The 72,089-nt window shown below is 37.2% G+C and overlaps 1 pseudogene; it reads left to right on the top strand.

The window, feature by feature from the left end:
• The first annotated feature begins 24,239 nt into the window (after positions 1-24,239).
• LOC128564380 (alpha-galactosidase A-like) lies at positions 24,240-66,896 on the top strand (annotated as a pseudogene).
• Positions 66,897-72,089: the final 5,193 nt, after the last annotated feature.

Here is a 72,089-nt window from a genome sequence, read left to right as displayed (position 1 = left end):
AGCTTGTTCATCCATTTCTGGGTTGTGGAAGGAACTATGGAGAACCCTCAAAGAACTCAAGCTAGAACTCTCATTCTATTTTCAAGAATACAATACAGTGTTATTAAGTATAGTCACAATATTGCATAATAGATCAATTGAATTTATACCTTCTAATGAAATTTTGTATCCTTTGATCAACATACCCCAAACCCTCTCCTTTTCCCCCAAACTCCTGGTAATCACTGTTCTTCCTGCTTCTACAAGTTCAACTCAAAGTTCACCAATTTTTAGGGCATGTGTGATTACTTTGAGCCCACTCAACCCTTCTGTAATAACCTTTTCCCAGATTCCAGTGATAAAGAGAGAATTATGTTCCAGGGCAGCAGTTCTCAGCCTGTGGGTCTCGACTCACAGGAACTGTATTAAAGGCTCTCAGCATTAGGAAGGTTGAGAACCGTTGTTTTAGGGTAATTTTTAAAATATTGTCTACCATACCAACTTTAATGAAAAACAAAACACACATTTAATTTTAAGAAGTTAATCATGCATGTTTTAGCAGCATATTAGTTTTTTATGACTACAGCCATAATGTAGTGAATACGGGCAACAACTTTAATATCAAAGCATTTAAACATACAGTGTAATATTTGATGTATGAGAAATCTACATGTACTGTGATGAATTAATAAGAATTTAAAAAGAGGTATGGAAGACAAGCATATGTGTGCAAACATCTAAAGATGTATATCTGAAGTATCTGACAGCTCCGGACTCCAGAAGCAAAAACCTGAGAAAAGGTGACTTTTGTCAGATTTAGATTTTGCATCTTTCTCTTGAGATGACAGAGCCAGTTGAGGCTAGAAATTTCGACCATACAATTAATGAAAGAGATGACTGGATTTTGAAAGTTATAGAAAGTCATTTAAAAATTGTCAGTAAAAAAAAAAAAAAAAAAAAAAAAATTGTCAGTACACTCTGTATTAAAAAGATGAAGTTAAGAAGTTTTCTAAAGAGATTATATCATCTGGCCCAGGGCGGTGGCTTACACCTATAACCCCAGCAATCGCGGAGGTCAAGGTGGAAGGATCTCTTGAGCTCAGGAGTTCTAGACCAGCCTGAGCAAGAGCAAGACTCCGGAGTCTCTAGTAACAATAGAAAAATTAGCCCAGCGTGGTATCAGATGCCTGTAGTCCCAGCTACTCTGGAGGCTGAAGCAAGAGGATCGCTTCAGCCCAGAAGTTAGAGGTTACTGTGAGCTATGATGCCACAGCCCTCTACCCAGGGGTATTTATGTATTTATAAACACATAAATAAGGTAAAATAAAATAAAATAAAGGCAGAGAGAGACAGGGAGAGAGAAACTGTATCATTCAATAAGCCTGTGGCTTAATTTACAGTAAACAGCTTTTGCATGAGTCATAACCATTTCAATTCATTTTGGATTTGAAAGAATGAGAAAACACTGACCTTGACCACATTGTTTGGAATCTAGTTACTGTAAATTCCTTTGGATGAAGGAAAGATTAATCCTAAATAAATACTTACATAGCCATTAGCCTGATTTCCAGTATTGAAGAAATAACATATTAGTTCATTGCCAGACCCCAAATTTGATACTATACAGAGCTAGGTTGTAACTTTAGCTCTTTAACTTACTGGTTACACTTAAACTGTCTTATCTTCTTTCCCCCAGGCAAATTATATATTATAAATAAAATACAGTTTAGCTTGGATAAACTTATTCTCCTTAGATTATTTCTCTGAATTAAAGGGATGGGAAAGTTTTAACCCTGCAAAGTTGTTGTAAAAAGACACTAGTACGCACATACGGCGTCACCGAGGCGCCGGGCGGGAAATACAAAAAGTGCTTCTGCGCCGGCTGGCAGAGGCTGCTGTCCTGCGAGCAGGCAGCGTGGAAGCTGCAGACACGCTGACCCCTCTGAACCAGACCCGGGGCTGAGAGCGCCGGAGGAGCCCGCATCCTGACCCCAGCCGCTAACGCCCCCAGCCAAGCAGGGGGCTGCAGGCAAATGCAGCTCCGCCCTGGCCGGGAGAATGTCTTGGCAACCTCCCCGCGAGGAGCTGGATGAGCTGCAATAACAGGACACATGTGCCAGAGCAGAGGGCCAGCATGTGCAAGGTCAAATGGACCCACCAGGAGGACGACCAGCTGAGAGCGCTGGTGAGGCAGTTTGCACAGCAAAACTGGAATTTCTGGGCAGCCACTTTCCTAACCACACTGGACCAGCAGTCCAGTACTGCTGTGTGAGAGTTTTGAATCCTGATTTTGTCAAAGGGCCATGGACCAAAGAGGAAGACCAAAAGGTCATGGAGCTGGTCAGGAAGCACAGCACGAAGCAGTGGACATAGATCGCCCAATGCCTGCAAGGCCACTGGAGAGGCAGTGCTGCAGCGGCTGGCACAACCACGTCCACCCTGAGGTGGAGAAGCCCTGCTGGACCGAGGAGGAGGAAGGCATCGCCTGTGAGGCCCACGGGGTGCTGGACAACCGCTGGGTGGAGATGGCTAGGATGCTGCGAAGGAGCACGGAGGATGCCGGGAGAAATCACTGGAACTCTACCATCAAAAGGAAGGTGGACGCAGGCTTCCTGAGTGAGTCCGAAGGCTACGAGCCACCCAGCCCACTTGCTTTTGGGAGTCAAGGATAAAGACGGCCAGCAAAGTGCTCAAGCTTTGGAATTCCAGGTACATCCTACACTTGCTGAACAATTTTACAGTTAATTGAGACACGAGGGCCCAAAGGAAAAAAAGAACTCAAAGAGTTGACATTGAAAGAAAAAGTTGATCTTCTATGTTTTCTGGAAAGTAGCAACCAAAGAAAGATGGCGGAACACTTGGTGTTACCAGGACCACAGTTAGCAACATTCAAAAATGTAAACACAAGTTCCTGGAAAGATATGGTAAGGAAAGTGGAGACCTACCATGGAAAAGGAGGAAAACTCCCCTCAAAGAAGTCAATGAAGACACATTAAGCTGATTCAAACAGATGAAGATAGTTAATGCCCAACTCTCCAGTCAGATGATATGAGAAGTTACTCAAAGTTTCACAGGGGGCTGGCAGGGTGGCTCATCATGTAATCCTAGCACTTTGGGAGGCCAGTGCAGGTGGATTGCTTGAACTCGGGGGTCAAGACCAACCTGAGTGGGAGTGAGACCTCGAATCTACTAAAATACAACAACTGGCTGGGCTTTGTGGCAGACACCTGTAGTCCCAGACGCTCAGGATGCTGAGGCAAAAGGATCCCTTGAGCCCCGGAGTTTGAGTTTGCTGAGGTTTGAGCATGCCACAGATCTCTATCCAGGGTTATAGAGTGAGATTCTGTCTCTAAATTAGTTAATTAGCTAATTAATTAATTTAAAAAATGTCATGGGAATTAGAGGTGGCACATTTCCAAGCATGAAGTTGTTGGCTTGGGAAATTTAAACTGCAACCTGAGATCTCCAAGAAAGTCATATGTGATGAATCAATGAAGTTCCAGTGGAAACTGTGGAACAGTTCATTAAAAAGTTCCTGGACTTCCAGACAGGCTTCAAAGATGATGACGTCTTTAATACTGGCAAGTCTGGACTGTTTTTCAAGGTGGTATCTGACTGGAGAGCAAACTTAAGAGCAGAAAAGTTCCCAAAGAATGTTGTATAGTTTTGCTTTGCACTCACTCATCTGGAGAGAAACTAAAGCCCTTAGTGACTGGTAGATAGGCAAAGCCATGGGTATTCAAGAACTTGAAGCTGAAGACCTGCCTGTCACCTGGAGACCCAAAGAAAGCACATGGATAATTCAGGCCGTCTTTGAGGAAAGGGTAAGGGGTATTGCCTGAGAAATGGGGAAGAAGAAACAGTCTCTCCTACTGATGGTAGACAACTGTCCAGGCCAATTGCGAGTGAATCATCTCACAAATGTGACATTGAAACCATTGCCTCCAAACCTGACCTTAAAAAATCCAACCTCTTAACTAAGACCTCATCAAAACATTTAAAATGTACTACCAAGCCCAGCTCCTGCAGTGGGTCGTTACTAAATCACAAATCTGTGGGCTACCTGTGGAGGCAACTTCATCTGCCCCATCAGTTCATGCTCTGGATGCTGCCCTTTTATTCCAAGTTCTGCTTAGAATAAAGTTCAGCCAGAAATGATACAGAAGTGTTTCAAGACACCCAAGAGCACAATGTTTTGGCCCCATCAGACAGTCTGTCTCCCAATGTCAGAATTTGAAGAAGTAGATTGTGCAGGTTTTGCTTCAATGGTTGATGATGTGGCAACCTGTAAAGAACCTGATCCAGAAGCAATTTTCCAAGCGATATTGACTGAAGTACAGGCCAGCATAAAAATGCTTGAGCAGCTGATGAAGTGGAACAAGTGAGTGAAGATAACATGGAAATTGCAGAGATTCCAAAAGAAGAGGATGTTGGAAAGTAGAAGTCCTTTTCTGTTGAAAAATGCTCAGGTGTTCTGAGTGGTGTAGCCAGCGTTGAGAGGTTTTCTCCACTTACATTTGTAATAAGAATAAGAAACAGACCAAGATCGACTCTTTTTTCAGAATGATTAAACTATGCTAATCCCTACATGTAGAATCCCTACATATAGGGATTTTGTATTATACTATATGTATGATTTTACTGTATTTTCATTGTTTATGATTTGTATGATATTCTCTAATAAAAGCTGTATAAGAAAGTAAAAAAAAATACTAGTGCAATGATGATGATATCACAGATGAGTAATACTAGTTTCAAGTGTTTGTCCACTTTTTACCTGTTCACATATTTTTAGCATCTCATTTGAATCTCCTTTTCCTTGTTCGAAAGGCATTTTCTCGATACCTACACTCCACTGTCTACCGTAAGTGGAAGTTGTGTATCCCACTGGTTTGAATATACCCAAAGAGAGAGGCTGAATAAGACTGGTACAGACAATTGTTAAAATAGCACAGAGGTTCTAATGTATTTTGTAAAGTTTTAGGCTAGTCTATTAATTATAAAACTACAGTTGAACTTCTTAAATTGACCACTCAAGGGACTGTAACAAACTGGTGAGCATATGGAGGTGGTCAACATAAGAAACCAGGCCTACTGTACAGATACGTGCATGTTTTGTATGTCTGGTCTATGAAAATTAGGTCAACTTAAGGCGATGGTCAGTGTAGGGAGATTGTGAACTGTGAAGCATCTACAGTGTGTTTTTTTCTTTCCATTCATTTACTATTCATTGAGTCATGACTAAATGCCAGCTACTGTCCTATACATAAGGAATAGTACATAACAAGTTCGTTATTATACAAAGTTTACATTTCAGTGGAAAGATGGAAAATAAATCAGAAAAATAAAATTTATGTATAGTATATTAAATAGTAATGACTTCAAAGGATAGAAAAATAAGGCAGGGAATGATGATTGGGTTGTGAGAATTGGAAGATCACTTTAAATTGATTGACCTCAAGGAAGAGTAAAGGCCAGAATGGCAAGAGAAATGATGCTTTTGAATGTCTGTTGCAAATCATGACAGCCATAATCAGCACCAAACGCAAAGGCCTGAGTTTTGTTTTGTTTGTGAGAACAGGAGCCTAGTATGAATTGAACACAGTGAGCCTAAGGGGAAAAATAGAAATTAAATGAGATGGCTTAGGGACTGATTGTATGTTAGCAGACAGAACGGGTCTGAAGGCCAAACCTTGGACATCTGAAGGCTTAGATTTCGGTAATTTGATAAAGAATGAGGAAACACAAAGAATGAATGATGAGAAGTACAGAAAGAAAACAGGTGATTATGGAATTTTGAAAACCAGGTTACAAATAATTGTTTTAATATTTTTATTTAGTTTTTAATGAAAATCATAACTGTACAGTGTGGTGCTTTGATATACAATGTACAATGCCTATATCAAACTGATTAACACAATCATCACCTCTCTTACTTATTTGTTGTGGTAAGACATTTAAACAAAGAATTTTTAAAAAGAGAAAGTGATTATTTGCTATCTTTTATAAAAATGATTTTTTTATTAAGAATGGGGTCTCCATGTTTGCACCCAAGATTTTACCAAGGTATGATAAATAATATGTGCTATAGAAGTATAATGAGTTCTTATGATGTATTTGTATGGAAAAACATCTGGATTATATAAATCATTATTCATTATGTATAATCTATTGTACTCTAGCCTCATATAATGGCTAGCAGTAACATGAATGATTTATTATTAGAGTACTTTAAGCACAGTAAAGTACTTCCGTCCACATGCTGTGACTATTTCACTGACGTTGAAAATTACTTTCAGATTGTTGTTTATAGAATACCATGGGTCAAAAGAAAGCTTATAAAGAAATAGAATAAACTGCTTACCTTGAAAAAACAATCTTCAATTCCCTTTCCACTTCTAAGCTCTTTGTTTACTAGTAAATGATGACTTCAACAACTCAAGTCTTTTGAAACATCAATAGCCTTTAGCTTATACCTCTGTATGAAGTCATTTGGCAGTGGCTAAACACAGAGCTGATTCCAGAGGCTGAACTCTTTCCATCTCCCAAGATGAGTCATTTAACCTCTTTTTACCCTTTAAAGATAGGAATAAATTGTTCCTTGGCCTACCTCCCTGAAATGAAATGACTATTGGTGAGATAATGTCTATGAAACAATTTTAATGTCTCACAAAAAAAAAAAAAAAAATGCCAAATGTTTTCAAAGCAACTTGCTGAGTTTTCTGACACAAAGGCTAAAAAGGACTCTAGGAAACTGGATTCTTTCATTGACTTTTTGAAGATTAGAAATAATAGGAGTTCCTTTCTTGACTGAAAGGGCAACCGTTACATATGGTTTCTCAAAGATTTAAGGAAAGAGATGTTCTTTTTTTCAAATAAATTTCTGATGAATAGTTATTGCTTTCCCAATAATTCAGTAGGCATAGACTTGTCAAAAAGATATACCTGCAACTGTCTAAGGCAGGAGATTGTAGGAATCTGACTCCTGGGGAAGCAACTCTCTCCCTTGCTTTCTTGTTTGTGGCCCTAGCATCCACCACGGTGGCCTAGGTAATTACTCAGAAGTCATTCTTGTGTTCTTTATTCATTATCTCCAATCCACCTCCAACCCGGCCTACTCTCCACCGTCACTACACCATATTGCTAAGCACTGCCTGCCTCTTTATAGTTGCTATTTCGGTTTATTCAGTCTCTCAACATCCTCTCACCCTGAGTGTTAGGATTTCATTCCTGGGCTCGGGTCTCCTTGCTCACTGTCTTGTATTTCTCCGTTCTGCCCTTCACATCCACAGCACACATCACCCCTTTGTTCCTACTGCTTCCATCAAACCGTTTACTCTCTCCTCCTGAAATACAGACTTTGCTCCAGCCATGCTGAATTATTTGTAGTTCTCTAAGAGCATATAGTTCTATTTTTTATCTTTGGCTTTTGCACATAAAATTTCTCCCAGAAATTCCCTTCCCTCTTTCTACAGGAATAATATGTAATAGTACAGAGCTTGGAACAAAGGCATTGGCAAGGATCTAATGCCATGCTCCCCTTACCGACTCTACGGCTTTGGGAAAAAGTCAGAATTTCTCTCTGCCTCAGGGCCTAAACCCTAAAATAGAGATAATAACATGCTTAGTACAGGTTTTGATGAGATTAAATGAGTGAACTTGTGCGTAAATGTATTTAGCACATATTAGGAGATGAAGCCGTATCATCTGACATGACTAAGATAGATTACTATGCTTTGTCTAAGTCTCACACTTTAACTCAAAATTTACTTACACGGCCTGTATAAACTCCTCCCTCTGCTGCAGAGAAACTGCTTACTCCCTCTTGTGTCCCACTCTTTTACTTTATGTAGCTATTATGATAATCCAAATGTGTTAGATAGTATTTTCTTAAATATTTATCTTACACACTGAATTGTGAAAATTTATTGAGAGTAGATCCGTGTCTTATCTGTCTGCCAATTTCTGGCAAATAATATGTTATTAATACATATGTATTGGAGTAAAAAAGGAAAAGTAGAGTCATTAGTCTTTTTCATAAATATCCTACAGAAATAAAGAAATGTTTCTTCTCTCTTCTCCTGGGGAATACATGCTCCATAGAGCTTCATAGGAGAAATGGCTTTGTTTCCCTAAGTATGATGTTTTCTTTCCAATTGACTTCCTGTACATGGAAAACCACAATCATTTGTTCTGCAGAAAGTCACAAATAGCTTGTGGTAACTACAGTTTAGCATATTCCAAAGTAGATATATTTATCACAATATGTTCCGAGTTTCACTCTTTTTAGTAACTAAAATATTTGTGATTAAAACTAGTTATTACTAATCTGTTTTTACTGAGTGATATTGATCGCATAGCTGAAGAATAGAATGTTGGACACCTGTTTTAAAATGCAGATGTAGGGCAGCGCCTGTGGCTCAAAGGAGTAGGGTGCCGGTGGGTTCAAACCCAGCCCCGGCCAAAAAATAATAAATAAATAAATAAATAAAAATGCAGATGTATATGTAAGTTGAGATTTTTTCAATTAAACATAATTAAGCTCTAACACACAAATTTGTATATTAAAAATGTCAGCATTGATAGATCTATAATCATAACTGTGATTTCATTATAAAATGACAAATTATCACATTTTAATTGAAAAATGTATTAAAAGTCAACAATTTTGAATTCTTAAAATCAATGTTGCTACAACTGTTTCTGAAAGCAAACTCAGTACTGAATGTGTTACATGCTGAAAGAAATAAGACAACTGCATCATGAGAAGTAATAATAAATATTAATCAGAAGTTTAGCTTTAGGCATTCAGAAAATACTGAATTAGACATGTATTTAGTAACTTAGGCTTTGTCCTTAATGAGCAAGTTAAAAAAAAAAAAAAAGTGACCACAAACAAATTATATTTGCCTCTGTGATAAAACTTCCTAGTCCAGTGGGTTCATAAAAATATGTGGGTCATTGCAAAAGTTTTGGGACAGACTGTGTTATGGTCCATCATTTCACTTCCAAGAAACATGGTTGACAGTATCCTTTCTGATTCACCTGTGCAAGTTTCAACTTGCTTGGCTTATCAGTGTGGCTGGGAGGGCTTCATTTGTTTCTGTTCACATGGAGTTTATGTATCTTGTTTTGTGTGCATCTCAAAACTTTCATAATGACTCATGCAAAAGCTGTAGGTAAAAATAGCTCTTGTTGATGGCTTCTAGATATTTTTTAAAAATTATTGTTGGGGATTCATTGAGGGTACAAAGAACCGGGTTACAGTGATTGTGTTTGTTAGGTAAAGTCCCTCTTATAATTGTATCCTGTCCCCAGAAGGTGTGTCACACACCATGACTCCCCATCCCCCTCCCTCCTTCCCTCTCTCTGCTCTTTCCTTCCCCCACCCTGGTTCTAGACCTTTTTTCTTTTTGTGTGTAGCTATGAGTACCCTGAGACAACATTATCTCTTGTAAAGCAAGAATGGATGGGGAGTTTTCAGTCCGAAGCCCTCTTGGTACACATTTAGCTCAATGAATTGCCAGGCAGCATGCCTTTTAGCCTGAATTTTTAAGTACCTGATGTCCTGTGTAGCTTAATGGGTTTTATAACAAGAGAAAAGTAATACTTAATTTCCACTCTAGATTATCTGCCAATCAGAGCTAAAGAATCTAAGCCAGAAGTATTTAAACATTTTAGTTGCTAAATGCGGTTCTCAGGAATATGAACTATATTTGAGTTGAGTTCCTCTTTTGGTTCTTCCTAATAAGATAGAATACACTTGGGATCCTGGTTCTGCCACTTACTAAGTGCATGTGGAATGAATTACTCACACTTTCAGTGCCTCAGCTCTTCAGCTATGAAACAGCCTAACCATCGCTGCTATATTAGTTTATTATCACTGCTGTAACAAATTGCCACAAGTAGGGTGGCTTAAAACAACTCAAATTTATTATCTCATAGTTTTGTAGGTTAAAAATGTGGCAAAAGTCTTGCCAGGCTAGAATTAAAGTGTAGTCAGGGCTGTGTTCCTTTCTGGATGCTCTACAGGCAAATGTTTCCTTGCTTTTTTCCGGATTCTAGAGGCTTCTGCACTCCTCAAGCACAGGGCTGACTCCCTTATTTCAAAGACAGCAGCAGTGACACTCTCTAGTGACTTTTCAATAGTTGCATTTCCCTGTGATTACAGTGAGGAAAGGGTCTCCTCCAATAAGGACCCAAGAGTTTAAACTGGAAACACCCAGATAACCCAGGATTCTCTCCAAGTGAAGGTCCTAAACTCATCGTATCTTTAAAGTCCCTTGGCTATGGAAGGTAAAATACTCAGTTTCCAGAGATAAGGCCAGGTGCATCTGTGGGGATGCCTTATTCTGCATGCTACGCCTACCTCAGAAGTTCTCTCTGATGATTAAAGATAATTTTGGAATGTTCCCCACACCATGTATGGGCTGCACAACTAGTAGAACGGTTCTGATGGTTAGGGAAAGCTCTCTGCTTCTTTGGTTTTCTGCTCCTTATATATTGGTGCTTACAGCACTTTATTTTTCTAGCTGCAACATTTTGTAATGCTCCTGGAATTAGAAAAGTTGGAATGGTTTAAGCTCCTTTAAACACATTTATCCTTTGTTAAAATCTTAGTTGAATTTTAACCTTGATAACAATTTGTATCTATTACACTCAAGAGTAATTTGGGTTCTTACAAGCTTTCTAGTTTTATTCTTGACCAGTTCTAAATATTACAAGGATTGATATTTTATGAGATTAATTACTTCTTAGATGGGCCCCGATGGGTGGGGGGAGTTTATGTCTTTAAAATAGAACTCGTTGTGTCTTGGAACTGCCCCGAGTCTTGAATTCTTTTCTAAATCTCTAATGTGTTATCAGATCTTGATGATCTCACTTTTCTAAGACCTTCAGACATTTTTCCATTTCATCTGTCCTGAAATCTGTCATCATCATTCATCACTACCCATCAACTATAACAATATTACTATAAAAATAATAAGAAAATACAATAATAAAATCACTCTATTAAACTATTAGCCGTATGCCTTATATCTTCCGCCTTTGCGTCGGTTATTTCCTCTGGCTGGAATTCCTTCCTTGCTCTGACACACACCCAAAGTATCCTTAATTGTTATGTCTCACTTCTAGCGGTGTCTTCTGTTCAGAAACTTCAATATCCATCTCAATTTATTATGGGAGCTTTTTTTTTTTTTTTTTTTTTTGCAGTTTTTGGCCAGGGTTGGGTTTGAACCCTCCCCCTCTGGCATATGGGGCTGGGTGCCCTACTCCATTGAGCCATAGGTGCCACCCCTATTATGGGAACTTTTTATTCCCATAATTTTGTTTTCATTGAAACCTGTGAATAACTCTAGTGAAGCTCACCTCTTCCCAACTGTAATTGTCTGCCTTTTTGCAGGTGTTGACTTGTGAGAGTCTCTGCTCCTAAAGGAGATAAATCATTTCCTTAGTGCCTAGTGTAGCACACATAGCAGGTGTTTAATAAATATTTATTAACTGAATATATCAAAGTGGTATGAGCATTGCTAGTAGCCTGAACTAAATGCCAAGAAATTTTACAATAACAAATACTATGGAAACCATCAGCAGGTAAGAGATTGAGTGCCTTTGCACGGGAGAACGTGGGTATCTCATGGTCAGATACATGTTATTGATTGTATTATTTAAATAAAAGCCCAGATATGGACCAATTTCTGAGAAACACTTGATGCTTCCTTGATAAAAGATGAAGACTACATTTAAGGGCCTTCTGCTGTATTAATTACTATTTAATTCTTACTTTCTATACGTGTCCTATATTTGAGTTTTATTTTCATATTCAACAAACAAGGGGATAGAAGAATTTTTGAGGATGTCTGAGTAGAGAACTCTCAAAATCTGGCCTCAATTTACTTATTTAGTTTATTATATTCATTTACTTATTATTTTTTCTCTAACTTCCCTTATGCTGCTCTCCCCCCATAGATCATTTGAATGACAGATGACTAATTTCCAATCCCCAGAGAGCCTATATTTTTTCTAAGTAAGATCTGGGCTTTTGTCCATCCTCTTTCCCTTCTTACAGGATATCCCCTGTCTATATGGACTCATTGAGGCACATTTATTCTCAAGCTTTCACTTAAATACCAATTCCTCCTATACTTCCCCAAATGCTGTTCGTATAATGATACAGACCAATAACATCTGACAACATGCATTTAGTGTTCAATGTGTCAGGTATAGTTTAAACTTCTTCAGCTTCCTATATATAGTGGGGACAATAATTATTCATGTATCAAGATGTGGAAACTGAGGCATAGTGAGTTAAGTAGGTTGTTCAAATTCACAAAGCTTTTAAGTAGCATAGCTAGGATTTAAAGAGATATACTGTATTGCCAGTCTGGATTCTTAAATTCTATTTCGTATCATGATACATAAACATATTTTGTGCTACTGAATGCAAAAAGATTACCTTGTATTAACTCTCTGAGGATAAGAGTCACATCTCTGTCAGCTGCTCACAAAGGCTAGCATATTGTTTGTACGTACTCAGCGTTCAGAGAAAGATGAACAGAATTAATAAAAATAAGCATGTTTCCTATCCAAGTAAATGTGCTGGATGAAGAACCATTGCTTGCATGACATGTTTAAGGAATTGGAAAGACCAACTGCAATGTAAGCCAAGATATATTTCAAACAGTTACAGCCTTACCAACCAACCTGAATACACATAAAGCTTTCCATTTCTCATTTTTGAATGTCTGGGAGGCACACTGCACCATCTTTTATTCTCATAAGTAGAGCTTTCTATAAAGGAAATGATCCGTAAATTTACTGGGAATTGTGTTGGCAAATGTTAAATGTTGTATTGAGCCCCTAAAAAGTCTGTTTCATAGATGATATACATAAATCTCTACTGATTGCTATTTCCATACATCCCTCCCTGGAAACATGCAGCCATGACTGCACCCCCATCCAACTGTTCCCCCTTCCTTCATTATTTATTTAACTAATTATTTACTGAGACCGGGTTTCACTATGGCACCCAGAGCACCAATTTACTAAAATAATCACTATTTGCGTAGGAATTGATAGTATACTACACAAGCAATATTTTCACAACCTGAGAGACATCATTCTCTATAAATTAGTTGAATTCCAAATCTAAATTGTACAAAGAGGTATTTTTAAAAATATTCAGCTGTACTGACCTCAAAAATGTAATAATTTTCCTCGAATTTTAAAAAATGTAAAGCTGATGGAGGGCACTCTTTTTTTTTAATTTAAACTGTCTTTCATTACCTTTACTAATATTGTTTCTTACTGAAACAACAAAAGTAATTCACATTTATTAAGTGTGAATGTGTGTGAATGCATGTATGTGTTTGTGTGTATGTATGTATACTGACCAACATACATATAGAAAATATGGCGCACTGCCTAGGTGAAGGACTCCACTGCAACTTGGACTTTACCTGACAAACACATACAGTGAAACCTAATTATACATATATACCCTCATATTAATCTGAAATTAAAAAAAGAAAATATAAATTTCAACACACTGAAGCATTTTTATAATTTTGTAACTTGAAAGTATGCTTGTTGACATGTACTCTCCGCATATACCTTCATGTTTTCACAAGAAAAATCACCCTCCATACTTGTTTCATAGGCTTTTTTCCCTCCCTAAACAATAGGCTTTGCATATCTGAAGGCTGTCTGGAGAGTATTTAGCCATTATGTCTTTGTTTTCCTCGTACATGGCTGGATACTCTCTGGACAGCCTTCATATAGGTATACCGTTAAAGAACAATTTTAATTGGTAGAGTATTATATCCCTGTTTGAAATATACGTTATTTAACCAAACATTTATTGTTGTTTGTTTATATAATTTCAAAATGTTTATCACTTGAAACTACGCTATGATAAAGATTTTTACTTTCACTTTCGTTTAATTTATTTTTCTTCCCATTCAGGATACAGAAGAGAATTCTAAATAGTAAAGATGATACTGCATATTGGCTCACTAACTGACTCTGACTTCCTTCTAGATTTCCTTCTTCACTAAGGTACTTGAGAAGCTATATTGACCAGATGCTAGGGTTCTACATGGTGTCAGAGTTTCCATGAGGGAGAATAGTTTTTGTAGAGGGGAAGATGGAAGCATGAAGCTGAGGTGGTGGGGGTGGGCCAGGAGATGGGTCCTTCCACAAGCATAGCAGCAGGAGCGGTTAGCTTGACTGGACTATCTGTTTCCAGGCCCACGACATGTGGTTACTGAGAGATGTGTGGTAGCAGCAGCGACATTGCACGTTGCTCAGTTCTTCAGCGTTGTGGGCATGTTTCCCAGCTGGATTGCACTAGGATTTATGGCATCCCAGCTGGGTTCCTTAGTTCTTCCTGAGATTCTATAAATGAATTCCTCATAATAAATCTCCTTAGGCTCAAACTAGCCACAGAAGATACAGGAATCCAGAATGAAGAGGTCATGCTTGGGATTTCTAGGCTTTTGAATACATTTTGCCTAATCTCCAAAATAGTAATCTATTTTTATTCTGAAAAGAAGCACAAAAAACTTTCCAATTGCTTGAGGCTTACCACCGCTAGGTATTATTATTTTTTAAAAAATTGAGATAGACACTGATTGAGAGACCACTTCATGCAAATAGCTCCATAACTAGGTCCTGTACTTGAACTCCTTTAAGTCATTTATTTTTTACGATATCATTTTTCTATTTTTTTTTTTCTTTGAACAACAGGCATTCATTTCTTGCTCATGCTCCTGCTGGCAGCTGGGCTTACTCCCAGTCAGGGTTGGGTCCAGGCCTGTGCCACCATCTCTGTCCTCCCTGGGCTGGACCAGTGGGCTTAGGAGGGACTGAGGCACCTGCTTTCCTGGGCCAAAGGAGGAAGGCCAGGAGGGCGGCCCAAAAGCACAGCACATTGCAAACCTCTGCTCACCTTGCCTGCTGCATCCTAATGACTCTTTTTTAAGGCTTTTTTTTTTTTTTGAGACAGAGTCTCAAGCCCTGGGTAGAGTGCTGTGACACTTGGGCCTAAGTATTCTCTTGCCTCAGCCTCCCAAGTAGCTGGGACTACAGGTGCCCACCACAACGCCTGGCTGTTTTTTGCTACAGTTGTCACTGTTGTTTAGCAGGCCCAGGCCAGGTTCGAACCCGCCACCCTAGGTGTATGTGGCTGGTGCTGTAACCACTCAGTACGGGCACTGCCCAAAACTCTTTAGTTACATATTGAGTACCCCTTTGTGCACGTTATACAGATATTATCTAATTAAATAACATAAAACTCAATGCTTTGAGCTTCTAACCATTAACTTGTTCTACAGAATGATGTCAACAAAGCTTAACATGTCAAGTACTTTACCCATGATTCATAGCAAATAAATGGAAGTGTAAGAATCTAAGTCCAGTTACTTTGACCCATTAGCTCATCTAACTCCACCTCATCACCTGTCCTGTAGAGTCATTTGCCAACTTTTATACTCCTTGTCTGTGATGCATGTAATTTATAAATCATATAGAATTTTCATATCCTTACTTCTTTGTGATAGACAAGCAATTTATAAGTAAACATATATATATAATGTATATATATATATAAAAATTTGAACTTATCATGGGTGTTAGTGCATGAGGCTGTTTTAATAAAGATAAACACTTCTTTATGAAAGTAGCTTCACTCAAAGATAAATCAGTATTGCTTAGGCCACCTATTTCTAATAACCGCCTGGTGTGTATACAGTCAAACAAATTGCGAGCATATTTTTGAAAAAGATAATTTGCATATAATTAATTGTGTAAGCCCCATTCTTGTTTACTAGGAGTATGAAAACATTTAAGCCAATAGAATGCGAAGTGTTTCTAACTTGTCCAGAACCCTAATGAGAATAAAGAATTCATCCTGGTACTGAATCTCTGAAAACATGAGTCTTTTTTTTTTTTTTAAGTTTAATCTCTCGAGGGAGTACAGAGATGGCTGCATACTAATGATATAAGGTCACTTTGTCCACCTTGCACTGTTTAAAGAACACATGACTTTTATTCACTTAGATGCATAGTTGAGAGCAAACAGGAACAGAAGATGTAGTCACCAGCATTCTGGAACAAGGTGGTGCATGCCTTCCCTCTGTTCCTATAACTGTTTCAGTGCTGAACTGATTATGTGAAGCTTATTAAATGAAAATGGATGTATGTATCAGAGCAAATGCTGCATAATTTCTAAGTTGCCTCTTCTGATTGACATCTTGGAACCAGGCTTCTCGTACCTGAGTCAGCCTCAAATCAAATTAAAATGAATGTGAAATATAATAATTGACATTTTTCTCACATGAAATGTCCATTTTCCAGGCAAAGTTAATAACTTCCTCCTCTCAGCTTCCTTAGCACCTTGTGTTTAGTTCATTTGCTACCCTTACTGTATTGTTATTTCATGAATATGTCGCTTTTACCCCCTAGATATTATGCTTCTTGAGATGTTTTATATACTTCAGCACTCTGCTTAGTAGCTGGTACTGTGAACTAAGAAATAAATATAGCAAGGAACAAATTAACATTTCTCATTTGCAAATAAGTAGCCTCTAGAAACCTTTCTCTAGCACAGAGAAAGAAAAAATAAATTACCCAAAGAAAAGCTTAGACTCTTCCAACATTTTCTAAGGTGTGTTTCTTTGGAAGGGTTTATACACACGGATAACACAGAACTAATACCCAAGGCTGTAACTAATGTATTTAGTTAAAGAAAATTGGCAAACTAATACTGGAGTTTGACCACAAACAAAGTTGTCTCATTTGAAAGGGAATTTTCATAAGCAAAAGAACAAAATATTGACACATCAGAAACATGATTGGGCCTCTGAGCTGCAGTTTTCCAATTTGTGAAATGATAATAATTGACTTTGGACACATTTGTCTCCAATAATCCCTCCTGTTTCTGTTGCACAATGCTACAACAAATTAAATTTCTATTTTATTATTGTAATTTAACATACATTTCCTGCAGGTCAAATCCAAACAGGGACATTGTTATGTTTGTCTCAGTAGACAGTAGCCTTGACAGTAGTAGTCAGTAGCTTTGTGTCAGTTTGGCGGGACTGACTCACCCCCCACACCTGGCAGCCATGTGAAACCAGTGATGTAAGCTACCTAGATTGTGAAATATGAGCAAAAAAAAATCTTTTTCCTTGACAGTAAAAACAGTGCCATATCTGTCACAGAAAACAACCAAAAATAAATTATGCATATCATTTTGGGAAGAGAACAATGATAATAAAACAAAAACATTCACTATTTTTTGAGTCTCTTTACTAGGTCATTATGTACATTATCTAACCATCTCACTACATGAACAAGATATCATTATTATTCCATTTAATGAATGAAAAAAATTGAGATATAGAGAAGAAGTAACTCATTCACGTTTATTTAGCTAATAACCAGTGTGTTCAGGATTGCTATCTCCATTGACTTCAATCTGAACTATTAGTCAATAACAATCTTTTGAAGTAAAATATTTGGAAAATCAACACCATGCCAAATACAAGTTCCCATCATGAGTTTTCATTTAGATAATAATTATACATTAAAATATCAATTAGGATTACAGGGCTGGGCGAGGTGTCTCGCACATGTAATCCTAGCACTCTGGGAGGCTAAGGCAGATGGATTGCCTGAGCTCAGTTCAAGATCAGCCTGAGCAAGAGCCCTTCTCTGCTAAAAATAGAAAAACTAGTTGGGCATTGTGGTGGGTGACGGTAGTCCCAGCTACTCAGAAGGCTGAGGGAAGAGGATAGTTGAGCCCAGGAGTTTGAGATTTCTGTGAGCTATGACACCAGGCCTCTCTACTCAGGGAGACGGAGTAACTCTGTCAAAATTAAAATAAAATAAAATGAAAAGAAAAAAATTACAGAAAATATTGATAAGTGAAAAGGTGTTTCCAAATTTGACACACGGAGAGAAAACCACTGTCAACAATTTTGTGCAATTCTTCCCAGTAACTCTTCTGTCAGCCCAGAGACATGCCTCGATGGCATATAACTGTACTGAGATACTGTCTTTAGCTCTGCGTGTACATTTGAGTCACACCTTGATCTTGCATCGTTCTTCCTGTCTGTTCTCAGACTTCTGATGCCCAGCAGATTTCTTCTTCTCTATAGGGGAAATCATCACCTGTGGTGAAGCCTGCAGAGTTATTCACAGCAGGAAAGCACTCACTCTCTCCACATCCTCTTCCGTTTAACACCCTTCTTAGCTTTTTTTTTTTTTTTGTAGAGACAGAGTCTCACTGTACCGCCCTCGGGTAGAGTGCCGTGGCGTCACACGGCTCACAGCAACCTCTAACTCTTGGGCTTACGCGGTTCTCTTGCCTCAGCCTCCCGAGCAGCTGGGACTACAGGCGCCCGCCACAACGCCCAGCTATTTTTTGGTTGCAGTTTGGCCGGGGCTGGATTTGAACCTGCCACCCTCGGCATATGGGGCCGGCGCTCTACTCACTGAGCCACAGGCGCCGCCCCCTTCTTAGCTTTTACTTTTAACTTCAAAATCAGTCCACATGCTGACAGAAGGGCCTTTGGATTTAGCTAGTGAAGAAATCCCCAAAGGTGAATGTTGTAGTTAATGAGGGACCTTAAATCATTGTTCATTAATCAAATTACTCGTTGCAAAGCGTGCTGGTGCTCTACAATTAAACCAATTATACCAGGACCTTGGGTAGAATTTTTAAAGTACGCTGAGGCCACTTTTGTTCTCTGGCAAAGCTGTGGGTATAGTTCATTAAAAAAAAAAAAAAATCATGCAAGAACTTAGTCATTTTACAAATGTTCCTATTCTCAAACTTACTTTTGAGATGGTTCCTACTTCATGACCTGGAGGGATAGATAATAGGATGCTCTTAGCTGGAAGCAACACTAAATTCTGACTCACTTGACTCAAAAAGAAAAGATTCATCCACCTTACGAAGGCATCTCTGGGGTTAGTTCAGTCAGTGGCCTAACACTGTCATTGAGCGTCTGATTCCTTCCAACTTCTTTCCTGACATCATCCATGTATGAGTTTAACTCACCCAGTGGTTTCAAGACAATTGGCAAATTTCAGGCATTGCAAAAAGACTTTCATCAGAAGTATTTTTTCTTAAGTGTGGTGGTCTGTTAAGTGTTAACTTGGCTAAGCTCTATAGTACTCAGGTTTTTAAATCCAACACTAATCTAGATGTCACTGTGAAGATATTTAGTAGATGTGATGAACATCTATAGTCAATTATGGAAGGAGCTTATCCTAAGTAATCTATGTGGGATCCATTCAATTACTTGAATGGCTTTAAGGATGGACATGAGGATTCCCTCTGGAAAGAGGAACGCCGCCGTGGACAGTGGCATCAGCTCCTGCCTGAGAGACCCAGCCTGCCTTTCCTGAGGATTTTTGACTTGCCCAGGCAGCCTCATATTGCATTAGCCAATTCTGTGTAACAAATCTCATATGGATATTTTCCTGGTTCTGCACTTTTCCTCTGACAGAAACCAGATTGACATGCCATGCTTCTCTTCTTATCCAAAATGAAATCTTTACCAAAAAGCTACGCAGAGAAGTCTCCCTGTCACAACCCACTGGGCAGAATTTCATCACATTTTTCTTCTAAATGTAAGTTTTTATGAAGGGCAAAGGAATTTCCACATAGCAGCATGTATTTCCAGTCACATCAAACAGGGATGGATGCAAAGAAAGAAAAAAAGTGCAGCTTTTGTTCATAAAGCAATAGGTAGTGATAGTCATTATGGAGAAAAGACCAGTGAAATTTGAAGAAAGAAAATTGCCATCATCCTCTCTTTACGTTCGGAGGTGTAATATTATAGAACAGAAAGATGATTAATCCGTGAATATCTGGGTCCCAAGCAGGCTCTATTTCAAAATCCTCATGAGAATTTGGCTATGTCTCCCATAACTCCTCCGGCCTTAAATTTCATCATCATTAAAATGAAGAAGTGTAAGTAAGTGAACTCGAAGCTTCTTCTAGCTTGTTCTGAGATAGAAGTTAAACTCTGTCCTTTATAAACTTGGTAAAATTAAACGCACACTTCATGACCCAGTTCATATTGCTTCTTCTATATTAAGCCCTCTGTTATGGCCCCAGAGAGAGTCAACCTCTCATCATCCTTTTGTCAACCTCATAACATCATATCTGTATTACTGCTATATATAATTTTAAATGATGTCCATTATTTGTATTTCCCACGTTAAATACTACATGTCTTTAAATAAACACGGTATCTCAGGCAATATCCCTCCTCTGCTCTCCTCTCTCTGAGTCCCCATCTTCCCTTCTCTCATACCCTGCTTTCTGATCTCTTATCTCTCTTTCCGATGTCTTCCTCTTCTCTGTCTTCCCTCTCTATATATAAAATAAACGTATACTTTTATAACCTAAAATAAATAAATATCAATGTTTTAGTCAATTGATATCCTTCGTGCCTAGATTAGTACCTAACACACAGTGAGTTCACATCTGATAAACATGCATTCATATTAATCAAATCGCTGCTAATGTACCATCATTATCCTGCTTGGTGGGATGCTAATTTAAGAAAATAAATGAATTCTACCTTTCTGGTAGAGGACTTAAGCCATCCTAAATGTGACAAATGATGCAGAGACTAACTCGGACATTCCGTATTTGAGGAATGATGGCTCCATACCATAAAAATGGTAACCTTTCAGAACTGATCTAATGTTAAAGTGGGAGGACTGTTTACTTAATACAACCTTCACACATTGTGGAAAGCATGTCACAGTCACTGATCATCATTACTCAGAATCTATGTGATATTGACATGAATATAAAGCTGGTCATACACATTAAACTGAAGGTCAAAACAAAAGCTAAAACAGTCATATCAAAACACCTGTTACTTATACCTACTGCGTTATTATTTGTTCTAGTCCTCTATGTGAAAGGCATTGTAGGGGAGGAAAGTGTTGTCATCTTTTCTCATCCATCAGAAGGGTTAGACCTGACACCCTTTAACAAAAGAGAGGTAAATAAGAGAAAAACAAACTAATTTATTTCATCATAGTTTTGTGTGACAGGGAAGCTTTCAGGAAGAAGACCCAAAGATACAGGGAAAATTACCTATATTTATGATTAGGTTCAATAAAGAAAGGGCAGCTGTGTAGAATCCTGACTCGATAGGAAGGGATGATCTAATGCTGACAGACTGTCCGTTCAGATTCTTCCTGGTTTCACAGCACCAGATTCCTTCCTCCTGGATATAAAATAGGACCCTTTCTTAAACCTATATAAGGTAGGACATGGAATTTCCTTATGGTCAGTTCTTACACAGAAAGGTAGGAGAAGTTTGAGCAATATTTTTACATTGTAAGGATGGCTTTGGGAAAAACAGGTTTTGGTTTCTGTGACCCACTTTGGAGAAGAGCGATTGGGTTTCTATGGGTAGCACTGGGGGGGAAGCTGGGGGAGAACTGGAAGTGAAGAGCTGAGCCGGGAGGGCAACAGAAGGTCAGAGAGAACTCTGTTTCTGAAACCCGCACTTTGAGGTTTGGTTTTCTGAGCCCAAACATGTCACCTGTTTATTGTGCCAAATCAGTAACGAGGATCCCAACTTCTTCCTTGAATCTAATCCAAGATCTATAATTACCATAACTATAATCTACGTTGATCATGATTCCCTTTCTTTCTTGTTTTTGAAACTGGATACCTATTTTGTCTCAGATCTTTCAGTCGCATGTAATTTAAAAAAAATGTAAATATGCTTTTGAGAGTCATTTGTTATGTATAGTGCTCAGTCACCATCAGAGTACAAACACAAATTCGAGGTGGTCTGCATTTCATTCCTGCCTACCTCCCGTTATTCTGTGGAAAATGAGTGTACACCCTAGTAGAGGAATTATAGGATTGAATGGCAGATCTACTTTTAGAACTCTAAGTGTTCTCCAAACATCTTTCCAAATGGAATGTATTAATTTGCATTCATACCAGCAGTGTAGAAGTGTTCCCTTTTCTCCACATCTTACAAGGGTATATGTGAAACTTAGTAAATGTGGAATGTAAATGTTTTAACACAATAACTAAGAAAATGCGAGGAAGGCTATGTTAACCAGTGTGATGAAAATGTGTCCAACGGTCTATAAAATCAGTGTATGGTGCCCCATGATCACATTAATATACACAGCTATGATTTAATAAAAAAAAAAGAAAGAAAGAAAGAAAATGAGCATACGCAAAACTCCCCTAGAATTGTGGTATGAATAAGACTCACAAGAGCGAAGTAAGCTACTAGGGTATTGTTGTTATTCATAAGTATCCCCTATTATAAAACGCACGTCTTTATCTACTTTGGGCTTATTTCAAACTACAATACATGGATTTTAGATTCTGTTTTCCACTATTTTGATGTAACATCTAGGTTTTTTTTTTTTTTTTACTTGGGCTATTCATTTATTCAATAGCTATTATTCATGTACTTTCTATGTAAGAAACTGAGCAAGGTTCTTGGTTTGCAATAATTATTGTAACAAAAGAATTTTTACCTTAATAGAGTTAAAATTCTCTTAAAGTATGATATATAATTACTTATCTACAATTGACGCAATTTAATTCATTTAATTAATATTTATTAAGCTCATATTGTATATAAATCATTATTTTTCTCTTAAGACACATCACATTAGTAAAAAAGATCAAAGACAAAGATCTCTCTTCTCATAATTTACATGTCAATGATGGCAACCTTGTCAGAAAAGACACAGGAGGGCGAATTAAATTTAAGTTTCAGGCAAATAATGAATAAATGCTAAATGATTATCTACTTTCATCTGATATTCAGATTTAACTGGGTATCCTGTGTTTTTATTTGCTAACTCTTGAACCCTAAATAGGTAAGAGTCAATTAATATTAAATATCACATATAAGTAAAGTATCCAGTATATTAGAAAATATTAAATAGCATAGATAAGAAAAGTATTAAAACAAGTTTAGACGATTTTAGAGGAAAGGAAGAAAGTTATGACTTGAAAATGGGATAAAAGATTTCGGGAATGTGGAGTCTAGGAACCAGATAAAAATGCCTTAGTGTGGACCTAATTTAGGAAGGGCAATATGCACAGAGTCTGAAGAACACAGCTTAAAAGGAGGCTCTAAGTAAGTATTCATGGCATGTTCTTGGAGCAGTCAAATAATTATTGTGGTTTTGCTCTTAAGAGATGATGTTGGCTTACAGCAGAATGGCAGCAATGAAGTTGTTAAAAAGGGGTTAAATGCTGAATATGTTTTGAACATGAGTCAAGATAATTACTTTGTGGATTGTATTTGGGGGTGTCAGGAATGTCTCAGGGTTTTGGCCTAGGAAACTGAAAGAGTAAAGTTGACATTATGAAATAGGAGGCTTCAGGAATTGACAGGTTCGGTTATAGCTAAAGTAAGTTTGTGACGTTTATTAGAGACCTAGTAGAGATGACAAGTAATGATTTTAATATTCAAGCTTGGAATTGAATATCAAATATTCAATTGGAGTACCAGAGGTGGTATTCAAAACCAAGTACGAACCCGGCCCCAGCCAAAAAAAAAGAAAAAAAAGGTGCTATATGACACAGAGATGGTATGGCTGACCAGCAGAGGTCAGTCGCTGGGCTATGTGAAGGGGCACAGTTCTCAGCACCCCAGAAAGGTGGCTTTGTCTCATATATGCTCCTTGTGGTACGAGAACCTAAGACGGGAAAATTACATTCTCTGCTATAAGTGAGACTTGGGGGTTAATTCCTCCCTGCTTGCTAAAGCAGCAGAGACTCAGGGGTTAACTCTTTCCTGCTAGCTGAAAAGGCCTTGAGATATGATTCCCGAGATCCCTCGCCAAGTCCTAGCTGGAGATTTAGCACCTGTCTGGAGCTAAACTGTTGCTTTTCATTCCCTAACTTCAAATTACACAAAAGCTTCATTTAACTTGTTAAGGAGGTGGTGGGCAAACAGAAACAGACAGCCTGGTGTCCTTGTAGTTTATCTTTAAGTTAAATGCTCCAGACTTAGAGATGACGTGTATGTGCTTTGCAACATTTATGCTGAGGAGAACTTTTAATGGCAGTCTCAAATAATGCTTTTGTTCTTTATTGTTGCTTATTCTTATCTGATGAGTTTGAATATATAATACAGTGAATAAAGATAAATGGGGTTGTAGGCCTGAGTGAGCCTCAGTCTTCCCTTAATTAATCATTCCATCTGCAGTGATATCTCTGTGTCGTTGCTGGGCTGATGGACAGCAACAGCTATGCACTTGTGCTTCTCTTCCTGGCCCTGGTTTCCTGGGGCATCCCTAGGGCTAGGGCACTGGGCAATAGCTTGGCAATGATACCTACAGTGAGCTGGCTGCACTGGGAGCACTTTATGTGCAACCTTGACTGCCAGGAAGAGCCGTATTCCTGCATCAGTGAGCAGCTATTCATGCAGATGGCAGACCTCATGGTCTCAGATGGCTGGAAGGATGCAGATTATGAGTACCTTTGCATCAATGACTGTTGGATGGCTCCCAAAGAGATTTAGAAGGCAAACTTCAGGCAGACGCTGAGTGATTTCCTGGTGGGATCCGCTGCCTAGCTAATTATGTGCATAGCAAAGGACTGAAGCTATGGATTTATGCAGATGTTGGAAATAAAACCTGTGCTGGTTTCCCTGGAAGTTGTGGACACTATGACGTTGATGCCTAGACTTTTGCTAACTGGGAAGTAGATCTGCTACAATTTGATAGTTGTCACTGTGACAGTTTAAAACTTTTGGGAGAAGGTATTAAGTACATATCCTTAGCCCTGAACAAGACTGGCAGAAGCATTGTGTGCTCCTGTGCGTGGCCCCTTTATATGTGGCCCTTTAAAAAGCCCAATTACAAAGAAATCCGACAGTACTGCAATCACTGAAGAAGTTTTTCTGATGTTTCTGATTCCCGGCAAAGTGTGAAGAGTAGAAGACTGGACATCTTCTAACCAAGAGAAAATTGTTGGTGTTGCTGGACCAGGGGTTTGGAATGACCCAGATATGTTAGTAATTAGCAACTTTGGTTTCGGCTTGGATCAGCAAGTAACTCATATGGCCCTCTGGGCTAACATGGCAGCTCCTTTACTCATGTGAAATGACCTCTGAAGCATCAGCCCACAAACCAAAGCGCTACTTCTGGATAAAGATGTAATTGCCATAAACCAGGACCCCTTGGGCAAGCAAGGGTACCAGCTTAGAAAGGTTGACAAATTTAGGGCGGTGCCTGTGGCTCAAGGAGTAGGGCGCTGGTCCCATATGCTGGAAGTGGTGGGTTCAAACCCAGCCCCGGCCAAAAACCACAAAAAAAAAAAAAAAAAAAAGAAAGGTTGACAAATTTGAAGTGTGGGAATGACATCTCTCAGACTTAGCCTGGGCTGTAGCTATAACAAACAAGCAGAAGACTGGGGGACCTCGCTCTTACACCATCTCTCTCTCTCTCTTTTTTTTTTTTATTGTTAAATCATAGCTGTGTACATTAATGCAAACATGGGACACCATACTTTGGTTTTATAGACCATTTGACACATTTTCATTGCACTGGTTAACATAGCCTTCCTGGAATTTTCTTATTGTGTTAAGACATTTATATTCTACATTTACTAAGTTTCACATGTACACTTGTAAGATGTACCACATGTGTAATCCCACCAATCACCCTCCCTCCGCCCATCCTCCCCCATCTCTCTTTCTCTCTCCCCCTCCCCCATTCTTAGGTTATAACTGGGTTATAGCTTTCATGTGAAAGCCATAAATTAGTTTCATAGCAGGGCTGAGTACAGTGGATACTTTCTTCCATTCTTGAGATACTTTACTAAGAAGAATATGTTCCAGCTCCATCATGTAAACATGAAAGAGGTAAAGTCTCCATCTTTCTGTAAGGCTACATAATATTCCATGGTGTACATATACCACAATTTATTAATCCATTCGTGGATCAATGGGCACTTGGGCTTTTTCCATGACTTAGCAATTATGAATTGGGCTGCAATAAACATTCTGGTACAAATATCTTTGTTATGATGTGATTTTTGGTCTTCTGGGTATATACCTCATAAAGAAATTATAGGATTGAATGGCAGATCTATTTTTAGTTCTCTAAGTGTTCTCCAAACATCTTTCCAAAAGGAATGTATTAATTTGCATTCCCACCAGCAGTGTAGAAGTGTTCCCTTTTCTCCACATCCACGCCAACATCACTGATCTTGGGATTTTGTGATATGGGCTAATCTTACTGGAGTTAGATGGTATCTCAAAGTAGTTTTGATTTGCATTTCTCTGATGATTAAAGATAATGAGCATTTTTTCATATGTCTGTAGGCTGTGCACCTGTCTTCTTCAGAGAAGTTTCTCTTCAAGTCCCTTGCCCAGCCTGTGATGGGATCACTTGTTCTTTTCTTGCTTATACGTTTGAGTTCTCTGTGGATTCTGGTTATTAAACCTTTGTCGGAGACATAACCTGCAAACACCTTCTCCAATTCTGAGGGCTGTCTGCTTGCTTTACTTACTGTGTTCTTGGCTGTGCAGAAGCTTTTTAGTTTGATCAGGTCCCAGTAGTGTATTTTTGAAGCTGCTTCAATTGCCCGGAGGGTCCTCCTCATAAAATACTCACACAGACCAATTTCTTCAAGGGTTTTTCCTGCACTCTCTTCTAGTATTTTTAGTTTCATGTTTTAAGTTTAAATCTTTGATCCAGTGAGAGTCTGTCTTAGTTAATGGTGACAGGTTTGGGTCCAGTTTCAGTCTTCTACAGGTTGCCAGCCAGTTCACCCAGCACCATTTGTTAAATAGGGAATCTTTTCCCCACTGAATGTTTTTAATGGGCTTGGCAAAAATCACATAACAGTAAGTAGCTGGATTCATCTCTTGGTTCTCTATTCTGTCCAGATATCTACTTCTCTGTTTTGTGACAGTACCATGCTGTTTTGATAACTATTGATTTATAGTATTGTCTGAGGTATGGTAGCGTGATTCCTCCTGCTTTGTGTTTATTTCTGAGTAATGTTTTGGCTATTCGAGGTTTTTTCTGATTCCATATAAAACGAAGTATTATTTTTTTCAAGATCTTTAAAGTATGACAGTGGATCTTTAATAGGGATTGCATTAAAATTGTATATTGCTTTGGGTAGTATTGACATTTTAACAATGTTGATTCTTCCCAGCCATGAGCATTTGTTAATATTTCCATTTGTTAACATTTTCAGCTATTTCTTTTCTTAGAGTTTCATAGTTCTCTTTATAGAGATCTTTCACATCCTTTGTTAGATAAACTCCCAAATATTTCATCTTCTTTGACACTACTGTGAATGGAATGGAGTCCTTAACTGTTTTTTCAGCTTGACTATTGTTGGTATATATAAAGGCTACCAATTTATGAATGTTGATTTTGTAACCTCAGATGCTTCTGTATTCCTTGATCACTTCTAAGAGTCTTGTAGTAGAATCCCTGGTGTTTTTCAGATATACAATCATATCATCTGCGAAGAGAGAAAGTTTAATCTCTTCTGACCCCATATGGATACCCTGGATAGCCTTTTCTTCCCTAATTGTGGTGGCTAAAACTTCCATTACAATGTCAAAGAGCAGTAGAGACAACGGGCAGCCTTGTCTGGTTCCTGATCTAAGTGGAAATGATTTCAATTTAACTCCATTCAATATGATATTGGCAGTGGGTTTACTGTAGATGGCCTCTATCAGTTTGAGAAATGTCCCTTCTATACCAATTTGCTTAAGTGTTCTGATCATGAAGGGATGCTGTATATTATCAAAAGCTTTTTCTGCATCAATTGAGAGAATCATATGGTCTCTGTTTTTTAATTTGTTTATGTGCTGAATTATACATATATAATTTATGGATATTGAACCAGCCTTGAGACCCTGGGATAAAACCGACTTGGTCATGATGTATAATTTGTTTGATGTGTTGCTGGATTCTGTTTGTTAGGATCTTGCTGAATATTTTTGCATCTATATTCATTAGTGATATTGGTCTATAATTTTCTTTTCTTGTTAGGTCTTTTCCTGGTTTTGGGATCAGGGGGATGTTTGCTTCATAGAACGTATTGAGTAGTCTTCCTTCTTTTTCTACATTTTGGAACAAGTTGAGTAATGTAGGTACTAGTTCCTCTTCAAATGTTTGGTAGAATTCTGATGTGAAGCCATCTGGTCCCAGGCTTTTCTTTTTAGGGAGATTTTGTATGGTTGATGCTATTTCAGAACTTGATATGGGCCTGTTCAACATTTCCACTTGATTCTGGCTAAGTCTTGGAAGGTGACGTGCTCCCAAGTATTGGTCAATTTCCTTCAGATTTTCATATTTCTGAGAATAAAGTTTCTTGTAATATTCATTAAGGATTTTTTGAATTTCTGAGGAGTCTGTTGTTATTTCGTCTTTGTCGTTTCTGATTGATGAGATTAGAGATTTTACTCTTTTTTTCCTGGTTAGGTTAGCCAAAGGTTTATCTATTTTATTGACCTTTTCAAAAAACCAACTTTTTGATTTATTGATCGGTTGTATAATCCTTTTGTTTTCAATTTCATTTAATTCTGCTCTAATTTTGGTTATTTCTTTTCTTCTACTGGGTTTGGAGTTGGAATGTTCTTCCTTTTCCAGTTGCTTTAGATGTCCCATTAAGTTGTCAACTTCCTCTCTTTCCATTCTCTTGAGGAAGGCTTGCAGTACTATAAATTTCCCTGTTAGGACTGCCTTTGCGGTATCCCAGAAGTTCTGATAATTCGTGTCTTCATTGTTGTTTTGTTTCAAAAATTTGGCAATTTCCTTCTTATTCTCATCTCTGACCCAGCTATCATTCAGCATAAGGTTATTTAACTTCCATGTTTTTGTATGAGTATGCAGATTCCTGTTGTTACTGAGTTCAACTTTTATTTCATGGTGGTCCGACAAGATGCAAGGAATAATTTCTATTACTTTAAATTTACTGAGGTTAGACTTGTGACCCTAAGATGTGATCGATTTTAGAGTATGTTCCATGGGCTGATGAGAAGTATGTGTATTCAGTTTTGTTGGGATGAAATGTTCGGTAAATGTCATTGATTCTTTGGGTCACGGAGTGGCCTGCAATCCTGCCTGCCACATCAAACAGCTCCTCCCTGTGAAAAGGGAGCTTGGGTTCCATGAATGGATTTTAAGGTTAAAAATGTGGATAAATCCCACAGGCACTGTTTTGCTTCAAATGGGAAAGAGAACCACGAAATCCAAAAGCTTGTTTTAAAAATATGTCACTCTCTTCACCTTTTCCTCATTTCCCACTTAAAAGCTGTATATTTCCTTGAATAAAATTTTCCAAAGTTAAAAACAGCAACAACAAAAAAAGGCAGCACCTGTGGCTCAAAGGAGTATGGTACCGGCCCCATATACTGGAAGTGGTGGGTTTAAACCCGGCCTCAGCCAAAAAAAAAAAAGAAAAAAAAATATCCAGGGTTGAAAGAAAACTAATATAAAAACATAAGGACACTTGCACTAGACTGTTTATTACAGCTAAATTTACAATGGCCAAAATGTGGAAACAGCCTAAATCCCCACCAACCCAGGAATGGATTAACAAGGTGTGGTATATGTGCACCTTGGAATACTATTCAGCCATTAAAAAAATTGAGACTTCACAGCATTTGTATTAACCTGAATGAAAGTGAAACACATTATTCTTAGTAAAGCATCACAAGAATGGAGAAGCATGAATCCCATGTACTCAATTTTGATATGAGGACAATTAATGACAATTAAGGACATGGTGGGTGTGGGGGAAGGGGAGAGTAGAAAAAGAGAAAAAGAAAGAAAAAGGGAGGGGGTGGGGTCTTGGTGTGTACCACACCTTTTGGGGGCAAGACACCATTGTAAGAGGGACTTTACCTAACAAATGGAATCAGTGTAACCTGGTTTCTTGTACCCTCAATGAATCCCCTACAACAACAACAACAACAAAAACAAAAAACAAAACAAAAAACACAGAAACAAATTAATGCGTAAATAAATATTGCAAAGGAGCTAACAGATGTAGAATAAAATGAGTGTAATATTCTGAAAAAACAAGTAAAGGCAAAAAGTCAAATATTTTTTTCAGGTCAAATTGGAGGAGGGGAACTCATTGAGCATCAGTTCAGCAATTTAGAGGTCCCTGATGATCTTGAAATGAGCATTTCCTTTTCTGAGTATAGAGAGATATTTTAACTATAAGTAGTATAAGAATATTGAGAAAACAGAGGTCAGACACAAAGTATAGACAGCTCTGTAAGGGAGTTTTGTTTTAAAAAAGAACAAAGGTAAAGGATGAGAGTTGTTTATAAAGTAAAGGTCAAATTCCTTTGAATAAGAAATAAGTAACAGTAATACTTGCATGCTGATGAAAATAACCGGTAGGCAGACTGAAAAATCGATAGATAATAAAAAGATAGAGAAGAGAATTGCTTATGCAGTTAAGCAATTGAAAGGATCTAGTGTTAAATGAGAAGGATTGGCTTTAGATTGTAGCATGAGAAGGATTGGCTTTAGATGAAGATTATCCTTCATCTTTAGTAATGAACACATACAGTGTGTGAGTGTGGGAGGGAGGTACACATGAAGAGCTTTTCATTTTTCTAAAATAATTTTGAAGAACTAAGAGGACTGAAGCATGTCTTCTCTCTATCACTTCTTTCCCTTCTTTCCTCATTCTTCAAGACTCAAGTCAATCAACACTTCCTGCTCTCTGCACCCTGGATGCTTGGCACCCACTTCCTTTATGCTACACTCTAAGTTTCAAAGGCAAATGTTATATTCTGTTCATATTTGCATTCACAATTTTTAACAGTACTTAAAATATAGATAAAATATTATTTTGGTATGGAAAATTGACGAAAGGGGCATTGCTGCTGTTCCTTTTTTTATGATTTTTCCTGTTACTAGACACTTTTATGCAATTGAATGAATTTAGATTTGTCTTTAGATTTTGTTTAGGAGAGCATAGAAACCAGGAACTAAAGGGCAATAGATGAAGAAGCCAATCCCTCACTTTCTCACAAGATATTTTATTTAGATGTGCAAGAAAACACTTCAATAAGCAAAAAGATCTTGACTTTGCTGTACTATGTTATGAATAATACATCGAATAACTCAATATTACATGCATTGTTTAGAAAATATTAGCATAAAAATGTTGAAAATCTACATGCCATCAAACTATCTTAAAGGTATAGAATTTCATCAGCTGTCAATCCATGACAGTACTTCTTGATGTGAAAATATGGGACAAAGAGAAATAATTGAGTTTCTAGAGCTGCGTCACTGCTTTATATGAAACAGTGCTCATCCCAATTTGATAAGAAAGGATGCTGCCTGGCTGACAAAAGCTGTTTAATGAAAGAAAAGTTTGTGAGGAGAGACATAAACGTAAACCAGCAATATAATTGTTAGATAATTTTCCTGAAAAGAGATCTAAAATGGAAAGTTCTCCCATTAATTAATTAGGTAAAATTGTGAAAGTTGTTCTATCTCAATTAAGTCTTAATTATCCTTATGCCTAGAATGAGGAGTTTAGAATTGATAATCCCTCTGAATTTCTTATATGCAGAAACTCACTACCATTTTAAAGGTAAACCTAAAAACTTACATGAATAGACTCTTGCTATTGGGATGAAGCTAAGAGATGTGTATTGTTCTAATTCTAACATCAAGACTGTTGACCTTGGCCTGATGGTGAAATTATGGAATTATGATGAAATTATTGTTTGTTTTTCAATAAATTTCACATGAGGTCTTTTTTTGGATAATATCTGTACCTTCAGAAGAAAATAAAAGAAAATAACAAGAATAGGAAGGTTTTCTTTGAACATGAAAGCAGTGTGGCAACCTTTTTATGTGGAGATGAACATTAAATAAAATGACCACAAGAAATAAAGTGAATTTATATATTCATTGTCTTTTGACTACTTCCGTGTTCCAAATACTGCTCTACTTCCATAATGCCAACAATGAAATAATGATTTTAAATTTTATGGAGACTTTATATTTTATTAGAGGAGACAGAAAGAAAAAGTTAAAAATAAAACAGTTAAAGATGATGAGTCCTACACAAAAGAAAAGAGAAAAAAGAAGAAATCAAGGAGAGAGGACCTTAAGGTGAGTTGGTAATGCTAAGAGTAGGCACATTTGCAAAAATAAATAGGATAGTCAGGATACTTTAAAAAGGTGAAGAACTTTGCCAAATAAATATCTAATAATAGAATATTTCAGGAAGTGGTAGCAGCTAGGCCAAAGATAAAGAAGAATCATGGGCAATTTGAAATATCAGGTCTTACATGCCATTGCAAAGACTTTAGTTTAAAACTTGAATAAAATTAAGAGACAATGAGATTTTTGAACGATTGGTTGAAATAGTAAAACTTACATCTTAAAATCATCATTGTGGCTACTCTCTTTTGCCTATGAAAGAGAGAGAGGGAGGAAGGGATGGAGGGAGGAAGGAAGGAAGGAAGGAAGGAAGGAAGGAAGGAAGGAAGGAAGGAAGGAAGGAAGGAAGGAAGGAAGGAAGGAAGGAAGGAAAATAAATTAGTCATAGCACAATCCAGATAAAAGATGATGATAGTGTCTTGAAATGTGGGTTACATTCGATTATTGAATGTGCTGATAAGTAGTGTATTTCTGATTATGTTTTAAAGAATAAACCAATAGAATTTTGTAATAGATTGGACTTGAGGTTTATGGAATAAGGTTGACTTCAAGGTTTTTGAATAGTTGAAAATAATAGAAATGTGAAATTGACATCAACTGAGCAGGTAAAGTAGGTTTGGGGCTCGGAAATTATTGAACTGAAATGTCTTTTAGAAATCTAGATGGAGACATAAAGTAAGTAATTATTTGATTCTGGAATTGGAGAAAGTTCTTGGCTAGAGATATACATTTTGAAGCAGATTAAAAGGTGACAAGCACAATGGAGACACATAAATCAGGAGACTAGAGTTATGATTTGAGAGTCATAACTCAGTCACTAAGAGGATAAGGTTAATATGAAATATGAAATATATAGAAAAAGGAGCCATATTTTTAACAGGAAAAATATTTTAAATGATGGGAAAGAAAGTAAAAAATACTTGGCCAAAAGTATTGAATGAATAATGTAAAATTCTGTGTTTGAACAGCAAGGAGGACAGTATAGTTATGATAAAGTGAGCAAAAGAAAGAAGAAAGAAAGGTCGTATCTATTATAGAAGGAGCTGAGAGAAAGATCCTGTAGGTCCTTCATTGTCCTTTAATGTAAATAATTAAGGGGTCATTGTTGGATTTTGATTATAGTAGTGAAATGATTTGACATATTTATAAGAAACATTCTGTCTGTAGAAATGAGAAAATTCTACAGGGGCTACAAAGAAAACAGAAAGAGTATCATGACAGCTATTTAAAAAAAAGCAGGCAAGTGATACCTGGTCTTTATGAAAATGTTGAAATACACAAAAATCAAAAAATGTTAAACCTGTATGGATGGAAACAAAGGAAACACTCCCCACGATACTGAAAGCCAAGCAAGTTGAAATTTGCACAGGTGAATCAGAAAGAACACCGGTGTCTATGTTTCTTGGAAGTGAAATAGCGGACCATAACACAGTCTATCTCAACACTTTAATAGTGACACCATGTAAGATGATAATAGATTCCACTGAAATGTAGCAAAAGAAGGAGAGTATTACAAAATGATAAAAATCCTCGAAGAAAGCATGAGAAAAACCTTTAATGATATCTGTCTGGGGAAAGATTTTATGAAGAAGACTGCGTTGGTGATTGAAACAATAAAAATAATTAAATGAGATGTAATTATGCTGAAAAGCTTTTCCACAGCTAAAGTCACAACAATTATAGCAAATCAACAACCTTCAGAATGAGACAAGATATTTGCGTGTTACAAATAATGACAAAGGGTTGCTAACTTGAATCTACAGAGAACTCAAATTAATCAACAAAAAAAGAGCTAACAATCTCATCTATCACTAGAATTGAACCGAACAGAACCCTATCAGAAGAAACAGATGAATGAATGGCCAAAAAATAAATATATGAAAAAATTCTCATCATCCCTAATGATCAGAGAAATGCAAATCAAAACCACCTTGAGATATCAGCTAAGCCCAGTGAATGAGAATAGCCCACATCCAAAAGTCCCAAAGCTGCTGTTGGGATGTGGAGAGGTGGAGAGAAGGAAACACTTTTACACTGTTAGTGGGGTACAAGCTAATAGAGCCTCTTTGAAAATAAGTGTAGAGAATCCTCAAAGAACACAAAATAGACTTTCCATTTATCTTTCAATTCCACAAATAGGTACCTACCCAGAAGAAAAAAAATCATTTTATCATAATTCGCACTACATTGTTTATTGTGGCTGAATTTACAACCACCAAGATGTGGAATCAACCCAAGTGCCCATCAACACATGAATGGATCAATAAACTGTGGCGTATGTATACCATGGAATACTATTCAGCCATAAAAGCATAGAGACTTTACATGTTTTGTATTAACCTGGATATAGTTGGAAAACATTCTTTAGTAAAGTATCACACGAGTGGAAAAGCAAGTTTCCAATGTACTCAATACTAATATGAAGCCAGTAGACAAACTAATACAAAGCCACACAAGAGACAAATTCAATTTAGTTCAAGTTTAGGGGATTGAGGAGGATAGAGAAGGGAGGAGGATTGGTGTGCTCTCACTTAATAGGCACAATTAAGGGTATATGGCACACCTCTGGGGTGAGAGACACAACTACAATAGGGACCTGTGGTGGGAGCCTGTAGTCCCAGAGTCTTGGGAGGCTTAGGCAAGGGAATCACTTAAGCCCAAGAGTTTGAGGTTGCTGTGAGCTGTGATGCTTTGGCACTCTCCCACAGGTGACATAGTGAGACTCTGTCTCAAAAAAAAAAAAAAAAATGCAAACATTGTAACCTAATTATTTGTACCTCACATTAATCTGAAAAAAAAGAAAGAAAGAAAGAAATGGAGTCTTTGTGTTTTCCCAGAAGCACAGTATTTCAGAGTAATTAGAAGGGAAACACAGATTAGGGATTGGAATAGATAAGAAAGAAAGAAAGTCTATGGAGAGTGTGTCACCTAAGTGACCCTTTCATGTGGGCATTTGGTGCCCAATTCCTCTGAAGAACTCTGAGAGAGTTCTCATCCTACAAAATAATTCCGGACAAGGGGTGAGGAAGCTGGGCAAGATTTCAGTCAAATTCCTATGAATCGGTGGTGGAAGTTTGCTTGAAAAGACGTATCTGTCTTACCTCCCGATGGGCAGGAATCTCACAGGATACATGAAAAGTCCCCAGGTAGGGATTCATGTTTTCACAGTAAGTAGTATTTGGCATATGCAGGCAATTGTTGACAGCATGGAAAAGCAAGTTCCAGCAAGTAAGAGGAGATGCTTCAAGTAGTCACAACTATTTGTATTCTAATTATATTTTGAAGCCTGAACTTAGCAGTGTGAAATGTGAAACACCTACACACGTGTGTGTTTCTGTGGGTGTGCCTGTTTATGAATATATATATACACACACACATATAATTGACTAGCTGTATTTCTGAAAAGATATTTATTAAGAATCTGACAATTTCAAATTTCTAAGTTTCATTTCTTAACAAATGTTTAATGAGCACATGCAAAGTGCCACATGTTTCTGAGGAACTTCAGGGGATACCAAGAAGAAGTAGCATAAATATTGAGAAGGAAGTTGAGAAGGAAGTTTAATATTTTTTTATCAATTATTTTACACACTAAGAGATGAAAACTATCCTAATATAAATAAAAAAAATTATTACAGTGTTAGGAAAATTATGGTAAGGGCTTAGTTTAAGGAAGTGGTCTTGGAAATGGAGGCTCACGGCTTTGCCTGTTATGTTCATTCTTGAATACCCAGGTCTAAGCTCAGAGCCTGTGTTATAGACAGTGGTTTATAGATGACTAATAGGTCTCACAATATGGAAGATTTCCTTCTTCAAAGCTCTGAAGGAAGACTTTTTCTTTTCAATAAAAGGACAGTTCATCTTTAAGGGTGTTTACCTGATCACATTAGGACCACCAGGATCATATCCCTTTGATTAACTCAAAATCAACTAACCTAAGATATTAGTTACATTTTCAAAATACCTTCAAGTTTGCTATGTAATCTGTATAAACTATATAATCTAATCAAAGAAGCAGCCATTTTTACCAGATTTCTAGGTTCTGCCCATCTCAAGGGAATGGATTGTACAAGTTGTATTCACCAAAGAGAAAGAATCTGGGGTCATTTTACAATCCTGTCTACTATATCCCCAAACATGGAAAAGTGAGTTTCGTATTTACTACCACTCCATTCAACCCCCATGTTATTAGCTTCTTCTCCCCATTTCCTAGCTAATGTAATGCTACTACCAGTCAGTGGCTCTAACTAAAAATACAGTTTTGCTAAATTCCCCTTTTTCCTTACCACATCCCATTCCTTCTCTTACATCAATAATTGTGTGTTGATATCTACTCAATTACTATGTATTGGGCACATTCTCTGTGCTAGGTTCTGAGCTTGAACCTGATAATTCAACGTATAAAAAACTACAAAAGTTATCCACCCTTCATCTTCAGGAGCACGGTATTAATCTAGATTATTATCGTTAGTTTTCTATTGCAATAGTTTTTAACCTGATCTTTCTGCCTTCATTCTCTCTCACTCCTATTTCTGTCATAAATGAGCATTAGAATATCAGTGATCTACATTTAAAATAAACCATATTTTAGATTATAAAATATATTCATATTAAAATGTTTATTTTCTGTATACATATTTTGGCTGTAAATAAAAGAACATCAATTCTAACTAATACTCAAAGTAAGAGGCTTTTGTTTTGTTTTGTTTTGCTTTGCTTTACTGCTGTACAAACTATTGAAAATTTCAGGGACATTTTGGCTTCAGATTACACTATGGCTTTAGTTTTAATTCCTTTAATAATTCCAGCAATGTTTCTTAATGAATCAGCATAGGCAATAACCATTCCCGAATCAGTCATTATTGTTAAAAAGAGGAAAACACAACCTTGGCAGAACTGGGCTGCATTCTTGTTCCTGGATCCAAAAGGTGGAATCATCTTTAGTAAAATCATATCAATTGAATATGAGAGTGAATTTTTTTGTTAAAAAATGAATCATTTTATGAGAAAAATGGGAGAGTAATGGGATGTCTTGCAGTTATGTTCATGTCCACATGTGGCAGTGTCTTCCTGGGTGACATTCATTATTGTTGTTGTACGTTTTTGTGTGCCATCATGAGAATGTTTGAACTTGAACTTTACAAATGAACAAACATTTGTAAACTTACAAATTTACATTTGTAAATTTCTTTCAAACTTGGCAAGAGTAGAAGTAGAATCGAGGACATATTAGTGCAAGCTTATGGGTTTAATGCCATGAGGTAAACAACAGTTAAACATATGGATTAAACATTTTTCTATGGGGAGAGAAAGCATCACTGTTGAAGAAAGATTTGAGTGGCCAGTAGTGAGCAAGCAAAACTGACAAAAACATGGGAAACATTCATTAAACTGTGCATCAAAATTATCAGCTGACTGCAAGAAGCATAGCAGACCAAGTAAACACCAAAAGAGAAATAGAAAAATCTTAACTAAAAGTCTTGGCCAACAACTCGTGGCTCTTGCATCACGACGATGCACCAGATCAGAGGGCACTGTCTATGAGCAAGTTTTTAGCCAGAAAACAAATCACTGTATTGGTGCACCTTCCATACTCATCTTATCTGGCACCCAATATCTTTTCCCTTTATCTGAGGAAATATTGAAAGGACAATGTTTTGATGACATTCGGGACATCCAGGGTAATACAACAACTTTCATGGCCCTTTCAGAAAGAGTGCCAAAATTGATTCGAAGGGTGGACTAGGCACTGGTATCAGTGCATAGCTTCCTAAAGGGAATACTTTGAAGGCGACCATAGTGATAATGACCAATGAGGTATGTAGCATCTTTTCAAGGATGAGTTCACTCACGAACTTAATTGTCACACCTCATATATGTCAAGAAGATTGAAGACTTAGTGTGGGTCACAATATTCCATAGGTTGATGTACAGGGCTTCTTCATTCCATGCCTTTTTTGTGTGTGTGTGGTTTTTGGCCGGGGCTGGGTTTGAACCCACCACCTTTGCCATATGGGGCTGGCGCCCTACTCTTTTTAGTCACAGGCGCTGCCCTTGTTCCATGCCTTTTAAATAAACTTATGCTCCAACAGCATCAAACTGTGATTTATCTTTAAATATTCTATTCACTATTTCCTTGCCACTACTCTGGATATTCTGTCTGGAATGTGCCATCTGCCCTACTTTCTAAGGAAACTTCCACTCTTAATGGGAAAAAAAAATCTCTTATTTGATACAATCAATTTCTTTGTGAAATTGTTTTGTCTCTCAAGAAAAATTAATTGTCACTTTTTCTCTGTCCTCACTAATACCTTGCACAATTTGAACCTTAATTGCATCTGGTAACATTCTCTTTAGAGTTCTTCTGCTTTTACTACAGATTAAATGTGAAGTGAAAAAAAAAAAAAAATCACCTACCCCTCGACCTTGTCTCTCTGGTATTTAGTATGAGGTCTGTGAGTACTGGATATCAATAAATGTTCATTGAAATAAAAACACTAAAAAATTATCTTCTACGCCACAATAATGGGGCACTCTCTCAAATATTTTGTGAAAATAGATTAAATATTTGTAGAGAAAGAAAAAAGAAGACACTGGGGTGACAACATTCTCCTGCCTCAAATATTTTTATTCCTTTTTTATTCTTGATTCCCTATATTTGTATTTATTCTTTTATAGAGATTAAATATAGTGCATGTTTCTATTTTTGTGAGTTTTTCCAATGGTGATGATGAGGGCTTATCTTTAAATAAGCTTCACAATAAAAGGAAACAATTTCTTTTCTTTTTGACAGTTTTTGTCTGGGGCTGGGTTTGAACCCCCCACCTCCGGCATATGGGGCCAGTGCCCTACTCCTTGGAGCCATAGGCACTGCCGAAATAAATATCTTTTAAGGTCTTCTAGTATAGTCTGATGATATATATATATATATATATATATATATATTTTTTTTTTTTTTTTTTTACCAGGTAGGCTATTGGGCAATTGTGATCTGTCTCCTCACTGATTTGAAAAATCATTAAAGAAAAGAAATAACATGTATAGGGTATCCATAAAGTCATTTTAAAATAGACTATTGCACATGAACTTTGTGGATATCCTGTATAGCAAGTTTCATGTACGAAGGGGTCCCAGCCCTGTATACAGTGTAGAATAGAGTTTCTACTACATTTGTTTCTGTCCTAAAGTTCTGGGATTGGGGTTGGTTGGTTCATAGAGGAACAGAATCTGATAGTAGGACATGGGTGGTACACAGCAAGAAGAGGGGTTTTCAGCCTTCTATAAGTCTAGAAGCAAGGGTCATGTGTGGTTTTATACTAGATTACACAATGTTAAAGCTGGATAGAATAAGAGATAATCTGTTCCATTACACTAAATAAAACTCACAGCAGAGACATTAAATAAGAAAGTAATGCCACACAGCAAATATGTGGTAATCCGTGACACAAGACCTCTAACTCCCAGGGTGGTATATGAATCTATTCATAATTTATACTCTGAATACTTTCTAGAAAGCTTTTAAATGACCATACAATACAATAACCATACAATACAATAGACATAACCTACAATACAATGACCATACAATACAATAGAAAAATAAAATTAGTAGCATAGAAACAGAAGGATGTCATTTGAAGTATCATATGCATAAAATTTCCCCTACTATTACTCAGTGAGTGGTTGCTCCAAATATTCTCTCCTTGGGCATTTCTTGGCTGCTGGCCATAGGATACAAAGATCATTCTCCAGCAGGCAGAAAATTCTGAGAGAATGAGGAACACTGAATGTTAAAGCAGATGTTATACCACTGCCACCTTCATTCATAGACTCAAAGTATTTTGCATAGATAATAGAATTGAAGTAACTCCTAAAGCAAACCGATGGATAAATTCTATAGGTGTCATGCCCTTTGCCTTCTTTCCTTAAAAGGATACATGTGCAAATACACAAACATAAAAATTAATCCATGTACAAACTAAATCTGGATATATATATATCAGGGCTGTATAACAAAAAAAGAACCAGAAATGTGTAAGTTGGTTAACTTGGGTAAGTTCCTGAACCCCGGTTTCTCTATCTGCACCTATAATCTTTCAGTAGAGGATGACTTAGGCACTGTGATCTTAGAGTGACAGTCCTGTGAGCACAAAGTCAGCACACAGGGCAGGTGGAAGCCAGGCTGCAGCTTTGCTCTGGAGTCTCTTAATTTTTCTCGGTCTCAAGCAGTCCCTTTGATCTCTGATGCTAATGTGATCTTTATTTAAACTACATCTTTTACTTTCCCTGGAGAAACTCTTTTCTTCGGCCCCTCACTCCTCCTTCAGCTTTTCTTAATAGTTGTGGGGGGATGTATTTAGCCATTACTAGTCTTGTGCCCATAAATTGTATTTGTTAATCTATTGTGCTGGCCTTCTTTAACACCTGTGAATGAGTCTGACATTCGTGGACTCTCCTTTCATTGCTCCCCTTTTTCTTTTATATTGCCTGAATATGGTTTGATTCACTCCATCTCCCTGGGCAGTGTCTTCAGTCCTCCCTCTCTGCTTTCTCATTTCTCTCTCTTTTTAAATCTATGTTCTGTCTGGACGACACGTTTCATTTACCTCAGCCCAAGAGTTCAAAGTCCATAATGGATGAAGAAGTCATCATAAACAAACTACCTGATGTATATATTTAAAGAGTAATGTTTTATACCTTCCTAACAAGTGAACACCCCTTAAAAAGGTGACAGAAAGGACAATACTATTTATAAATTGTTACTAGTAGCCTAAAAGTAGGAGCCATTTATCATAGAACTGAAAAGAAAAAAAACTCATATATTTTGGCCACAATTTCTATGTATAGAAAGAATGATCATGGACCCTGAATTTGAACCAGCAAGGTCTCAATTGAAATGCTGGCTTTATCTTTTATTCACCAAGCCCCAAATGCATTATTATTTCCCAGCCTCAGTGTTCTTCACTGTAATATGGGTATATTTTCATATCCCATAATGTTCTGAAGATGGCAAGAACATTAGTTTCAAGACTTCCTAATTTTACCAGTGGCTGTAAAAGGGGAAAAAATAAAAAAGAATGATTCTGAAAAAATGATTCCGATGAGCCATTTTTCCCCTGCTTTTGAAACCTTAATTCTCAAAGGAATTCACTGATTCACACAAAATTCAGGTTTGTGATATGAGACCTTTTCCCTATCCTAAAACTAAGTATCTTTTCATAGGTTTTTCTGAAATGTTTTAAAAGCATTATGGGAACTAATAGAAATGCATATTTATTTTTTCTTATGTTTATGAGTTCACAAATCCTTTAGCTACATATTATTTTAGACATGTTTAATTATTCAATGAAAAACGGGTGAATTTCTGATCTTGAAGCACGCATGATTATGAGAGATAAGTTGATTTCTTCAACCAGTCATTTTAGTATAACTGTGACCACACAGTTTTAAACAGTGAGGTGCAGCCACAAATGTTGAAAAGTCCCTGTTCTCATAGAGCTTTGTGTTAAAATCCTGGTCTCCTTTGCGGACCGAAACACTCATCAGTGTGGATTTACCTTTGTCTCCTAATTATTACAGGTTTATAGAAAATTTTAAGAAGTAAAGTTTCAGAAGGCTTTACTTTAGAACTTTTCCAAATCCCTAGACCTGAACAATGTGTTTCAATGTTACTAATTTTTGCAGCTTTTTTGAGATACAATTTATAGGCAATGAACTATGCAGATGGACATGCATAGCAAATGTCTCCACTTATTTTAAGCCATATATAATTTCCATCCACAATATTTTATAGTATTCAGGTATATATTTTACATATTTGGTCAGATTTATATATAAAAAACACATATTTTATACTATGATGACCTGTATTTTTTAAATGTCAATTTCAGTTGTTCTTTGTTACTATAGAGAAATATAATTGCGGGATATACATTTTTATGTATTTCCAACATCATCAGCTCACTTCTTTATGCATTTAGAATGCATTCCATTTTTTAAATGGTTGATCATTTAGTCTATGAAAAACAAGTTTTTCTTTTCTTCTTTTCCAACCTGGATTCTTTCATTTCCTTTTCTTGCCTTATTATGTTGCTAGAACCTCACAAATGATTTTAAAAAGAAAATGGAAAGATAAAACATCTTTGCCTTGTTCCTGATATTAGGACAAAAACATAGTGTTGCTCATCATTAACTATGATGGAAGCTGTCAGTTAATCAAAGGTGTACTTTATTTGATTGAAAAGGTCTTCTTTTCTTTATATATCCCTTTATGGTAGGGATTTTCTTCAGAAATTGATGTTGGATTTAATCAACTGCTTTTTTAATATAGGTTGAAATGATTATATCACTTTTCTTTTTTAACTGTTAAGATAGCAAATTATATTTATTAAGTTTTTAATGCTAAAACAAGTTTGCGTTTCTGGGAAAAATGTCTACTTACAATGGATGGATTATCCATTTTATAAACTGAGGTATATGATATTCTAAAGCAATTTTGCATTTATACTCATGAGGAATGCTGCTCTATAATTTTCATTTCTTATAATATCTTTGGCTAGTTTTGCTATCAGAGTAATGCATGTTAGAATGAGTTCATAAATATCACCGATTTTTCCATTTGTGGGAACAGTTTATGAAAAATGAGTTCTATTTATTTTTTAGTGTTCATTAGAACTTACCAGTGAACCATATTGGCATGGAGGCTTCCTGGTAGGAAGATTTATAACCAAAATTCATTCTGTCGTGATATATTAGACTAATCAGGTTATCCATTTCTTCTTGAGCGGTTATGATGGTTAATTTTATGCTGTCAACCTGACTCGGCCACCAGTTGCCTAAATAGTTGTTCAAACATTATTCTGGGTGTTTTTGTAAGGGTATTTTTGGACGACATTAACATTTAAATTGGTATATGGAATAAACCGTTGCATTTTTCAATGTAGGTAAGCCTCATGCAATCAACTGAAGGCATGAATAGACTGATGAGACTAGGGTAAGAGAGACTTCCTTCTGGGCAGCATCTGTGGCTCAAAGGAGTAGGGCACTGGCCCCATATACCGGAGGTGGAGGGTTCAAACCCAGCCCCGGCCAAAAACTACAAAAAAAGAGAGAGAGACTTCCTTCTGCCAGACGATCTTTTAACTGGAACATTGGCTTTTTCCTCACTGGGCTTCCTCTGAAACTGCTGGCTTTAACTGGAGCACTGAAATTGCACCATTGGCTGTCCAAGGTATTCTGCTTGCCAATTTACTCTGCAGATCTTGGGATTTGACAGCCTCCATCATTGGGCCAGGTTCTTATAATAAATAAACACACACATGGGTACACACACACACACACACACACACATACACTTATCCTATTGCTTCTGTTTCTCTGGAGAACCATTGCAAACAGTGAGCTGTGATGATAGTTTGCTTATTTTAGTGAACGGGTCCATTTCATATAGGTTGTCCACCTGAAGGACCTTGCTTAAGGTATTTCTTAGACATTTTTTGTGTGTCTGCATAATCTGTGGAAATGTTATTTCTCTCATCCCTGAAGTTCATATTTTATGCCTTCTAATTGTTTTTAATATGGTTAATGCTACAACTCTCAAATCTATTCGTTAGAAATGCAGTGTTCTCTGATGCATGACTGTCATTTAAAAAGACAGAATTATTTTAGCTCTAGAAACATTTTGTAGAGCTTACTTTTTTCTCATCAGAAGATTCTGCCAAGGATCCTTCTGCCAATTTACTAGAAATAGTATATTCTACAAAAGGAACAGGATATCTTAAGTTCAAAATCTTCAGTGAAATCCTACAAACACTTTTTGAGCCATTGACCTGTCTTTCCTTAGTAGCTCAGAGGACTTTATGCTGGTATGACAACTCAGCATGGTGCATTGATTTGAGTCATAAATATTACATGTATATGTGTATTAGTTTATTTTGCATTGCTGTAGGGTAAATATCTAAAGTTGGGAATTTACAAAGAAAATAGGTTTATTTATCTCAGTCTGCAGACTATAAAACAAACATCATGCCAGCATTTGCTTCTGGTGCAGGCTTCAGGGAGCTTCTGATCAAGGTAAAAGGCAAAGGTGAACCAGGCATGTAACATGGTGAAAGAGGGGCAAGAGAGGGAAGGTATGTGCCAGGCTCTTTTGAGTAACCAGCTCTCCCATAACTTGATGAAGAAAGAATTGACTCATCATTGTAGAGAGGGCACCAAGCCATTTATGAGGGATCTACCCCACACCACATTCAATACCAGGGATCAAATTTCAACACAAGATTTAGAGGGACCAAATATCCTAACAGTATCAACATGATTTTATTCACATTTTATTGAGATAGTTTGACTATGTTGCCACATGGCATTGGCCTACCTCACAGTAACCTCAAACTCCTGGGTTCAAGAGGTCCTCTTGCCTCAGTCTCCTAAGTAGGCTCCTCAGTCTCCCACCACAATACCCCTGCTAGGTTTTCTATTTTTAGTAAAAATGGATCTTGCTCTTTCTCAGGGTGATTTTGAACTCCTGAACTCAAGATCCTCCTGCCTCAGCCTCCCTGAGTGCTAGGATTATAGACATGAGCCACCATGCCTATCTAAATAGGGCTTTTTTAAAAGAACAAGAGTTCTTACCTTAGTTAACCCTGTTACCTTACGACCATCAACCATATTCAAGATGGCCACCTCTCAAGAGAGAACTAGTAGTTGGAAACAGATAAAAATGATATATGAACAACAGAGAGCAGCAAGCTATCTCACACATTTTTACAGTGTATGGGATTGTAATTTACTGTGAAAAGTTTCCATAACCTCTGCTGCAGTCATTGGCATTAGCACTGTAGATTCTTAGCATTTTAAGTATATATTATTACCTTGGTTCATACTCCCACTGTTGTACTAAAAAGTTCTGCTAACACACACCTTAGAGCTTTTACTCTCAAGAAATACATTTACTTCACTGGGTTGAATTAGTTCTTTTCAATTTTCTCATTCTTTCCCTTAATTTCTTCTTCACACTTGCCTTTTCAAATAGAATCTGAGAGACAGATAATGTTTTGGGCAATGTGTATATTCTACAAATTATAAGAGGAGCAACTTACTTACAATTGTCTATGGCTATTCCTGAAAACTCTTGCATGGTAGGAGGAAATGCTTTATAATAGATGACTTTCGACTCCCAGACTTATATAATTAATAGATATCTATCAAATTGGTAGAATGTGTTTATGAGAATTTGACCTAAAAATAAGTATGTTTCCATAGTTTAAGTTTGAGTTTACTTCATTATTTTGTATAAAAATATATATACTTATACATGTACTTTAGTGTATTATATATTTTTGTTACGTAGATATAATGAATAAATATGGAAATGGGGCAGAAGTATACTATCTCAATTACAAAAGACTTTCAAGAATGCATGACCAACCAGACAGGGAGGCTATTCTCACTATTTCCAAAGAAGCTAACCCTGAAATAAAATTAAGAGACAGTTGGGCTATTTACAGGATGGGGTATCTTCTAACTTTAGAAGATGAAAATCGGGCGGCGCCTGTGGCTCAGTCGGTAAGGCGCTGGTCCCATATACCGAGGGTGGTGGGTTCAAGCCCGGCCCGGGCAAACTGCAACCAAAAAATAGCCAGGCGTTGTGGCGGGTGCCTGTAGTCCCAGCTACTCGGGAGGCTGAGACAAGAGAATCGCTTAAGCCCAGGAGTTGGAGGTTGCTGTGAGCTGTGTGAGGCCACGGCACTCTACCGAGGGCCATAAAGTGAGACTCTGTCTCTACAAAAAAAAAAAGAAGATGAAAATCATGTCCAGAGAGAGCAAGATCCAGGTAACAACTAAAGGACATAGGTCAACAATATCAGAATAGCTTGCATTCAATAGACTCAGATGGTTTCAAATAATATTTCAAATGTATCATGATAATAAACTGGTAAAATACTTCACCACTTGAAATTTGCCACTAATATTAATCCCCACGTGGAATGGGGAATTGAAGGTAAGGCCAGGAACTAATTACTGTGATCTCAGTGAAAATCTTTATTCATGAAGAAACTTTATGAATCTAGACATGAAAAGATAAAAAAAAAAATAGGAAACATGACGTTCAAGTCTAAATAATGTATATTAATAGTTGTTAACAAAGTGAAATCAGTATTTATCTCCTGAAATAACTGCATTCCTCAAAGTAGGAAATCATTTCCTAGATTCCTTAGGTTTACTTCACTAAAGAAGGTCTATGTTTATTGCAGGCTTTAATTTTGGACATCCTGTTTTCTATAAGGAAAACTTTGAATCTATGGCCCAAGGTGAGCTGCAAAGTAAGTGTACTCATATGTGTTCTGGATTAAATAGAATATGGGATATTGGATTTTGTTATACAATTGAAAACTGTTCCTTGTATTCACTATTACACTTATAGAAAATCATTACAAATATTGCTTTTCTATTAAATTAGGTCTAATAGTGGTTAATGAATCTTCCAAATAACGCTTAACAATAAACCCAGTAATAAAATTATCTAACCTCTCTTATTTACTGTCTGGGTCATATAGCTCCTACCTTAACTCTCATTACAACACTGATTTTGCTCAATATGTTTTATAATTCCTCTTTAGCACACAGAAAATTGAGGGTTAGATAATTTACACAACCAGCCCAAGGATATACATATAAACTAACTACAGTGATCATAATGATGCCTAATTATTTGATAATTTTGTAATTCATGTATATCTTCAAAGTGTATTTCTTGAGCTAAACTTTGAACTCTTTGAATGCAGATACTCTTTCTTCTTTATAAATAATTATTTCTGTTGGGCTGGATTTTTAGGAGTTTGAAACTATTCAAATGCAGCTGGCTGAGTGGGTTCTTGCTACATTTATATGAGCTTCCTGATACATATATTTTTGAACCTAAATTGCCATGTAAACAATGGTAATTGTTTTCAGGCATTTCCTCTTCATATTTGTTTTGGGAGCTGAATTTGAATTATTTTCTTAAGAGGTTTTGGTCTTATTACATATTTGTCATTGGAAGATAGATTTGTTTGTAGGATCATGCAAAACATCCTTGATAGGTAACTCTAGAGTTTATAGTGGGTGATTAAAACAGAAAATGCATTAAAAGTGAAGTGGTAAATAAACTAAAGGTAAAAAAGCTTTACTCTGTACCTATAACATGGTGCTTAAACCACACCCCAAAATAAAAATACATGCATGACTTTCAAAGTGGAGTGCTAGACTGTAGTTAATATTCATTTAGGTGGGTATTTTTTTTTTAAATTAAATCTCGGTTTAAAAATAAAATGAACATTTTTTCATACGTCTGTAGGCCATGAGCCTGTCTTCTTCAGAGAAGTTTCTATGAAAAAATGCTCATCATCCTTAATCATCAGAGAAATGCAAATCAAAACTACCTTGAGATATCATCTAACTCTAGTAAGATTAGCCCACTTCACAAAATCCCAAGACCAGAGATGTTGGCGTGGATGTGGAGAAAAGGGAACACTTCTACATTGCTGGTGGGAATGCAAATTAATACATTCCTTTTGGAAAGATGTTTGGAGAACACTTAGAGATCTAAAAATAGATCTGCCATTTAATCCTATAATTCTTCTACTAGGTATATACCCAGAAGACCAAAAATCACATTATAACAAAGATATTTGTACCAGAATGTTTATTGCAGCCCAATTCATAATTGCTAAGTCATGGAAAAAGCCCAAGTGCTCACTGATCCACGAATGGATAATAAATTGTGATATATGTACACCATGGAATATTATGCAGCCTTAAAGAAAGATGGAGACTTTACAAATGGATTAATAAACTGTGGTATATATACACCATGGAATATTATGCAACCTTAAAGAAAGATGGAGACTGTACCTCTTTCATGCTTATATGGATGGAGCTGGAACATATTCTTCTTAGTAAAGTTTTCTCAAGAATGGAAGAAAAAGTATCCAATGTACTCAGCCCTACTATGAAACTAATTTATGGCTTTCACATGAAAGCTATAACCCAGTTATAACCTAAGAATAGGGGGAAGGGAGAAAGGGAGGGGAGGAGGGGGAAGATGGGCGGAGGGATGGTGATTGGTGGAATTACACCTGCAGTGCATCTTACAAGGGTACATGCGAAATTTAGTAAATGTAGAATATAAATGTCTTAACACAATATCTAAGAAAATGCCAGGAAGGCTATGTTAACCAGTGTGATGAAAATGTGTCAAACAGTCTATAAAACCAGTGTATGGTGCCCCATGATCACATTAATGTACACAGCTATGATTTAGTAATAATAAAAAAATAAAATAAAAAATAAAAATGAAATGAAATGATCACTAGCTATAATCTGAATATATGAGATCTCCTGAGATTTAGAAATATGGTTGAAAATGTAAAATATCTTTGATTTTATTAATTCCAATAGTATACCACTTAACCAAGAAGAACTTGAAAGTATCTTGTATTTTGACAGCATGATATACTTTTGCCACAGCCAATTATTTATAGATACGAAACAAATGATACCAATTTATTTATCCCTAATAATATAATGGACAATGTGAGCTAGCGTGGCCATTGCAGGATATTTGCAGTAGGCAGCATTCTAAGCTAGACCCTATCACCTATTTCCTTTGTGTTATTCCTTTGTGATTTCATCAGGTACCTTAGCAAAGGTGATTTTCAGATATAAACAAATTTATTAAGCTTTCGTTAAGACAGTGAGCACATTTGAGTGGGCCTTACCTAATCACATGAGCTCTTCAGAAGCAGGGCATTTTTCTCTGGCTGACAGAAGGGGAGATCACAGAGATTCAGCATGAGAGAGTTTCTCTTCCTGAGATGGAAGTGGCCACAGAGTAAAGGCCTGGAGCAGCCTGAGGAAAATGAGAGCGGTTCCAGGCTGACACTGGGCAAGAAAACAGAATTGAACTCTGCAAAAAGTGGAATGAGCTTACAAGTATATTCTCCCCCAGGGCCTCAAGGTAAACACCCAGCCCAGGCCATACCTTGCCTCTGGCCTTGTGAGACCCTCAGCAGAAAACCAGGTGAGTCCACATGGAATGCTGAAAGAGAAACTTGTGGGATGGTGAATGAGCATTGTTTTAAACTGCTAGTTTATGGTAATTTACACAGCAGTCTCCAAACACCATAAAAGCTGTTTGCTGGGAATTCCTTTGGAGGCTCTAGGCCAACATTGAACAGAAGCCAGATAAAGCACTCTCTGGGCTCAGCTTATTTATTTATTTTATTGTCAAGGTCTTGCAGTTTATCCTTCGTGGCTCATGGCTGAATGCAGGCTGGTGTGAAATGGAAGATCAGTGCTGACATCTAAGTACAAAGTGTGTATCATGAAAACAAAATGAGAAATTCCTATTTAAAATGTAAGTTTGTTGTGCCTGATTAAAACTTCTACATTCAGTGAGGTCATTTACTCCCAAACTTATAACTCAGATAAAAAATTTCTACAGTGATCACACTATACATACATACGTGGTTCTATGCCATAGTCAATAGACTAGAACAATATTTTATAAATAATAACAGACCAGGGAAGGAGAGAGTAGTGTAAGGTGTCATGGGGTAAGAATTATGGAAAAATTCAGAGAACCATGTATTGGGATGAGGAGGATGAGGATAAATAAGATTTCGTTAGGGAGAATATTTGCTTTTGAGGTTCACCAGTTGCCAGTTACCAGGATGTTACAAATCCCCACACTTTTAGAACACCTGCATCTTTGATATTTTTAAAAATAAATTTAGAGGTCTGATACCTTATATCGTAGAATATTGAAAATCATTCCTAACAATTCCTAAATTTGAGAAACTACGTTCTTGTAATTCTTGGCTCCAATGATTCCTTGGCGGTGGTTTTGGGTTTTGTTTTCTGCACCTCCCATCTCTTTTCCAGTTCAAGTTGCTGAGCTAGACACTGCATTTCTTTCCTCAAATAATATTCTCGTAAAGTCTGTGTGGAGCAAGGATTCATCGATATTTTGGTACATCTAAACAGGACCTATAGTAATATGAAATATAGTCAATAATTTAACATGTAATTAGCTATCCTTAATTTTTAGAGGTCTCAGCCTTTTTTTTCTCAAAGATATTTTTACCCAGAGCCCTGTAATTGAACTTCTATTTTCCTTAATTTGTATCTGTTTTCTAACTGAATTTCTTATACATTTCATATATCTAAAATGTGTAAATATTGTGGTGCATCACCCTTATATTATCAGACTACCTATAGTGTTTTAATTAATTACCCACAAACTCAAAAGAGATCTTCTTATGAAGTCTTGAAATAGGCAAAACCAGCCATAGTGATGAATCAAAACAGGGGTAGCCTGGGAACTAGCATGTGTCTCATTTTCTGGAATGATGAAAATGTTCTTTAAATTAATAGAAGCATGGGTTACATGGAATATTCACTTATCAAAATTCATCAAACTAGGCCAGGTATGGTGGCTCATGGTTGTTATCCCAGCACTTTGGGAGGAGGACTGCTTAACCATATGTTCAAGACCAACCTGAAGATAAGGAAGTCCCAGACTGTACAATAAAATATATATATCAGCCAGGTGTATGTGCCACCTGCTTGAGAGGCTTAAGCAGGTGGATCATTTGAGCCAAGGAATTCAAGTTTGCAGTGAGGTATGATGAAGTTAACTACATTACAACCTGGGTAACATAGTAAAACCCATCTCAAGAAAAAAATATCAACCTGTACACATAAGCTTTATGCATTTCATTGTGTGGAAATCCTTCCTCACAAAGGCATGGACAGGATGTATACCAAGAAAGGAAAGAAGGAAGGGAAGAAAGAAGGAAAGAAGAATTGGAAATCTACTTAAAAATAGTCAGATTTACCAGGAAATTTGGGAGCGTCTTCATGACCAAAGTGTAAATTTGAATTGGGAAGAAATGAAAAAGCTACTGATGGGAGAGAAAATGGTAAAATCAAATTATAGATAATAAGATGTGGAAGAACCCCTCAGAGAAGGTTGAGTTTGTACTGGTTAGAAGGCGAATTAGCGTGGAAATAAATGAGAATAATTGTGTGGAGGGTTCTCAAAGTTAGGCTAATACATTTGAAATCTGTCAGTAGTTGAGAGCCAGTGATAATTTATAAGCATTAAGCCTCTATATGCAAATCCATTTGTGTAATTAACAAGATTCATGGAAGAAATAGAACATTTTTTTAAAAGGAGCAAGCACAATTTATGCCCCCTGAAAGAGAACTTATGTGTGTATATAGTGAGTAAAAACAATTACAAATCCTTACGCAAAGTTATGAAATGCAAAGTACCTTTCTTTTCCTTTCTTTCTTTTTTTGTAGAGACAGAGTCTCACTGTATCGCCCTCTGTAAAGTACTGTGGCGTCACAGCTCACAGCAACCTCCGACTCCTGGACTTAGGCGATTCTCTTGCCTCAGCCTCCTGAGTAGCTGAGACCACAGGGCGCCTGCCACAGTGCCCGGCTATTTTTGTTTTTGTTTTGGTTTGGTTTGGTTCTTTTTTTTGGTTGCAGTTTGGCCAGGGCCGGGTTTGAACCCGCCACCCTCAGTATATGGGGCTGGCACCCTACCCACTGAGCCACAGGCACCACCCACAAGGCACCTTTCTAAGCACTTTACTGTTATTTTTTAGTATTTATTTATTTACACAGAGTCTCTGTTTTCCTAGCCAGAGTACAATTGTGTCATCATAGTTCACTGCAACTTCAAACTCCTTGGCTCAAGTTGCGCTCCTGCTTCAGCTTCCTAAGAAGCTCACACTACAGGCATACGTCACCACACCCAGCTGCTTCTTCCTCTTCTTCTTCTTCTCCTTTCTCCTTCTCCTACTCCTTTCTCCTTCTCCTTCTCCTTTCTCCTCTTCTCTCTTTTTTTTTTTTTCTATAGAGATGTAGGTTTCCCTCTTGCCCAGGCTGGTCTTAAACTCCTGACTTTAAAGGACCCTCCAATCTTGCCCTCCCAAAGCATATTTTATTAAATAATTTGAATTTTAAAATCATCCTGTGAGATAAACATTATTATTATTTCCATTTTTACAAGGGAGAAAATGGGGTCACAGAGCGTTGCACAGATTCCCGTCTGTGAATTCATGTGTATTACATAGTTGCAGTAGCCTTTGAACCCAGATAGTGCAAACTCTCTCACTCAGTAAAGATTTGGTAAAGGAGCATTGGTCAATCCCTATGTAAGTAAACAAGAGGGCTGGGGAGATGGAGCAGTCTTTGGATACAGTTTGCTGGCTTTATAAATTTGTTTGGGGGCTCTGTTGAAGTCAATGTATGAGAGCAAGGATTCTCAGAGTCCCTCAAGAAGTATTCTATCCCAAAAATGGGGAAGCCAGCGCACATTGTAAATAGAGCATGTACCACTGTTTGAAAAGTGGAGCACAGGGTATAGTTAGAAAACAATTCACAACCAAGCCATTGACTACCCTCTCTGAATGGTGAAAACAAAGGATGGAAATGAATAAACTGGAGGCAATTTTAGCCTTATGGTGATTTTTCTCACCTCTCATGGGTCTAAGAAAGTAAATGAATCTGAAAGAGCTTTGGGTTAAAAGCACATCTGGGTGTCATCGAAATGAGCTTAAGCGCATAATTTGTTAACTTTGTATTGGATAGAAAAAAAAAAGCTGCGTGGCTACTGAGTTTGGTCAGAGGAGGTATCTGTCAGATGGGGAGCTCTTTCCTTTTTCATGTGATACTTTAGATGATTTCAAGGTTGCTGCTTTAAAAAAAAGTATAGAAAAACTTTAGATGGCTGCTTTTAGTAAGCTGAATCCTTGAGGTTCTGATAAAGTCAGAAATTGAAAAACTCATGTTTTCTTCATCCATTTAAGGCAACAGGAAAAAAATATGATATGCTTATATATGCATAAAACTACACAAGAGAGATTGTAAGTGATCCCCAATATACATGAAAACCTTTATCATTTTGTTATTTCATTGACTTCAACAAGTTTAATTTTGAAATCTAGAACTCTTTTAAATGGAAATCATAATTATTTGAGAACAGGAAAACTTGGGATAAATTTGCACAAACAAGACAAGGTAATTGAAAGTAAAAAATATATATACATTTATTTTTAGTTGCCTCCCTCAAATGCTCATTAGGATAATGTGAATTAAACGGGTGACTCTGGTAATAGGTGTCATGCAAATAAAAGATGAACTGAAATAATGTGGGAGATTTACCTGACAAATGATCAAGCATAAAAGAAATGCTCTGAAATTTCTGCTGTAGTAGTTTTCTGAACTGTTGAACTTTCTAAAGAAAGCAGCTTCAATGAACTTCATGAATTCTTGTCCATAGCGCTCATGTCATGGCCAGCTATAAATGTGTTAGTAGTCCATTTTTATTTATTTATTTATTTTTTTTTTGTAGAGACAGAGTCTCACTGTACCACCCTCGGGTAGAGTGCCGTGGCATCACATGGCTCACAGCAACCTCTAACTCCTGGGCTTAGGCGATTCTCCTGCCTCAGCCTCCCGAGTAGCTGGGACTACAGGCGCCCGCCACAACGCCCAGCTATTTTTTGGTTGCAGTTTGGCCGGGGCTGGGTTTGAACCCGCCACCCTCGGCATATGGGGCCGGCACCCCACTCACTGAGCCACAGGTGCCGCGATTCAATTCTTTTCAGATTTCTCTGTATATCAAATCATTTATTTTCTAAATGCCAAGTTTTATTGGATTTTCTCTGTTTATATCTCCTTATAAACTCATCTGAATGAGAACAAACTGTCAACAAGTACCATGTCCCCGTCAGCTTTGGAGGTAGGTACTCAGAGAGAAGGCGGCAAAGGAAATGGGATTGTGCTGTTCACCAACTGTGCGTGCACTTTAAACCAGTCCAGAGAGTGTCCTGATTCCGCTTTCTCAATTACAGAATGAGGCTTGTGCCCTGGCTGATCTCAGGAATATTTCATATTTTAATTAAGGTTTAAGTATTTGACAGGTTTGATTCTAGGTGCTTTAGTAACATAGTATATAAGGCAGGCAGTGTTCTCTGCCCTTTTGAGCTTACATTCTACTCAAAGAGAGAGAAAATAAACAATTAATCACATGAAGGTACAAAATGTCATGTCCCGTGAAGAAAAATACAGCAGGACAAAGGTTGGAGAATATTATTTTACCATATCTGCTCATTAAGGAAGGTGTCTTTAAGAAAATTACTTGTGCGAAAGAATCACATGTGATTATAAGTGTTAAGAAAAGCAACTTTGAGTATTCGAAATCCTTATATGTAGAGATGAAAATATTATAACCCTATTACTTAGTTAAGAAACATCAACATAAAACTGGTTTCTGAAAAAAAATCTTCATATGTATGTATATAGAGAGTAACCAAAAGCATTCCAGTTTACTTAGAATTTATCCTAAAGCTTAGGCAGCTAGGATCGACTGACAAGGCTCTAGGTCACACCTCAAAATAGAGCCTGCTAAAATATGTAAAGTCAAACTAAAAGTCAGCTCAGGGGCTTGTCTGTACAGTGTTGTTATCTGTCTTCCTGAACATTTCAAGGAGATCACAAACTAAAACAGACTCTCTCTACTGTACAAGAAGCACATTTACTCTAAGAGAAACACAGAAAAGTCTCATTCCACACACAGGGGCCTGATAGCTGCTGGTGGCAGCTTGGAGCCGTTTACTGGGAAGCAGAGACTGCATATGCAGGCTTTATCAGAGACGTGTGCCCTGGGTGTCAGGGAGATGCTCTGTTTAATACCTGCTGTCTCTCAAAGAAAATCTTCAGCTTCTCCTTACCCCCTTACACGTATTAAACACATGTTAACTAAAGGAAAAAAAAATCTCTATGACTCCTAAGCATCATAATTTTTTCCTCTGAAGAAAGACTTCTACCTCACCCTCCTTTTTTATAGATGCAGCAAAAGCTCTTCTTTGATAGGAATAAAGAGACATCTTAATGAGATTAAAAGTACCCCATCTTTCCCAGTGATCAAACAACATTGCTGATAGATCTATTGTAATTGTCAATTTGCTTCTCTCTCTAATCATTGAACTGGGCTTCCTGACAAATGAAGATATGTCCTCTGTGGCCCATGTGGTCAGTATACCATCACAGACACTAAATAAATATTTGATGAATTCAAAAATGAAAGTGTAGCTGTCAGAACAGTTACCCTACTGAATGTACTGCTGTGATAGTAAGATGGGAAGTTGTTTTTAATCCTTATGGCTGTAGCTACTGTAAGATCAGTCTGAGAATGTGATTCATCACACAAACCTACGCAACAAACTCCCTTTATGAACTTATCATTATCGGACTGACTACCACTGGCATTCACAAACCCACAGGTATGGCAATTCTTGTGCATCTAACCAGTCGCAAACAAGTGCCTAGCAGTCAGAGGGTTGTTCACTTTCAAGAACAAGGCAGCACTCTCAGCATAGTTTGTCTCTATTCCTTAATTCATATGTCCACAGAAGTATCATATGAGCACAGATGTGTCCAGACACAAAGTCCAATGTGTTCTTTCTTCTTTGATAACAATTAAGAAATGTAATTTCTGTGTCGTTCATTTGTTTCTCATCTCACAAAACGTGAAGTTCATTTTGTGCATCTTTTTTTTTTTTTTTTTCATTTTTTGACCAGAGCTGGGTTTGAACCTGCCACCGCCACCATATGGGGCCGGCACCCTACTCCTTTGAGCCACAGGCACCGACTTCTAATCTTTTTTTTTTTATGCTACATTCATTTTGTTGCATTAATTACCCCTTTCAAGGAATCATTTCAGGGTGAGTCAACTTTGAATAACATGAATCAGATATATCCTGATTTAATCAGGTTAAGGTTCTGTTTTTGTTAATAATCTGAGTTATGGTTATTCTATTCTTTCCTCCTGCTTTGCTGTGGGAAGTGTTGTTTTGCTGTTTGCATATTTGTTCCCACAGTTGGTGATCAGTATGTCTTGTACTAACATCTGTTACAAATATGACTGGGCAGAGGGTCTTCTCTTCCAAATGTCCACTGCCCACTCTTCCCAAGGCCTCCACTCTTTCCACTGGCTTTCCCTCCTGAAGTGCTGGACATACACTATCCCTCTGGGCTACTCCCGCTTCTCAGTCTACCTCCTTCTCTGTCAACTATGGTCGCCTATCTTTGTTTTTAAATGCCCATAATAACAGCCCAGACCAGAAGGCAAATTGCAATTAAATAGCATTGCATATTTAGATATAACCCAAGAGAAATACAACACAAAAGAGAAGCAATTTATAGTTTTTAAAATAAAGCACACCTTTCTAGCTCCACTCCTATAGAGCTCCAGTAGAAAACAGGGCTGTTTCTTTAGGAAATGTTTCAACTTTTTCTGCATTTGCAGTGATAATGCTCTGACAGTATTTTATGGAAGAGTGACCCTGGATACCTTCCTCAGTCCTGATGTCTCGGCTCTTGATCTCTTCCTAGCTACCATGATGAATGGTGAAATCGCCACTGTTTCAGAGAAACCCGTTACAAATCCACAGGACTGTGGTCTTATTTAATGACACTTAATACAGACCAATTACTCTCACATAAAACAATCCCGCAGGAGCGACTTTGCCAATTTTTGACCTTTTATGTGATTTAATGTTTACTATATTAGGAAAATGTCAGTTGTGCAATCCTGTTTGGGGTTGATACACTGGATTTGCTTGTTTTTTTTTTTTTATGTCTTTTTTTTAAGACTGCATATCTTCTCTGCTTTTTTTTTTTTTTTTTCTTAGCTTTCATCTCTTTAGCATTTTATAGCTCCACCTTCCCATATCCATGGAGTAAGTAATCTGGGAAAGGTAATTCTGGAACAAGTAAAATAGAAACAGTGCCATATAAATTCCCTACAGAAAAAATACTACGACCTCTAAATGAGAAAAAAGGAGCAAGAGATTCTTCAGAAATATAAATTTTCTCATCATTCCAATTTAGGCTTGCATTACAAGAATTAGCTAGTATAATAAAGAAAAAAGGGCAATAGAAGCATACAGATTAGAAAGACAGATGTAAAATTGTCTCTTTTTGTAGATGTTATGATTGTGAACATAAAAAATCCAAATTACTCTGTAGAAAACAATCTAAAAACTAGTAACTCCTGAGAAACATGCAAGAGAAAAGATTGATATACTAAGATTAATTTTATTTCTGTTTACTAGCTGTTTACTAATATTTCAATTTTGTTCAACTTGCAAATTGAGATAACAATATATGTATCATTTATAATACTACCAAAAAAATCCTTGGGTATGAACTGAAATATTTATAGGAATTGTATGGCAAAAATTATAAAAATCTGTTAAAAAATGTTTTAAAAACTTCAGAGAAATATCATATCTCTGTGTTGAAAGTATCAATATCATATCTGTGTGTTGAAAGTATCAATATTGAGACCCTGTTTCTTCCCAAAGTGATCGATACATTCTCTGCCATCTCAATTAAAACATCATCAATATTTTTGATAAACACCAGTAACCTAATTTGAAAATTTATGTGAGAAGGGAAAGAGACTGCAGTATTCAAAATGACGTGAAAGGAAAACATTGTTGAAGATTTGTACTATTTGATTTGAAGGCTTAATATTAAGGGATTATAATCAGGACTATTTGGAATTTGGGAAATGGTAGACATATTGATATAAGAACAAACAAGAAAGTGCAAAGATACGCTCATACACAAAATGGCCATGTAATTTTGACGAATGTGGAGAAACAATTCAAAGGAGATTTTTTTTGCCCAAATGATGTTTAGAAAAACATATAACCATATGCAAAATAATAAATTCTTTTTCCTGAAAAATTAATTCAAAATCAATCACAAGCCTAACTGTAAAAAGTGTATATCACCTCATACTCATTAAAATTACTACTATAAAAAAGCAAACAAAAATCACACAAAGAAAAAACATGAAACAAACAATAACAATAAACTTCCAAGGCCAGGCATGGTGGCTCGTGCCTCTAACCTAGCTCTCTGAAAGGCCGATGCCAGTGGATCACCTGAGCTCACAGGTTCCAGATCAGCCTGAGCTATAACAAGACCTCACCTCTAATAATAGCCGGGTGCTGTGGCGGGTGCCTGTAGTTCCAGCTACTTGGGAGGCTGAGGCAAGAGAATCACTTGAGCCCAAGAATTGGAGGTTGCTGTGAGCTATGACACTATGGCACTCTACTAAGGGTGACAAAGTGAGACTCTGTCTAAAAAAGAAAAAGACTTATAGAAAGTGACAACCATTGGTGAAATGAGACTCTGTCTCAAATAAATAAATAAATAAAAAGATGTGTTGAAACTGGAACTCTTGTAGACCGTTGCAGGGAATGGAAACTTGTGCAGACGCTGTGGGAAAAAATTGTATGGTGATTCCTTGAAAAATTAAAAATAGAATTACAAGGTGAGCCAGCAATTCCATTTCTAAAAATGCAGTCAAAAGAATTGAAATCCAGGTCTTAACGATCTGTTTTTACACTGATGTTCATGGAAGCATTATTCACAATAGACAGAAGATAGGAGCAACCAGGTACCCACAACAGGTTACTGTATAAACAAAATGTGATATATGCGTGCAATGCAGTGTTTTCAGTCTTGAAAGGGGAAGAAAATTTGGCCACATGCTGCTATGACCTGGGGGAATCATAAGGACATTTTTCTGAGTGAAGTAAATTGATCACAAAAGTATAGTGTGTGATTTCACTTATACAATGTGCCTGGATTAATCAAATTCATAGAGACAGAATGTGGAAGGGTGGTTATTATTAACTTGAGGAAGGGGAGTTACAGTTTAGTGAGTACAGACATTCAGTTTTGAAAGAGGAGATGAACACAAATAGTGGTGATTATTGCAAAGCCATGTGACAGTACGTAATGCTGCTCAACTTTAGAGGGGGATTTTTATATTATGTGTATTTACCACAATAAAAAGAAATCTTACAAAACTGTAAAATTTCCTGAAGAATACATAGGAGAACATTTATTTCTGTGATCTTGAGTAAAGCAGAACGTTCTTAGATGTAATGCCAAAATCATAATTTATGTATTATAGAATAATTTGGATTGCTTCAAAATTAAAATTTTGGCCATGCATAAGACATACTGGGATAGTGTTTTCTCCCACACTTTGTAAGTATATTTTTCTCACATCTGGCAAAGGAAATAGATGGAACATATATAAAGAACTCTCAAAAACTCAATAATTGAAAGAATTAAAGCAACAGAAAATGGGCAAAATAGTTCCACAGTGCTGGTTATGACGTACACAACAGCTAGAACTCTTACACAATATTGGTGGAAATAAGACATAGTATAGTCACCTTGAAAAAGACATTAGCAGTTTGAAAGCTGCAATAAGACCAAATCTACTAATTTTCTACTGCTGCAACACAAATCACCACAATCCTGGTGACTGCAAACAAGACCCAATGATTAGGTCCCAGTTCGGCGGGTCTGACATTCAGGTGGGCACTGACTTAGGTCTCATCAGGCTGAAATCAAGGTGTCGGCTGGAGACCTTTTACCTGGATCTCCCGTGCAGGAATATGCTTCCAGGCTCATTCAGTTTGTCGGCAGAATGCAGTTTTTGGTGTTTGTAGGATTGAGATCTCTGGGGCATCTCTTGGCTGCTTAAGGAAGCTGAGGTTCCTTCTCATGACCCCGTCCATCTTTCAACCAGCTTTGACTTAGCAAGTTCCTCTCACACTTTGAATCTCTCTTAATTCTTCTGATGCTTACCAGAAAAGTCACCTATTTACAAAAGTCTCCAAGACTGTGCCATTCCATAGACCACCAGGATGACTCCATAGAAGAAAGGAGAGATTTACTGGTGATATTGGTTTGTGAGCCTGGAAGAGGCAATCTCTGACATGTGCTGAAGGTCTCTTTCTTTGAAGAGGAGGGCAGGTTGTGTTTTATGCCTTACAGGGCCTATATTTTACTTATTCAGCAGGTTGGGGTGGGGGATGCTATACATACTTATGAGGAGAGACAGGTGCATGCTCAATGGGTAAGCACATATGTAACATAGACTCCATCTTCACCTTGGGGTGGGGTCCAAGCATTAAAATGAGGTGGAATTTTGACTCTTCATCAAAAGGTGAGCTATAGGACCCGAGACAGTTGGGTGCAGCCTCTCTCAGCTGGATAAACTGGCATAAGGTTTGCAATTGCTTATCAGAAAAGAATGTTTGTGAGGCCTCTGTCCAATTAGAGTTGTATTGTTCTGGGTTGTAAATCAGCCCAACAGTCATAGGAATTTAGACATTTGACATGCACGCTGAGTCCTGGACCCTAGATCCCTAAGTAACTTTTGTTTCCTTGAAGCAATGCTTAACTGAACCATGGAGTCTAGGACCACCCTGATCAAAATAAAATGGAGGACAGGATAAGTTCTAAGCAGGTAGAACCAAGATGACGGAGGAATCAATCACCTCCTGACCTTTCATCTGACCTTATTACCATGAAACCTTTCTAAGAAAACCTCTCACTCCTGTCATGAATTTCGGATATGTTATTTCGTCAAAAAGAGGGTGTTGTCTTAATTCTAGGAAAACACAGCCTTTTTTCCAAGAAATAACATAAAAATTCCTTCTTTGGTTAGCCTATAATTAAGTGATTGCTTAAATAAAAGGACTAAAGGAACCACCAGGGCTATTCTCCTCTACTCTCTCTCGAGTAGATTTTCTATTCTTCCTAATAAAAACTTGCTATCACTTTACATTGTCAACTTGCTCCCAATTGTTTTCTTGCATGAATCCAAACACTTACTTGGACAGCACTGAGAATTACTTTCTTGTGACATTTGAACTCCTCTGAATCCTCAGCCAAATGTGTGTATTTAGCTTTCACAAATGGCACCAACTTCTGCAGGATACCCTTGCCCCCAGGGACTGAGGGAGTGGGAAATCACTAGAATTTCACTCTGTCCGTGTTTGTGGGTTCCAGTCTCGCATTGATCTCAATGTTTCCATCCTCCCTTTCTGATTGCCTGTCCTGTACTTTAGCTTCAGCAACACATAAAAGCCCTCCAGTGTCTACCTAGCTAGCTCTCAAAATTGCATAAGGCCAATTCCTCTTACTAAAATGGGTTTTCCAATGGCTTTTACATATTCAACTTCGCCCTATGTGTGTAGCAGATGCTCCACACCACTTTGACAATGACACATTTTTAAACATTAAGCCATGAAAAACAAAAGTACCTAAGAAAAATGATTAAAAAGTAGCTTTTGCCCATCAATGATCATAATTAACTCTCATCTTTGAAGAGTTCTAGTCGTCTATTAATTACTGCATGTTCTTTGGAATAAATTGATACCAGATGTCTATGGGAAGAGGAGAGCATCGCTGAGTCATTTTCTGTCAGTGACATGCAGCAAAATCCATTTCCACCAGTGTCAGTTTTGTCCCAATGCCTGGCCTAGAATAAGGAGCTAGTGTGGCTTTTCTTGTTATTAAGCTGAATGGAGTACCATGAAAACAAAATTACACAGCCAGAAATCTAATTATGGAATTACTTTTACCAGAATGGATAGGGGTTTTGTCAAGCAATTTCCGAGCCTCTGTAATGTGGCAGGAAAAGAGCTGAAAATGTAGAGCAAGCGAGACAAATAACAAGGAAGGAACAATGTTAAAACCTTATTAAGGCCGTGAGTGGCTCTTAGCTGCTCATACAGGTAAAGTGGTAATTAGTCCATGCTTTTCTACTTAAACTTCACATTTCCTGTGAACACAATGGTCAAAAGTTTCCTTCTTCAAGTTAAGTGGGTCATTTGCACGCATGTCCTTGGTCTAGAGAAACAGAAAGCCCTGAGATCCCTAGAGGCAAGAGACCTGAATAATGGCTGAAGGGTCAAACATCTTGACAGTTACCACCTGCAGAATCAAACGTGAAGGCTCAGATTCCCAGGGTTAATGCACCATCCTCTTCAGCTCAATTACCTTAAATGCATGTTAAGGCTTTGCAATTTTCCCGAGTGTAATTTTACATTGGCAGACCTTGGTACTTGCCTTAGCTCTGAGAATTAGCATTTATGAAGGTTTTGGTGGGTTATTTCACCTCTTCTAATCTCAGTTCCCTTAAAGCAATTTAACAGTTTGACGACCTGCACTGATTTAACATAAAATTCCATAAAGATAATAAACTGGGAGAGTAACTTGTAGCCCTTTAATGATAAGCAAACATGAAGGATAACATCATGCCTAGAGTTCTATGGGAGTTTTGACGGATGCCAAATAGACACACAGAGGAAGGAGAGATCAAAACGTGTACTGCTATAATTGAACTACCCAACACAACATGACTGGGGGAAAATAGACTTTGGACAGTTTCTCCACTGATCTGAAATTGTATACCCATCCACACACAGAACAGTAAGAGGGATTTCTGTTCTCTGTTGTGAAAAATTCCCAGGGAACTTCCTTCACAGACCATAAAAAATAATTTCAGGCTGAAAAGCCAGATGTTGCCAATGTTACCCCTCCAAAGAAGGCCACACTACCATCCCTCCCCAAATTTAATAATTGTGGAAATAAATACTAGTCAGAAAGAAAGATGTGAAGAAAGAAGCTTTCTTCTTCATGCTTCCAAGAGGATAGAAGGTTCTAATTTCAACCAAGGTACAAATACAGGGAGACAGACAATAAAACATCCGGAGAAGCCCTGGCCAACATCGTGTAGTTTAGGATCTTGATTATGATTTTAATAATACAACAGTGAAAAAGCAGATACAGAGAATCAACCTCTTTTCTTCCATAGAACATAGTTAATTTTTGTTGACTGAGAAAAATAAGCTTGATGGAAATTATGAATAAAATCTAAAGGAAGAATTTTTTAATTTGTCCATGTAATTATCTTTCCAGGATCAAGTTTGATCATGAACTCAAAAAATTTGGTGTACAAAATGTTTTACTTGTAGAATTAAAAGTGAGACCAAAAGGTAAGTGAATGCATAAGAGACGAAGAAAGGAAGAGAAAAAGAAGGAGAGAGAGAGGGAAAGGCAGATGGAGGGAGTAACAGAGCAGAAGAAAGGAGGATGTTGATCTGGAGAAGCACAAGGTAATTTTAAAATACAAATATCTTAAGAGGTTATGGGGGCCCAATGGAAAGGAAAATTAGATATATTCAAAACCAACTATTCAAGATGGAAATAAGAAAGCAGAAGCTAATTTAATTGCCATTAGTGTTACTGGGTGACAAGTGATTAAATGGGGGAAAATTGGTGAGAGTTTACAAATCAAATTGAGCCTTTTTCCCTAAAGAAAATCCAGAACCAAGAAGACATTGAAAGTGTACTCTCTTAAGACTAAGGAGTTAGTAATAGGGACAACTGAAAACTCTAGAACAGCAATATTCTGTTGTTACAGAAAACTATCACATAGTCTAATAGAAAGACTAAATAACATATATCAAGTTTATCAAATGAAACTGAAGGTGTGCGTTTTTCTGCTGCTATGTAAGCAATGTGAAATAAGTCTCAGTGAGGAACAGGAATGAATGAAGGTTCTCCTTGAGTGGAATTACACTGCATTTGGAGGACATGAGCCTACTTGATCTGAACAGAGAAACTCTCATTTCCTGCATTGTTCTTGTTCTACAAGATACCTGTAAACGTGAATAAAGAGAAATATATTATCAAGCTGATAGCTTGGCCTTAAAGCAAATAAAATACAAACTGATTGAAAGCATAGTACTTGGATTTAACCAGCAGTGATAATGCTATATGAAGTCTGCATAAATAGTAGGCTACAATGTTACCAACTAAACAGAGCTACCTGAATAGGAAAAGAGAAAAAATAAAAAAAGTGGAAAATAAGGGTGATATTTCATAAAAATTTGTAGCAGAGGGAAATTTGAGGTGGGTGACTTCAAGGTAATACTAGTTACTAAAATAAACTGTATTAGCCTTTATTGGTTCCCTAAAGAAAAAACTTCAAAAACCTCCAAAACTTAGAATGAGAAGAGTGCAACTTGGGAGGCTGAGGCAAGAGAATCACTTAAGCCCAGGAGTTGGAGGTTGCTGTGAGCTGTGTGAGGCCACGGCACTCTACCGAGGGCCATAAAGTGAGACTCTGTCTCTACAAAAAAAAAAAAAAAAAAGAATGAGAAGAGTGCAAAGCTAAGATATGAGCTGGAAAAGTTGTGTGTGTGTGTGCGTGTGTCGGGGGGGGGCGTCTAAATATATATATATATATATAGATAGATAGATAGATAGATAGATAGATATAGAAATAGATATAAAAGAAAGATATCTAACCATGTATTAATACTGTGAAAAATAGAGACACACATAGCTGGATACTTCCAGATGTCCACTTATTACCTGTCTATCTATGTATATACATAGTATACACATGCACAATAATTCATGTAACTTATATATATAATATGTGTTTCTGTGACATTTATACTTCTTCCTCAAAACAAAACAAACAGCAACAACAACAACAACAACAAAAACCAGGAAACACAGTTAAGTTTTCACAAGAGGTTAATGTTGCATAAGCAATGCGAAACAAACATAATCTCTCTCTAATACACTGGGTCCAAATGATTCCCTAGAAATGAGATCACAGAAAAAAACTTAGCCCTTGAGAAAACAAACCATGTGACAGAAGAAAACCAAAAAAAAACCTGTAAAACCATATATATAGTGGTTATATCACATATTAAAAAGAATGAAATTCTGTCATTTGCAGAAAACAGATGGCACTGGACAAAATTATGTTAATTGAAATAAGTCAAGCACTGAGAGATAAATTTCACATGATCTTCCTCCTACATGGAAGCTAAATATTAAAACAGTTGATCTCATAGAGACTGTGAAATGATGGTTACAAGAAGCTGGGAAGGATAGCAGGGAGGGAAGGTGTAGCAGATCTTACAGCTTCATGGGAAGGAGAAGGGAGATCTGAGCTTGGAACACCCCGTAATAATAAGAAACACTGGTAACATCTCTGTTCTCAAGCAAGATAACACAGCAGTCTGTGTCTGGACAATAGATAAGCCAGGCGGAGACCTGGCCAGTCCCCGGCCCCCACAAATGGCAACAAGGATGGGATGGTGGACACGGGCCAAAAGGAAAATAAGCTTGTAGCAAACAAAAGAAAGAGATTGGATTGAGCAGCTAAAAGATCAGATAAAACAGAAGACCGGATGAATAATAATCCAGTTGAAGCCATAAATGCTGATTCGTCATGGCAACTCAGATTAGGCAGTTGGAAGATCAGTTAAGAAATTTCCCAATCACAACTGGATGCCATGAATGTGGGAAGCTAGGCCATACAAGAAAAGAAAGGTGGGAAAGAAAACAATAAAGAATACCAATGAAAAGGACGATTTCTCTTTTAGTGATCAAGGGAAACAAAGAGCACGTAAACCTCAAATCCCCCAGGTGTAAAATGGTATTTTGTTGGGCAAAAGAATGCCACTTTCAATTTGATAAGTGTGGAGCATCTTTATCATAGAGAAACTATCAATCGGGTCCAAATCAGGACCCACTGGTAAATGGAAAAATCAAAACAATATAGGTTCTTGAGTACCTTCATTTCAAACTATTCTTTGGTAATAAATTATTCTTTTGTTAAAATAGTATAATTCACTCAACTTTCTGCCAAAAGGGAATCCTGCCTGCAGTGTGCTGGACCTTTGGTGTCCCAGAGACAAATATGGGGAAATTAAACCAGACCAATAAATGAAAATGGAGAAAAAATAGATAAATTGGATCCTTATACTTTTTTTTTTTTTTTTTTTGTAGAGACAGAGTCTCACTTTATGGCCCTCGGTAGAGTGCCGTGGCCTCACACAGCTCACAGCAACCTCCAACTCCTGGGCTTAAGCGATTCTCTTGCCTCAGCCTCCGGAATAGCTGGGACTACAGGCGCCCGCCACAACACCCCGCTATTTTTTGGTTGCAGTTTGGCCGGGGGCTGGGTTTGAACCTGCCACCCTCAGTATATGGGGCCGGCGCCTTACCGACTGAGCCACAGGCGCCGCCCCGGATCCTTATACTTTTTTAAATTAAATTCTTTCTTTACTTATACAGCTCGGGGAGCTCTCCCACATTGAAACCAAATTCTTTTACATGTATTTGGCTACGCTGCAGCTAAGGTTAGCCCACCTCTTGGCGGCAAGTACCAGAAGGCGTGTCCTCCCAGAGAGCCGGGATGCAGGCGTGTCCTCCCAGAGAGCAGACCAAAGGAGTGAAAAGACACTCAAGAGTTAGCGAACACTTTGGGAGATGACAAGAGGGAGTAAGAAAGAGAGACCAAGTTGGACGAGCCACCTTTGCAATATGTAGGAACACTCCATTTGAAAATAGGCCTGGATTCAACTAGCAAAGGACAAACTCCACAAAAAAAGAAAAGCAGTGTCTTTGTTCACCAGCTACTAAAGGCAGAAGTAGCAAAAGGTGGTGAAAGCAATAGCAACTTCGCTACCAAAGACCACAAAAAGCAGGCCTCAGGATACGCGGGACCTCTGGTCAAAGCAGTGGGAACTTGGCTACAAAGGACCCTGAAAAGCAGGGCCTCAGGAAAAGCGGGACCTCTGTTCAAAGCAGGTGGATCTTCGCTACCTGAGACTGCAAGAAAAATGGGACTTTTTGGTGGCCAGCTACTGGCAGAGGTGGCAAGAGGCAGTAAACACAGTAAGATTCTCATTGTCAAAGACTGCAGGGAAAGTGAGACCTTTGTTCGTCCATTAATTAAGATTTAAATAGCAAAGGAAAAACTCTGTGAGGGAAGTGGGATCTCTGTATTGTAACTTTCCTCACCCAAAGACTTTCTCAGTTTAAAATACCTTTAAAGGAATTAACATTAGAATTGCTATCTTTTCCAGAGGGGCAGCTGAAGCTTGAGTTAGATATGGGGCTCCACCATTTAACAAGCCCCTACCTGGAATTCTAAATCTTGATAATCATCTTGTACTCTTTATTTTTCTTGCCTAGCAAGAGAAAGGGCTATAACCCAATGACAGCCCAAGATGAAGGGGAAAGAGGAGGAGGAGGAGAGGGGGACAAGTGGGGAGAGGATGGGTGGAGGGAGGGTAATCGGTGGGACCACACTTATGGTACATTTTACAAGGGTACATGTTAAATCTGCTAAGTGTAGAATATAAATGTTTTAACCCAATAACTAAGAAAATGAGGTGACGGCTATGTTAACCAGTTTGATGAAAGTATTTCAAATTGTATATAAACCCAGCACATTGTACCCCATAATTGCATTACAGTACACAGCTGTAATTTAATGAAAAAAAACTGCCCTTGCCATATTAAAAATTATCTTAAGGTACACAAAAAGGGGAATATGTAGAAGACCATATAGCTTCATGTGAAGGAGAAGGGAGAGCTAAGCTTGGAACACCCCATAATTATAAGAAACACTGGTAACATCTTGGTAATATAACAACTTGGTGGTAGAGCATGGGGAAGGGATTCATGTCTCCTTAACACGAGAGCACATGAGACTAGAACATCAGTGATTGGCAGTCTCTACACCTGTGGGGCAAATAGCCACGGGATCACGTCTATAAGAAGGTGCAGGACGGGTCCGTCAGGAGCCTGCATGCTATTCTTTCACGGACTTGCTCACTCTGACTCTTTCTCTCCTCCTACTTGGATGGGCCCTGCCCGGAGCCTGTTTAAGAAGACTGCTAAGATTTATTCTCCTATTAAGACTTATTCTCTCGATGGAAGACTTTTTCTTTCTCTCTCCCTTCTGCTAAGGCGAATAGCCCTCAAGCACCTAAGGGTAATTGTTCCCAAGCAAGATAACATAGTGGTCCACAACTGGACAATAGATAAGCCCGGCAGAGACCTGGCTCATCCTGGGCCCCAACAGGAAGGGGCAAAGTCGGGATGGTTAATGGGTGAGACAATATAGCTAGAGGGTTAGGATAAACAATGTTCCAGAGCACAAAAAAGTGACTACAGTAGCGATACTTGAAAATCACTAAAATAGTGGAATTGGAATGTGTCTAACATGAAGAAATGGTAAAAGTGTAAGGTGGATAGAAATTGTGAGGTGATAGATAATCCATTGGCCCAAATTTTATTAATTCATATTGTATGCCTGTATAAAAAACACCATGTGTGCCTTACAAGTATATACAATTATCACATGTCCATAATAACTAAAAATAAAAAGTAAATTAAAGAACTACAAAATCAAAAGCAAAACGGATTTTCTTCCTCTATCAGATGACAAAATTAAATAAACTTTATATGTTTAAACATTAAAAAGGGATAAACTATCATAGAATAATATGTAATTATTGAAATTGAGAAGACACAAAAAGAACAAATTAAATATCAAATGATAAAATATATTAATAGTTAGGAATCTGTAAATATGTAAAAGAAATATACATCAAAGTTAGAAATTAATGAAGAGATTAAACCGAGTAAACATAGTTGAACAGAGAAACATAGGTCATCAAAAAAAAGTCTCTAAGATATGTGACATGAAATAACAGACACAGAAATAAGAAAAATACATGAAAATGAAGAATTAACAATATGGAGTACAGAGTAAGAAAATTCAACATGAATCTAATGAGAGAAATAAGTATATAAATTAAAGAAAATGGAGAAATTAATTTATGAAAAAAGATAATGGCTAAAGTTTTTCCTGCATTAGTTGAACCTACAAATTCTTATGCTTAGGAAGTTTAGTAAATTCCAAGAAGAACATGAAAGAGAGATGTAGACATCTAGATACTTCACAGCAAAGTAATAGAACAGCAAAGACGAGGTGAAAAATAATTAAGTAGACAGAGAATTAAAAGGAACAGCAAAAAGTATTGGCAGAAACTACCCAAGGTCAGCAGAAGAAACCAGTGTACAACAGAATAATGTCTTCAAAGTTCTAAGAAAAAGTAACTGTTATTCTGTAATTTTATGTCTATCACATTTTCTTCAAAGTATGAGAATTACCAAAGTATTTTTAGATAAAGCAAATCTGAGAGAGCCTATTATCAAAAGATTCTTCATTACTAATGATGATTCTAAATGGTGATCAGTATAAGGAGGGGCAACGACCCAACAAGAAAGATTTTCAGTGAAAGCTTGAGAACAATACATAATCTGGGAAGCAGATTGGGTGTATAATATATTGTATTTCTGAGATATAGCAGCAATATATCTTGTCCTTCAAGTTCTGTGAGAATTTTGGCACTCTCAGCAAGATGCCGTAGCAGGTATTTCTCCTTGGTGGAACCTGGCAGGCCTTGCGACTGTTTAAACAAACAGAATGTATTGGAAATGGCATTTCATGCCCTCTGATATTAGGTGGTAAGAATTGATGTAGCTTCTATCTGGCTCTGAAAAGACTATGAAAAAAGACCAAATAAAAACAGGAAAAAAAAATGCTGAAGAAGTACCTCTCTTCAATTGTTTGAGTTCCCAATTTTAGGCAAAGTATAGGAATTGAGAGAGATTTAGAAGATTTCTTGCTGCAGCCATTGTCTTCTCAGTCCACCTGCTTGAGAGAATCTAAGCAAGACCCACCAAGATAATCTAATCATTCCCTGGAGCTGCCACAGATAATAATTACCTATGGGTTTGCTTTGCCACTACGTTTTGTGGTGATATGCTACACAGAAATAATAACTGGAAAATATTTTTGTTATCTGGTAGGGAAATAATGCTATGTCAAAAATATAAACATGTAGAAGTGACTTTTGGACTAAGAAGCAGAGAAATGTTAGAAAGGCCTTGAAGAAACTATTAGCAAAAACCTGATGACCTTTGAAGAAAATAAGAAAAAATGGAAACAGTGATACTAGACCTAAAGGAAACGGGCCCATGTCTTACAGTGTAAAAAAGATTGGTAATATTGTTACCTGCTGTGATGTAGAACATGAACTCAGGTGGTCTAGCTAAGGCAATGCCCAGGTAGACTGGTGAAGGTGTTGACTGTCTTTTTCCTTTTGTCTATAATAAAATATGAGAGAAAAGACATGTGCTAGTAAGAGAAGTGCTAAATATGAAGATGTCAGTGTCTGCTTAGATTTAAAGTAAAAATAATTCTTATTATGATTATAATATTCTTAATGATAAACTCATAATAGTTTCTGGGCAGAAATAAAAATCCAGAGTTCTGCCAAAGAAAATGACTTAAATATGGAGTATGAGTGTGTGACAAGGGTCTGGCTACATAATTTTTTTGTTAACATCCCAGAAAAATTTAAGCAGGTGACACAAAAGTGCTACTCCATCTAAAGATCATAATGAAATATCTTGCAAATCTTTTCTAAGACCTTTAAGGGTAGATATTGTCTCATAGCAACTTCATAGAAAACCTAAGACTGAAAAGGCTGATGTGAAAGTAGTTTGTGAATGTGACCATTGTCTAATGGGAAGAGCCTCAAGATTTATAGGATAGGTGAAATTTTCTTTAAGATAAAAAAAAAAAAAAGTTGTGTATGGGCGGCGCCTGTGGCTCAAGGAGTAGGGCTCCAGTCCCATATGCCGGAGGTAGCGGGTTCAAACCCAGCCCCAGCCAAAAACCACAAAAAAAAAAAAAAAAAAAAAAAAAGTTGTGTTAAGACATTTATATTCTACATTTAGTAAGTTTCGCATGTACCCTTGTAAGATGCACTGTACACAATAACTAAGCTATATTAACCAGTGTCATGAAAATATGTCAAATGATATATAAAACCAGTGTATGGTGCCCCTTGATTGCATTAATGTACACAGCTATGATTTAATAATAATGATAATAAATAAATAAATAAAAACTATGTTCTCAAATCACCACCAATTTGTGCAAAAATAAACAGAGACAGTATAAACTCCAAAAGGGCTTTTGGATGCTAGAATTTTTACTGGCAAGAGCAGGCTGAGTTTCATGCACTGACTATTTGTTATAGAAAAGAAGGGATGGCTTAGAGGAAAGAAATCAGATCCAGAGCATGAAGCCAAGAGCTATCACAAATCATTCCAGAGCAGTGAGGTGGAGCTCTAATGAAGGAAATTTCAAAATGCTGGACTTGGAATCACTATAGATCAGTGGCTTCAGGCACCTCCTATTTTTACTATTTTAAGTAAAATGGTCTATAATTGTTATGACCATCCCACTAGATGTTTCTATTTATTCCAATACTATATCCTTTGGGTTATATTGTATTATAGTATATTTTAAAGGGTGGATGCCTCCAACTTTGTTCTTTTTGCTAAATGATCTAAAGACTAGTAAAGTAATTAGTTATCTACAATTCCCCATGTATCTTCAACATAAAGTAATGGTTATATAGCTAAAGGAAATGCAGTCAGTATGCATAAGACATATTAGCAGCACTGTTCACAGTAACCAAGATATAGAATTAATCTGAGAATTCTGCAATGAATGCATAGATTTTTAAAAATGGTATACATACACAATGGAATACCATTCAACTGTAAAACTTTCTGCCATTTGTGACAACATGAATGAACCCAGAATACACTACGTTAAATGAAATAAGCCAAGTAGAGAGGAACAAATGAATGTACTTCATGATCTCACTTATATGTGGAATCTAGACAGTAATATTGATCCCATAGAAGTCAAGAGTAGCATAGTGGTTAACAGAGGCTGAGGGAGCAGGGGTGGAGGATGGGTGGAGGATGGTCAACAAGTACACAGTTAGCAAGGGAGAATAATTTCTAGCACTCGGTAGTCCGTAGAAGTGGGACTACAGTTCACAAAACTGTACCGTATATTCCAAAATGGCTAGAGGAAAGGATGTTACATGTGCTCACCACGAAGACATGTCAGATATTTGAAATGATGTATAAGCTAAGTATCCTAATTTGATCCATGGACACAAGGTAGATACCTGTATGGAAACAGCAAACACAAAATGAAGTTAAAAAGTAAAAAACAAATATAAATGTAAGAACTAACACTATAAAACTTTTCT

The sequence above is a fragment of the Nycticebus coucang genome, chromosome 14 (genome assembly GCF_027406575.1).
Source record: "Nycticebus coucang isolate mNycCou1 chromosome 14, mNycCou1.pri, whole genome shotgun sequence".
Lineage (NCBI taxonomy): Eukaryota > Metazoa > Chordata > Mammalia > Primates > Lorisidae > Nycticebus > Nycticebus coucang.
Note: the sequence above shows the minus strand (reverse complement) of the source record. Positions and strands in the feature narration are given on the sequence as shown.